This window comes from Sycon ciliatum, chromosome 13 (genome assembly GCF_964019385.1).
Source record: "Sycon ciliatum chromosome 13, ocSycCili1.1, whole genome shotgun sequence".
In the NCBI taxonomy this organism is placed as follows: Eukaryota; Metazoa; Porifera; class Calcarea; order Leucosolenida; family Sycettidae; genus Sycon; species Sycon ciliatum.
The window spans coordinates 19,132,385-19,193,382 of NC_088655.1; the positions used below are offsets into that span (position 1 = coordinate 19,132,385).

At 47.7% G+C, this 60,998-nt stretch overlaps 5 protein-coding genes and 1 non-coding gene across 6 annotated transcripts in view; 4 read left to right on the plus strand and 2 right to left on the minus strand.

Annotated features, from left to right (window-relative positions):
- Nucleotides 1-13,451, minus strand: part of LOC135829721 (uncharacterized) — a 193,439-nt gene extending 179,988 nt beyond the window's left edge. Inside the window, exons 1-3 of the mRNA XM_065342114.1 lie at nucleotides 13,147-13,451; nucleotides 7,083-7,153; nucleotides 5,618-5,793 (exon numbers count right to left, since the gene is read on the minus strand). Coding sequence (XP_065198186.1) covers nucleotides 5,618-5,793; nucleotides 7,083-7,100 — 194 coding nt within the window. The 5' untranslated portion in view covers nucleotides 7,101-7,153; nucleotides 13,147-13,451. The remainder of the gene's footprint in view (nucleotides 1-5,617; nucleotides 5,794-7,082; nucleotides 7,154-13,146) is intronic.
- A 7,890-nt stretch (nucleotides 13,452-21,341) lies between these two features.
- Nucleotides 21,342-30,017, plus strand: LOC135829723 (uncharacterized). Its single transcript, XM_065342117.1, has 3 exons — nucleotides 21,342-21,853; nucleotides 23,676-23,752; nucleotides 27,627-30,017. Exons 1-3 carry the CDS (start codon nucleotides 21,765-21,767, stop codon nucleotides 28,637-28,639), a joined length of 1,179 nt encoding a protein of 392 aa, XP_065198189.1. The 5' UTR covers nucleotides 21,342-21,764; the 3' UTR covers nucleotides 28,640-30,017.
- A 7,170-nt stretch (nucleotides 30,018-37,187) lies between these two features.
- Nucleotides 37,188-48,104, plus strand: LOC135829724 (uncharacterized). The gene is made up of 6 exons (XM_065342118.1): nucleotides 37,188-38,170; nucleotides 39,139-39,297; nucleotides 41,560-41,635; nucleotides 42,696-42,960; nucleotides 46,029-46,178; nucleotides 46,720-48,104. Exons 1-6 carry the CDS (start codon nucleotides 37,862-37,864, stop codon nucleotides 46,919-46,921), a joined length of 1,161 nt encoding a protein of 386 aa, XP_065198190.1. The 5' UTR covers nucleotides 37,188-37,861; the 3' UTR covers nucleotides 46,922-48,104.
- A 353-nt stretch (nucleotides 48,105-48,457) lies between these two features.
- On the minus strand, nucleotides 48,458-50,549 carry LOC135829726 (tetratricopeptide repeat protein 32-like). Its single transcript, XM_065342120.1, has 2 exons — nucleotides 50,055-50,549; nucleotides 48,458-49,655 (listed from the first exon to the last, which is right to left on the minus strand). Exons 1-2 carry the CDS (start codon nucleotides 50,338-50,340, stop codon nucleotides 49,516-49,518), a joined length of 426 nt encoding a protein of 141 aa, XP_065198192.1. The 5' UTR covers nucleotides 50,341-50,549; the 3' UTR covers nucleotides 48,458-49,515.
- Nucleotides 50,550-50,931: 382 nt separating this feature from the next.
- On the plus strand, nucleotides 50,932-60,324 carry LOC135829725 (dnaJ homolog subfamily C member 5-like). Its single transcript, XM_065342119.1, has 6 exons — nucleotides 50,932-51,158; nucleotides 54,149-54,239; nucleotides 55,353-55,415; nucleotides 56,863-56,973; nucleotides 57,578-57,619; nucleotides 59,343-60,324. The coding sequence occupies exons 1-6, from the start codon at nucleotides 51,148-51,150 to the stop codon at nucleotides 59,580-59,582; spliced, it is 558 nt and encodes a 185-aa protein (XP_065198191.1). The 5' UTR covers nucleotides 50,932-51,147; the 3' UTR covers nucleotides 59,583-60,324.
- Nucleotides 57,766-57,838, plus strand: Trnat-agu (transfer RNA threonine (anticodon AGU)). The gene has a single exon. It is a non-coding gene; the product is annotated as a tRNA-Thr (tRNA).
- Nucleotides 60,325-60,998: the final 674 nt, after the last annotated feature.

Here is a 60,998-nt window from a genome sequence, read left to right on the forward strand (position 1 = left end):
CTGGTTAGCAACTTCCCTCGCCGCTCGGGGTGTGTCATGGTGGTCAGGATTAGGGGACCGTCAATCCAATGCAGCTTGTACAGGCATGTGAGTGCTGCGTCTTGACGCCGAACAGTGAAGCTTGGGAGATACGACCCTGGGCCGATGAGCTATAGCTTTAGGGCTCGGTGCTGTACCTGGTCCAGCAGGTTCAGGGTGGACTGGGACGTACCCAACCATGAAAGCGGGCAGTACCCAAGTACTGGGCGGACGAAGCCGCGATACACGGCATACGTGGCCTTGTTTGGCCGATCCTTCCTCATGAAGCCAAGATGTTGGTGACAAAGGACTGCAACTAAGTCTTGTCGAATGTGGGAGCGAAGGAGAGGCTCCGATCGAAGAGCAAACCAAGCAACTTCAGCTCCTCCACTTCTCCTGTGGCCACCCCATAGAAATTGGCTGGAGGGATCGGCCAGGGTTGATGGTGTCGCGAAATCGTCCGGTTTTGCATGGGTCTTCGGAGGCAGGCAAAGTGGGTTGGTATAATACCATGATTGAGAAACGAGAGGTACCAGGTTCAAGTCCTGCTTGGAAGCGGAAGGATTTTTTCCAACCGTGCTGCGACCCACAGTTAATTGGGAACTCGTGGCCTGGCATGAGTAAAACATGGATGTGGCAAAATGGGATTTAGGCCTTTGGCCTATGGTTGGTGGATCTGATCTATCCTCCCCCACCGTTTAGGAGCCGCATCTGACGCCTGATCATGGAGTGGTGGCGTCCCACGGAAGCGGAAAGGTGGTTCTTGACCAGGGAGTTGTACGACTCCTTGTTCTTGACCTGCCCAGCACGCGAACCCGTCAAACTTTTTTGTTGTTGTTCGAGTAGCTTCCCCTTTAATTGATCTTCACATCTTTGCACCACACTCATTGTGTGGAATGTTGCTTTGCGTCCTTGAATCGTGATTTAGCCGTATTGTCCAATGGTCGTGCCAGTATCGTCATAGACATGCATGTACATCCGCCAACGTACTTCCAAGCTGAGACTTTCAGCTCCTGCTTGTTTGGTTGCGAGTTTTCTGCCTCCAGACGGATAGTGGCCCCTGTGACTTCCTGCATAAGACCAGCAGCACACCCAACAAGCACCAACGACATTGCCCTAACAGACCAGCTGAACAAGGCAATAGCCCTCAGTCGGCAGGAGGCGTATTTGGAGGGAGAGAGCTACCCGAGCCACGGGTCTCGTTAACAAAATACGCCCGGATTTGACAGCAACACAGGTGCTATTAGTGGAGACTGCCGAGGAAAAGGGCGTATCGTCTTGGGTAACGGCGGAACCATCATCCCAAATGCAGATGGTGATCAACAAATCAGATTTCCAACATGCATTCTTCATCCGCTACGGTCTGCAGCATGACTGCCTGCCGCTGACTTGTGTATGTGGTGCTGCAATGACAATGGACCATGCGATGCTGTGTCCGGCAGGAGGCTACCCCATGGCACGCCACAACGAGATCCGGGACTTGTTGCCTGATGTGATGCGTGAGGCCGTCAGGGATGTTGAGATAGAACCGCCTCTACTGCCATATGATGGTGAGCGGCTCCAAGGCAGGATAGCCAACCCCTGGGCAGGGGCCCGCCTGGACATCCGGGCGTGTGGCTTCTGGACGAGACAGCAGGATGCTTTTTTGATATCCGGGTTACACACCCAAAAGCAAGCTTGCTGTCGCGTCGGGAAGTCATCAGCCAGCTCCGAACTCATGAACAGATGAAGAAGCGCCAGTACGGGGAGCGAGTGACAACAGTGGACAGAGGTACGTTTACACCTCTAGTTTTCTCTACCTCGGGCATGATTGGCAGAGAGTGTTCAATGGCCCTGAAGACACTAGCATGCCTGATAGCGGGGAAAAACGTCGACCGGCATCTATCGGCCATCATGGATCACCTCCGCTGCAAGCTGTCATTCTGCCTTGTGCGATGGGCAGTCACCTGTTTGCATGGTCCGAGATCAAATTTTTTTAGGTAAAAGCGAAGTTCCAGAGGTGCAACATTAGCTATCGTCAAACAGTCGTTGGAAGACGCGTACGGGGACAAGCCGAAACCTCTGCGGATGGCCAGCGTGCTCCGTCTCAAAAGTCTCTGATAGCATAGTGCTCAAACAATGAACATAATAATAAATAAAATATGCTGGCATAGTCCAGGGTTGACTTTATCAGTGATAGATTGAACATATGACGACCTTCGTGGTTTATGTTCTTCTTGCCGTGTCTGAAGTCTGAATGCACCAAGCTTCTGGTGTACCTTCTGCAGCACCGTCTCAATCTGCATGTCGAAGGCTTGATGGTCGTCGATGATGACCCCCAGGTACTTTGCGCTTTGCGACATTGGGATCCTGTTAGGTTCACACTAAATGGCTAGCATGGGTGGAATTACCTGCCCTTGCGAGCCTCCATATTTGGCGATTTTTCGTGATTTTATCGCACACAGTTTTTTTAAACTTAACTTATCTTCAATTTATTGCATTCCCAACTCATCACAACCACGCGCTCTTCAGCTGAACCATACAGACACCAGCAAGGACACTTCCGTTGAGAGATAATATTGTTCCACGCCTCTAGACAGCTGATGAGCTCCAAAAGGGAGAGAAACAGCTGTCTAGAGGCGTGGAACAATATTATCTCTCAACGGAAGTGTCCTTGCTGGTGTCTGTATGGTTCGGCTGAAGAGCGCGTGGTTGTGATGAGTTGGGAATGCAATAAATTGAAAATATGGCCGAAAGCTCTGTCGCAATATTTAGTTCTTTTAAAACTTATCTTCATACTTCTCAATTCAATGGGACACTTCAACTGTGCAGAAACCGTGAAAATACTACACATGTGAAGTAAAAGAAAAAGGCCCAACCCTGCCCTGCCAGCTATTTGGGCTTACTCGGGTTGCCATGGCAAATAATAATATTAAAGAAGTAAAGACTACAAAAGTAATGACGGGAAGTGCCAGCTTCGGCAGCAACTAGGGAGGCAGAAGAAGAGACAGGTGCATGCACAGCGAACACAGAGCGGCTACCACGCAGGCACATGGCACTTGCTCTCAGTAAAGCAAAGCTAACGTGGCAGCGGATGAATGACATGACAACCGAATACGGTTCGCTGCTTTTCTCAGCAATGAGGGATGCAATACGCTTGTAAAGCGAGGCAGATTGCTTGCCCATGCCCCGGGTTGTCGAGAAGACCAACGGGACAAATGAAGCATGCTTGATCTCCCGCAGCCTCTCTTCGTACGATCTCTTCTTTGCTTTCTCATGGCGAACGTAGGTGGCAGAAATGGACGGGGACTGGTTCGAAGACGCAAAATGATTGAAAACCCGGACGTCGAAGAAGGTGAGTTCGAACCGCCCTCCCCACACTCCATTTGATGCTACGTCTAAGCAAGCCTGGTGGTCGCGGATGGCGGTGCGATCGCGAAGCTGCTCCCCACTCAGGGGCTCCAGATGAGGCTCCACAGATACGTTGGTGGCAACACGCTTCAAGAATCCAGCGGTCATATCCCGGATCTCGTTGTGCCTGATGGTAGGGTAACCGCCGGTGGGGCACGAGAGGGATGGGCCACTGTAAACTGGCTTCCACAAACGCACCCTGAAGGCATTTGCTGTGGCTGCCAGTTGTACCTTCGGTGCACTCCATCGCGAAACTCCGCTTTGGAGAGGACAAATCTATGTCGCTTCAAGGGCCTGCAGGTCAGCCAACTGGGAGAGCCCTTCTCTGCAGCCAGGTCGACTACAGGCTGCTTGGCCTCCAGCAGACTGGAGCGGAGCAGCAGGGCTTGGGTTTTGACAGCATTCCGTGCTGTTATCCTCACCTCCGCCTTGGCAGTGCGAACAAGACTGGTTGCAGAGCCGAGCGCCATAGTCAGCAGCTTGATGTTGGTCTGCAAGGACTCAGTCACCCTACCCAATGCATCATACCGGGATGCGAGATCCATAGGATTGTCCAGCCCGAGCCCTCCGTGGCGACATGGAAGCGCAAGAATGGACCTTTCCTCCGAGTTGACAATATGGCCCGTAAGATCGCGGTTGAGCCTCTCCATTAGCAGCTTCTCCACAGGCGTCAGAGCAGCTGCAGCTGTTGGTGTGGTGCGGCAGAGGAAAGACCACATATTCTGCAGGCCTTGTGTGAGTGCAGCGGATGCAGCTTATGGTTGCGTGTCCGCATACGAGAACAACTTCTCCACGTGGTTGAGCCATCTTGTAACCTTCTGCTCAACAAAGCTATCCAGGAAGGAAGGGGTACCAATTGTCGAACCCAGGTGCCGGCAACCATCGACGCGGATGTCAACTCTGGTGTCGGCGAACATCTCCACTGCTCGATCATAATGCTCCGGTTTAACCAGGAGAACCGACTTGGACGGGTTCAGGTGATAGCCGTAGGCAGGACCTTGCTCTGCTAGGCTATGCCACCATGCACGTACAGAGATCAGCTTGCCACCTGCTCCTGAGTCATCAGCAAACCAGGCTTGCACAGTACTGGCAGTAGAGACTGACAGCAGCAAAGGAAGCACACCTAGCACACCTAGAGCATACAGAGGCATTGCAATCGGGTCCTCCTGCGTGGTACCTTCGGAAGAGAGGATGACTTCTCCACCGACAAAGAGCTGTGCGGGTTGCCTGTAAGTGTTAATGACAACTGGTGACATGGCTGGACAAAGGTGTTGGATGTTCGGCAGATACACAGCAGGATTCAAGCAATTGAACGCGTTTCAGGCGTCTGCTAGAAGGAGGCCTTCCGTTTCGTCATCTGCGAAAACTTCTCTCATGGCATGAATAGTGGCTTCTACCCTCACTCGTGACGAGCACAAAGCTGTAGGCTGTCGGCTGCTTCAAGGATGCCGTCTCGCAGAAGGCTGAGGATGTCTTTGCCCACAATCGGCCTTAAAACCTCCCCTATGCCGATGGGCATGACACCCGGTTTGTTGTCCAATGGGATTAGGCGACATGACGTGTAGGATTGCAGTGACCAGGGGTCTGCCAGTGCAATGCTGCAAATTTTGAAATTTGAAATGGGTGCAAAAAGGGTACCAGAACTGGGGTTCGAACCGCACAGTGCACCGTACAGGGTCAAGAAGCCTGGATTTTGATGGTTTTTCCCAATTCAGTGCTTTCGGGGCAACAATTGGCCTAGATCCAAATACTTGTTGGGGCTTGATATTGGGAGAAATATACTTCAGAAACAGAATTGGAAGAGGGTTCCATAGGGGATTTCAGAAATAAATTCTTAAAAAAAAACTCAAATTTTGACCCATTCATGGCCAAAAGCTAGAAGTTCGTCTTTTTATGGATCGACTGTAGTAAGACAATTGGACAAACCGGTTTAACTACAACTCGAAAACGGAAGGCAACAGATTACCCAACTTGGGAGGCTCAAAGGTTTGTAAAAATGCATAAAGAGGGGAAGCCAATGATGGACAAGTTTGTCTCAATATCCTTGTCCGTTTTGTGCCTTGTTGTCACACTATCTGACGGTACATTATCTCGCTACCTTGGTGGACTGTTAGTCATAACAAGTAACTTATAGGTCCCTTTCTCTTTACATATCACTATTGGCTAAACATCCGAGTTTAAACAAGCAAGAGCCTGGATTATATCTTACAATCCTGTTGTGTTCACCGGCAAGCCAGTCGGTACTGACGTTAAACTGCGGGAGTAGCAGTGCAGCACATCAGGAGCTGGACAGCTGCATTGTACTGGGCATTGTTGTGCCCTGGTGCACCCTGACATGACAAGTATGAGAACTACAGTCATGCAGGTGAGAAGACGTGCGGACGCCTGTGCAAAGATGGACAGACCAAGTACGCAATAATGACATGCACACATCACACATATAAGGCTCATTGCATGTATTCAACATGGTGGGGAAATCCCCACCGGGCATGCCAAACTTCATTATTTTTCATGAATTCCTAGGATAATTTCCCAATTACTCAACCAGACCTGCACAGATCCTCATCATGTCAAACTTATCCTTTCAAGTGTCCTTTACAGGGAAGGTTTGTAACTTCACTTCAAATAATTATAGTCAACAACGACAACGATGGCGACGACAGCGGCGGTGACGACGACGACGATGACGATAACAACAACAACAACAACAACAACAACAACAACAACAATTTCTCTTGTTGGCCACAGGCCATCGTGAGAATAAAAGATTTTCAACGACACCAACAACAAGCAAATTGCCGTGATTTGCTAATTGGCCTCATACTCAAAAGCATTTCCAACCGGCAGGTTAGTTATGAGAGTTGTCAGTACATATTTTAGGAGTTCAACAGTACATATTTCACTGCCACGATGCATAGCAGAATGGAACGCTGAGCCGCTACATGCGTCTGTCGAGAAGATTGTGCAAGGTTTAGGCTCAAGAACGACTTGACTGTCACCGCCGAGAGTCGAACCAGGAACCTTCGCCATAGGGCAGCAATACTCTAATAACTACGGTATAGTATATTTCTGCTATTAACAGTGACCACTGAACAGCTACTCTGATCTTCGAAAGAACACTTGAACACGTTGCATGGACGTAGATTTTCAGTACAGCAAACTGGTAGAGAAACAATGACCCATCCTAGTTTTTAATTCAATCGGATTTCCCGTCCCTCAAACATATTGAACCGCAGCCTGAGAAAGGACACAATCCAGGGCAAAGAATTACATGTATCATGCAGAGCATTGAGCTTCGTTCAAAATAGACTTTCCAAATCATGTGGACAGGAAGATGCCGGACCGCACTGCAGTGCACAGCCATTTGTTCGAGTCAGGACATGGAAATTATGGGTCCGCACCTTCGTAGGTCATTGTCCTGAGCACGATTTAAGCGAGTTGAAATATCACTTATTCTTTGCCACTAGTTGATTAACTAATGACGTCATATGTTATGATGGTATAGATGATGATGTTGCTCTTGTCGTTGAAGCTTCCATTGAAACGTATAATTTGATTCATAGTTTTAAGGCATGTCACAGTTTTGCGCAGCTCCCGGTCCCGGACTGACCAGGGTAACAAGGTTCACTTACGAGTGAGCTTTTTCCCTTGCAAAACGCCCGTATCAAGCCTACCTTGAGAGGAGTCTCCATGACGAACACGTCCACTAGGGGAACGTGGTGTCGCTGGTCCAGGCCTTCACAGCCTGAATGGCAAAGAGAGGAAATGCAATTGCTGGTATGTTCATGAAAATGTAATTTTTAATGACTGGCCCGAAACGTCATAACTTTTTTCGACATCACAACGAGAGAGCTTGGAAGCTCAGGGCCCTACGCTATGCTTTTTTGCCTTGATGACCTAGACAAAAAAGCATAGAGATGTTATAAATTCTTATAAATTTCTCCTTTTTTTTAAAGACATTAAACCTGGAATTCGAACCCGCACTATCGCGCGCCCTGCATGCACCCCCTTACACTTCGCATGCATACTAATTCTTCCAAGTTGCTTCACGTTATGATCTTGCATTTGAAAGCCCTATTTGAATATGCATTGTGGCCAGCCGTCTTTGATGGTACGGTACGGGACAGGTACGGGACAGGTACGGTACGGGAACGGAAAAGGTACGGTCGAGGGTAATACGACACCGTCTACCGCCTTGATGACGGCAAAAAAAGAAATGGGATGTTATAAATTTTTCAATTCTATTTTTTTCAGGCCTTACCTGGGATTCGAACCCGCACTATCGCTCTACATGCATTCCCCCATACACTTCGCATTCATACTCATTCTTCCAAGTTGCTTCACGTTATGATCCTGCGTTTGAAAGCCCTATTTGAATATTGCGGCCAGCTGTATGTGGCCAGCTGTGTTTGATGGTACGGTACGGTACGGGACAGATACGGGATAGCGCCAGGCGTGACACAAACACACAAACAAACAAACAAATACCAAACGAGAGAGCTTGGAAGCTCAGGGCCCTACGCTATGCTTTTTTTGCCTTGATGACCTAGACAAAAAAAGCGTAGGGATGTTATAAATTCTTATAAGTTTCTACTTTTTGTTTTTAGACATAACCTGGGATTCGAACCCGCACTATCGCCCTGCATGCATCCCCCGATACACTTCGCATACATACTAATTCTTCCAAGTTGCTTCACGTTATGATCTTGTATTTGAAAGCCCTATTTGAATATGCATTGTGGCCAGCCGTCTTTGAATGTACGGTACGGTACGGGATAGGTACGGGACAGGTACGGGACAGGCACGGAAAAGGTACGGTCGAGGGTAATACGACACCGTCTACCGCCTTGATGACGGCAAAAAAAGAAAAGGGATGTTATAAATTTTTCAATTCTATTTTTTCTGGCATTAGGCCACACTTTGTTTTTTCTATGTTTCTCGTCATCGCCCGCGTAGGTTTTCAGAAATTTCGGAAGAAAAAAAACGTTCATACTACGTACATGTATGTGCGCTGCACATGCTGGAGCAGCTAGATGCGTCAATCAAAATCGTAAATGTTTGCACCGCAGCAGCAAAGGAGCGCTCCCCGTCCGTTCTCTGCGATGAAAGCTGCCATGACGAAGCTTTCAGTCGTTCACTGCCTGAGCCTCATGGGTCCCAGGAATACCGTAAGTCGGACGAGTTCCGTGGCAACTGGCGTCTGTGGAACGATGTCGTGAGCAGAAAATCCAAGCAATAGACGCATGGCGAGGAAAAGATGAGCAGCGTGGAGACAAGAGTTTGATAAGCGGACACAAGAACGTTGAAGTAACAAAACCAAAAATGACCAGTGGGAAAGCGTTTGTTGATGCGATAGCAGATACATGTAAATGTATGTTCTCTTCGCCATCTCGTATTCATCAAACTTTATACTCTCATCGTTGCTGTTTGACTGATATTCGCGGGCTGATGTGATAATGTAGTGCAATCATGTATGGGACTACATGTACATGATTGTACAATGTAGTACTGTATACATGGTATACGCAGTGTCTTGTATGAATCACGCATATACATGGACATTGTAAAATGTATACAGTTTTCAGTAGAAATTGTTCTTGTTTTTTCCTTGGCTTTTGTTTTTTTTCCGCCCACCCGCATACCTTTTGTTAAAATATGCCGACGAGAAACATAGAAAAAACAAAGTGTGGCCTTACCTGGGATTCGAACCCGCGCTATCACCACACATGCATTCCCCCATACACTTCGCATCCATACTCATTCTTCCAAGTTGCTTCACGTTATGATCTTGCGTTTGAAAGCCCTATTTGAATATTGCGGCCAGCTGTATGTGGCCAGCTGTGTTTGATGGTACGGTACGGTACGGACCAGATACGGGATAGCGCCAGGCATGACACAAACACACAAACACACAAACAAACACCAAACGAGAGAGCTTGGAAGCTCAGGGCCCTACGCTATGCTTTTTTGCCTTGATGACCTAGACAAAAAAAGCATACGGATGTTATAAATTCTTTAAAAATTCCTTTTTTTTAAGACAACCTGGGATTCGAACCCGCACTATCGCGCCCTGCATGCATCCCTGGTCTTTAAAAAATTCCTTTTTTTAAAGACATAACCTGGGATTCGAACCCGCACTATCGCGCCCTGCATGCATCCCCCGATACACTTCGCATACATACTAATTATTCCAAGTTGCTTCACATTATGATCTTGCATTTGAAAGCCCTATTTGAATATGCATTGTGGCCGGCCGTCTTTGATGGTACGGTACGGTAGGGATAGGTACGGGACAGGTACGATCGAGGGTAATACGACACCGTCTCCCGTACCGTACCGTACCATCAAACACAGCTGGCCACATACAGCTGCCCGCAATATTCAAATAGGGCTTTCAAACGCAAGATCATAACGTGAAGCAACTTGGAAGAATGGGTATGAATGCGAAGTGTATGGGGGAATGCATGTAGGGCGATAGTGCGGGTTCGAATCCCAGGATATGCCTGAAAAAAATAAGAGAATTGAAAAATTTATAACATCCCTATGATTTTTTGCCTTCAGATACGGGATAGCGCCAGGCGTGACACAAACAAACAAACAAACAAACAAACACACAAACAAATACCAAATTAAAGCTGTGTGGACCCTGGCTAGCGCCAGACGTTACTGAAGTAACGTCTTCTGCATAGCTACGGGAATTAAAGCTGTGTGGACCCTGGCTAGCGCAAGACGTTACTGAAGTAACGTCTTCTGCATAGCTACGGGAATAAAATTAATTTTTCATCAAGCGTATGCGGCGATTCTGAATAGCAACTGAATAGAGCGGTTGTCAATTGACAAACCCCCTTTTCTTCATCACGCAACTGCGTGATGTCCACCACTTTCTTAGAAAATGTATTTTGATTGCACAAAGAAAATGAAGATTATGCATTTCTGATGGTAATTTTACTATAGTTTAGTGTGCGATTAGAGTTGCTGAGCCACTTCAAGCAACTCCGGCCAAGCTACAGGTGCTCTTGTCTTGCCTGACACTCCCGGTATGGTTTCCATTCCATTGCGTATCTTGGTAAAAATGGCAACTTTGTCCGGTATACCCTATCCTTGATCATGTACATGCAATTATCCCTTCACTGTGCATAGTTCGAAACTCTCCCCCCCCCCCACCCGCACACACACACACACACACAATGGTTGCCTCTTTGCGTTGTCATACCACAACCATTCAACACGGTGAACCCCTCGATAGGCGATTTGCCTTTGGGTAGGGTCCAGCGGATAATGCCGGCATTATATTCGGCATTATGAGACTATCCGAGCATCAGAGCGTTATGGAGCATTAGAAAGGAACAAGACGAGCATTATGACTGTGAGGTTTGAGCAGCATAACAAGTTTCATAGTGGATAATGTGGGGAAATATCAAGTTTTTGGCAACAATCGGCTAAAGCCATGAGGTGCAACGCCACAGTGTATTGTACCGACACATGACTTTGTGATTTGTAGACATGGAACACCTTTAGCACTAATGCTACATTTACCTGACTACATACATGTAATGCCATTGCTGCATAAAGTCTTCATGTAGCAATGTGGTCAAGTAAATGTACAGGTGATGTAGCATGCCCAACATTGCAACTGAGGCTGTTACACAAAATCCGTAACGATGATTTACGAGGAGTTCTTTTTTACAAATCATGGAAAGCCATGGAGGAGACTAGACGTACGCGAAGTGAACATAGTTCGAGTTCTTTTTTTACAAATCATGGAAAGCCATGGAAGAGACTAGACGTACGCGAAGTGAACATCAAAGAGACGAAGAGGAGTTTCCCTGTTATGCCATAGGCTCTGGCCATAGCATCTCTAACGATACTGAAGAAAACACTGATGTACTGAAAGATTATATTTGGACCTGGATGAAGGAGCGGCTATAAACAGGAAGAGCATGTTCCAAATAACTGCCTTTGCCGAGTCCAGGTCAGCAGGCTCGAAAAGAACTAGAATTTCTCATGGACGTAGTACCAAGTCGATTTGAGTGCTCAGGAGCGCGTGTCTAACTTTCGTGGTGAAGCACGTACAGTTCGTCGTGGACGATTTGAATGCAAGGCCTACAGTCAGGTGCTATCAGAAAAGAAGAGTATTGTGGCCAACCATTTGCAACCTCAGAAGAAGAAGAAGACAGCGCAAGCAGAGGATGTAGAGCGGCGAAATAACTTCTGACGACATGTTTTCAGGATTTCCGCAAATGGGAGAGATCTCGATCTGAGATCGTCTCTCTACTGGCCTCACGTGAGCTGTTTCAGATGAAGACATTTTTCACAGAGTGTAAGCGGTGACAGCTTGTCTGCAGGCAGGAATACTACTTCCCATTATGCTTCCAGCATCCAAATGATCACCAGCAATAATGGTAATTTGATACACCCACTACGGAGCCACAGCCCTGCATCAAAGTTGCAATAGAGAGCAGCCAATGGAGATGCGATCATGTCTTATAGTGCTAAGAAGTGTAGCAGCGTCAGAGGCAGATCAACTAAATGCGTCCTTTCCTGAAAGTTTGACAATGTGCAGCCTTTCTTCCATTTTTGTTCCAAAACAAGAGCATTATAGCCCTTGTTGAAGCATTTTAATCAGCATTACAAGGCAGTTTTTGGAGCATTATGATAAGCATTATACGAACATTTTCGGAGCATTATCCGCTGGACCCTACCTTTGGGTCATCCTAATAAAGTTCTTATTATTATTGGTGCCGACAGGTGGAATGCGCTGCCTCCATCTTGTCGCCTGGCTGGGTCGCCTGCTTTGTTTCGCGCAAAGTCACATTTAGGGTTCCCAGTAAAAAGGCAACATTGCCTGTTGGGAAATCCCTAATAAAATAATAAGAAAAAAATACGAAATTATAATAATGATAATCTTCATTAGTTTGAGGGAAAGACACCAACGGGAAAATACTAATAATAATAATTCAAAGGATCTGTCGGGGACGTGACCTGCCTGGAAAGAGAAAAAACGCCAGACCCACCAGGACTCGAACCCAGGACCTTGCTTGTCATGAGCAATGCTCTAACCACTGAGCTGTGGGACCAGGCTGAACCTAGAAGGCGCTGACAAGTTTTTCACTCCAAAGGCAGTCCACAACACGTGCCACACAATACTGATGGCACTTGGGTCTTTCCCTCCCCCAGGGCACCAACCACGGTCAGTTTCTGGAAACTACCAGAGGTGAAAGAAAGTGATTACTTTTTGAAAGGATTGGGAGAACTTCAAATTCAAAGGATCTAGCAGGGAAGTGAACTGCCTGGAAAGAGAAAAACCGCCAGACCCACCAGGACTCGAACCCGGGACCTTGCTTGTCATAAGCAATGCTCTAACCACTGAGCTATGGGACCGGGCTGAACCTAGAAGGCGCTGACAAGTTTTTCATTCCAAAGCCAGCTCACAACACGTGCCACACAAAGTCGGTGTCGTAGCATTGGCCGACAAATCGGCCTAGTGTGACCGAGGCATTAGGTGTACAGGGCCTGAGGCATACTGGTAGCATGCGGAAGCGAGGGCTAGTCTGTGTGTTTCTGAACATTCAGGCGATGCCGACACAGATCGCGCGAGTAATAATAAGGTTCAGTACCGTTTTGTCTCCTGTATTCGTGAGTACCATGCCACCACACAACAACAAACATGTCAATTGTTACATGTATTAAACGTTCGAGTCATGTAGATACATTGTAGAGATGGATTAAGCTACTCACGGATGAATGGTGGCGTGTACTATGATTCCGCGTCAGCTCCCTTTAGTCCAGCGAATAGTAACTCGGGTCAAGACTCCACAGGGAAACAATTCACCTACCTCAGCTGGCACGCAAATAATTGTGAACGTCTCCTGTGTATGGTGTGTTCCCCTTCACGTTTTACACTGCCCTCACTTGGGCAAAGACAACAGTTTGTGTTGGAGCGACATTCAGTGACTGAATCTATCATTGCACGCGTTCAAGAATTTGAACACAATGATCGTCGGTGTCAAAATGTATCCCGAGCGGCTTGTGTTTGAACACGCTGAGGGCTGGTGCTGCCTGTCACCTCGGTTCGCAAGTCTACGGTCAGTACATGTATCATCAGGCATACAAAGGACGGCTATCCGGGTTTGGTCACGGATTTATCAGACCCGTGGGCATCTTGTACCCGTACTCACAATCTAGGAATTTTGTCTTGCATGGCTGAGTGTGAAATTCTACAGATCGCTAGGTCTATGAATGAGCATTGGGATGAACGGTTCCACCGACTTTCGCGCTGAGCAGCTTCAACTCTAATATCCACGAGGCCAAATGTCAACAGCACGTCATGATTGTAAGCGAGTCGTGTCATCGAGTTTCTGAAAAACAAGGATTCACCGTGCAGTTGTCGGAGGTGATCGTCCGATCAACTGTCTGTACTGGTAGTTTCAGTCATTGCCTGTTGCCTTCTGGGTGGGTGGACACGCGTAATAACTGAAACTCGATTCTCGAGAATTGTGCCTAGCGCCTGCGTTGGTGCCAGAGGCGCTACTACCTGTCTTTTCGACTGTCAAGTCTGCACTGGGTCCGTCACTGGCGGGGGTGACAAAGCACATGCAAAATCTGCTAGCATAATACCGGTACACTGGATGATAGGCTGTACACTGTGCACTGGTCTTCGCATAGCATTAGCACCGACAGAAATCTACTAGTACAGTACATGATTGTACTACTTGAGAACGTGTTTATTCACAATACCAATTGTGCCAATCATTGTGCCAATCGCGTGAAACCATGAAGTCAGCACCAAAGCAAAAAGACAACGCAAATTCGGAAATAAATAGAACACTCAATTGAAAAATAAAAGGACCAAGGAACTACAAGTTACACTATAATGTCCGCTGACACCACCAGTTGCTAAACAATCAGCTCATGCCATAACAAGGCGCGACACTGACCGACGGTACTGACGTTCTACAACTAACTGGCTAACAGCTCTAGCACATCTTGGATGCGCACTCCATGAGCCCTCCAACTTGGAAGGTTCTATAACTTAGAACCTTCCAAGTTGGAAGGCTGTTGGAGGGCGCATCCAAGATGTGCTAGAGCTGTTAGCCAGTTAGTTGTAGAACGTCAGTACCGTCGGTCAGTGTCGCGCCTTGTTATGGCATGAGCTGATTGTTTAGCAACTGGTGGTGTTAGTTGACATTATAATTAATGTAACTTGTAGTTCCTTGGTCTTTTTTATTTTTTTGTAATTATTCCTTGGCTCTCCATCATCCGAGTTCATTCAATTGAAATGTAAGATTATTGTACTACATGTACAAGCAAATGTTGAACATTTCTGACAACATTATTAGAAGGTCAAGCTTGTCTCCTCAGGGGAGTCATGGTCCAGTCAACACATGTGCAGTTTCAGAACTGACACGAGTATGAGTAAACATCACACAAACTCGGAATTGCTTTCGCTTGTCTGTAGCCTTAGCTGTCATAATCCTGGCTTGAATTCAGCCAAACGGGACAGCGGGATGCAACAGCAAGGGACGACCGCGTTACTAACGTTAGCAGTACAGCCATGACTATAGATTACTGAACTCGTGGCCGACAGCGCTGCTGAGCTGGAATATGCGCAAACCAGAGTGAGCAGTGGAATGGAGCTGGCTCAGTGAATTCCCTAGAAAGGCGCCGGCTAGCTACAGGTGCAGTCTGACTGATTTGACAGATTGGCGTCATATTCAGTAGTTGTTGACATTCCTAGGAATTGCACCCAGGCTCAACACGACTGATCTGTGATCATACAGCATGGGGCTGTGTTCCCAGTAATAAGTTTTAAAGAAAATGGACAAATAGGTTTGCGCCCACACTGGAGCTCGCGCTTTGATCCGCCGACTTGACTTGACACTTGACTGACTCACGACTGCCATCCAGAGCATAAGTGAAGTCCATCGAATCTTCGACGCGGCAAAACCTGCAAGAAACCCCGTAGAAAACCAGACGAACCCCGAAGAAAGTGCAACCCGACTCAGCCCGTTATTTCCGACGTGACACGCATTTTCACGTCACAAAACGTCGTAAACCCCAAATTTCGACGTGAGCTGCAGCCTAGGCGCTAGGCCTAGGCTACAGGTCACTCGCGTTGTTTTTCGACGCGCGAGCCAAATAACGCGAGCGGAACGTTCGCGTCACGTCAGAAATAACGTGCATCGTAAACCTCTAGCTCTCTATTGTGTTGCTTGTAGATCTAATGCGGGAAAAGGGCATCAGGTCATGTGGGTGCACATGTGCCGCTTGAAAGGATCAGACCTCCACATCTCTATGCATTCCCGGAACCTGTGTTAGGATTTCTAGGCACAAGAATCGTTCTGCAAAACCCACCGCATGCGCGGTGCTGAGTAGTATTTGCCAAGGACATGAGTGTAAGCCTGTCGATGGTAAAGAGTTTTGATTCTACCAAGCACACAAGGGTGGGCCGAAACACCAAAGAAGAAATTGATTGATTGATTTTATTTTTACTTCGCAAGTTCAAACGGGTTCCTGGCCCAGTTATATGAAAGCGAAGGATAGAATTTGCCAAAATCCTTATGAGCAACAGCATAGGCAATACTATCATAGAAGTGGAGTACTATGCGAGCGAGAATACTGTGAAGAAAGGAATACTTGTACTGTTGTGGACATGGAAATCCGGTCGCACGTCTAGCGGCCCCAGGGCGCTGGCCATGCAGCCGTGGAGAAGCGGTACACACATGCATTTATGCGCTGCAGCGCGCTGGTCGCGTCGAATCAACATGTGCACTGCACGCAGCGTTCTGTACGCGCTGAGGGCGCCGGCCCCGGTCAATCGACTGGATTTCCATGTCCGCTACAGTAGAATCATCACAGAACATACCGATAAAGTGCAAGAATGATGCAAACCCGAACAAGAGCTACAATGCATTGCACGCAGCGGACATGGAAATCCAGTCGACTGACCGGGGCCGGTGCATCAAACTGTTACCACTGCGAGCAAATACAAAGTGCAATTTCAAATTTGGACTTCACGGAGAATTTCTGGCTTGCAAGTGTTGAGTTTCGGAGAAAAAGAGCAGTACGTGGCATGTGGCCTCTAATTTCCTAATACTTTGAAATTCTCCGTGAAGTCCAAATTTGAAATTGCAATTTGTATTTGCTCGCAGTGGACATAGTTTGATGCGCTCCCCATGATAATTATCAAGCGAATGGCCGAGGGCCCTCTTGATTGGTGTGAGTTGCCAGTATGATGCAAACCAGATATGGATTGATCGAAGAAGGATAGATTTGCCATCACCCGGCAACTCTTACGACGGGTTACTCTTGCCCACAACATCAAGTACATCCGCGCTCCCCTTCACCTGCAACAGCCTCACCTTGCACGACCAATTACAGAGCAGCCATATGCACTACGACACATGAGAACATACACATTGAGAACATCACACACATACCGACACACCAACTCACCCATCAACCTGTCCCTTCACAATTTCAACCAACTGCCCCCCGACCTGCGTGAAACAAATAGCAAGCATGCGTTTAAATCAATGGCGTCTAGCCTCATTCTATCATCCATATGCTCCTGTAGTAGCTCACACTGTACCCCATCGTAACCCCATCCCCCTGCAATGTGTTGGTTTCCTTACTTGCTAGACTGGTTTTATAATGATTCTGGACTGATTTGAATCATATTATCTTCCTTATTGGCCATGGGCCATCGATGCATCGTGGAAATAAAGAATAATAATAATAACTGTGGATAAGAGTCATTCTGTAGCTCAGTTGGTTAGGGCATTGCTCGCGAATAGCAAAGTCCCTGGTTCGAGTCCCGGTGGTGTGACTGATGATTTTTTTCTTTCTTTCATATCTGGCTTGCAAGTGTTGAGTTTCGGAGAGAAAAGAGCAGGACGTGGCATTTGGTACTCTATTCCTAATACCTTGAAATTCTCCGTGAAGTCCAAATTTGAAATTGCAATTATGGACAAGTAAAAGGATTGGGAAATGCTTCCCGCCACACGTGTCCTCCTTGTTGCTGTTGTAAATAAGGATATCAGCTGAATCCAACTCGGATGTTGATCCAATACGAGGTGATTTGGCTATTTTTAGCATTTGGCATTTTGAACTAAATATTTAATGTGTAAAATTTGCTTTTGTTCCGGCTGTTTCTCTGCTCTGGATGGCTGTATCGAAACATAGGTGGTGGCAAATGAGAGCCTGTTTATCGTAGATCAACATCGGTAGTTGCAAATTCAAATTCTTAGCTTTCACGGGATAGGATGCAGTTGACCAGTGAATTTTCATCTACTGGCAGTCTGGCACTCGTCGAAGTGATAACCTTCAGCGCATTGGTGACTGAATATTCTGGTTCGTGATGCCATTTTACGCTTTCTTCTGTTTGCTTTAGCATTGTATCGCTCCACAGGTACCCTCGGTCTCAGGCACTCTCATATTTGTGCAATTGATAATTTTGCTGCTGAATTGTCCTCCCTGTTGCTTTGCTACCGTCCTCCCTCCTTCCTCCACCCTTTTTTCTTAATTAACCTCAATATCACATTCGCTTCCATGTAATTGGGCTTGTAGTCCGTGTGTACTTGCGAATTCAAATATAAATATACATAATATACATACATGTGTACAGATTTTTTTTAAACATGACACACAAACTATTTGAATACTGAGACTATGATACTATGAAAGTAGGACATGATTCAAGACACTTTCCAAAGCGGGATCATTCCCATTTTGGACCCAACTGGCGTGAAGGATATCACTTTCACTTGCCATGATTGATTAAATTTTGGCTGTAGCTTTCCTAGGAGGTGCTGAAAAAACGACATTTTACAACCATGTTAAAAGAAGCCATATCCCCTCGTACTAATAATAGTGCCGGTATTCATGTAAAGAGAAGAAGCACTAAAAGCTACGAGTTCTGACTATATACATGTAATAGTAACAGTCCACCAAGGAAACAAGTGCCAAATGTCAGGTCGTCGAATGTACTGAGGTAGTCCTGTCCGTTTTGTGCCTTGTTGTCGCACTACTATCTGACAATATACGGGTATCATCTCGCTACCACGCGTGGTGAGCTGTTAAAGTCATAGCTCGTTACCGTATTGGTCCTTTCTCTTCACATCAGCTGAATTGCAAAACGTTGACACGGTGTTATGAGATATACTAGGGCAACTTACCCTGGGACGTAACTACATGTACATGTACATGTATATGTACATGTATGCGTTGAATATGCTGGCAACGTCTGTAGGGCCTTCCCCATCAAAAATAGTAAATTCTTCTACTACTACATGTACTTGAGAACGGACTTATTGACAACACCAATCGCGTGAAACCATGAAGTAAGAACTGAAGCAAAACAACAACCTAAAAAAAAAAAAAAAAAAAAAAAATTTCACGGTTCGCGTGAGACTCGGCCAAAGGCCCAGTTTTCCGCATCCGCAGGAACGCCACCACCCTCTTGGATCAAGGCGCAGATGCAGCTCCTAAGCGGTGGGAGGTGAGTAGATCAGACCCACCACAAAGTGGTCAAAGACCGAAATCCCATTCACTGCATCCATGTTTCCCTCGTGCCAGGCCACGAGTTCCCAATTAACTGTGGGTCGCAGCACGGCTGGAAAAAATCCTTCCGCTTCCAAGCAGGACTTGAACCTGGTACCTAACCTGGTACCTAAATTCGGAAATAAATAGAACACTCAATTGAAATAAAAAAAATAATGTAAGTAAGCGACGAGGCATTTTTGTATTGTTCTAGTTAGCAGCTTGTTTTGTTTGTTTGGCCCTGGATGGCCATGTTGTCCTATTTTGTGTAACAGTCTAGTTTTGTTTTACGTATAGTTCGTTTAGATGCTTTCGCAGGTTTCCTGTTTTCACCCTAGTGCTAGGATATTATCCTTTTCATACATGTAGGGGTTTATTCTCACTTCGTTTCTCTTTAATAGCACCTTCCTTGAATGTGTGTCATTAGTACGACGTAGCTTCCTGAGAAGTGTTGTGCGAACACTATGTACACTGCTTGTTCTTTCACTGTATCTCTTGTACAGCATCTCTCTTTTTCCGAACTCATTTTGCACATTTTCTCTTTTTCCCAACTCCAATGTTCATTGCATAGACACAAATAGGAGATCCCCCGATAGGCGTCAGCCTTTGGGTAATCCTGAAATAAAGATTATTAATATTATTATTTTATCCTACGAAGTAGCGGAGCGTCTCTGTAAGTTTGTATCCCTGGTGATGTTTGTGCCTGGAGGGCACTATATAAGTGGTGCTCTTCAGGCACAATCTTCCTCAGCCTACTCAAGCTCAACTGATGAGGGGTGAATTCCCCGAAACACTGTGTATTGAGCAGGGAGTGGTGCTTTCTTGCACGTTTGCCGAGTCGAAGGTTCGATGGACTTCTCGTGTGCTCTGGATGGCAGTCGTGAGTCAGTCAAGTGTCAAGTAAAGTCGGCGGAATAGCGCGAGCTCCGGTGTGGGGAGCAAAAATTCTTATTTTATACTAGTTCTAAGTATTCTTTTTTCATCACTTCTTGCATATCACAAATTTTGGTTTCTCCTTCCCTAGCCCTGTTCTTCACCGCTCTCGTATCCACTTTACTAGTTTTGAACACAATAAAGACTTTGTGAAATGGCTGTTCAGCTCGTTCTGTTTATCGCAATTCTAAAACTCAATTGAAATGTGAGATTTACTCGACACAACCGTAAGAGTTACTACTACATGCATGCTGCCAAGTATTAGTTGAGCATCTACGAATATCCGCTTTTTTTCTTTCTTTTTTTTATTCTTCGGAAAACACTGAATTGAGACAAATATATGACGCCATGCTAGACTAATGACTATGTGGAAGGTAATACCGCATACCAGTGTAATGGGAGTTCACATAATAATAGTAGCAATTCATCATGTATTGTGTTTCAAGTCTGTGTTCGAAACTTCATAACAGTCTCCCCAACTGCAAGAATCGTGCAATATTGTAGGGAGAGTCGGCTACAGCTTGACTGACGAATGAAGACGACTGAAGAGCTGCAGAGTGACGGCTTTGTGCTCTTCCTTGGCAGTCGAAAAGGAAGTGCATTGCATCCTCGACGACGCCAGGGCAGAAGACACGGTGAGGCGAGTCTGCAGCTCCAATGCGGTGGAGGTAGCCATTCAGAAGACTACAGTGGCCGCTTTCGTTTGGCTCTGTAAAGAGCACTTAGGGTTCCCTGTAACAAAGACGGCCACGTCTGTAGGGCCTTCCCTAGCCCTATCAAAATAATAAATTCTACTAGTACTACACTACTCCTATTCTGCTATGATCGATTCGGGGAAGCTGTCATCAGTGGTCATTGCGGGTGTATATCCTCGCAGCATGACACCGTCGCCAGTTCACGTAGGATGTTGTGCGAAATACAGCCGTTTCGTGCGCTTGCGTTGCCACATACGGTACGAAAATCGACCTGAGATTCAACTATACATCTTGTATTGTAGCTGTTCCGTCGATTCCCGATCTGTATGACCCTACTCGTAGATCTACTGACGTTCATATTCGACATCATCAATATCGGTGTCATAATGAGCGTCCTGGCGCATATGGCCTGGTCGCTGCAGTCCGCTTCCTCTTCCCATGTGGCGTGTCCCGTCGCCCTCCGCCTTGCGCCAAATATGCCAAATATGTCACCACCCGTTCTTCTTCGCGCCCACTTGCAGCGCTAAATATGGCTTCACTGGCGGAGGTTTGTCCGCAGACGTAGGCTGGAATGACTTGTTGGTCCCTGTTTGGAAGCCTACGTACGCAGCCAGCATGCCCGAGGCGTTGTCGCTTGGCCCTTTCGGGGTGATTGAAGCGTTCACGAGGCTTCGGCGACAAAGCAGCTGACATTAAAATTTTGCTCTCGGCAATCTCGTAACTATTATGTCTCAGCTGCTAGCCTTGTGAGGAATAGTCCCTGTGTTGTACATGTTGTACAGCTGAGTACCACGCGAGAGTGTATGTGCCTTCGGTGAGTTTGTACTGGCATCGTGGTGCGGATGCCATTGCCTCAGACCCCAGGACTCTGGAAAGCACACCGATAGCAATTTTAATAGTCAAGCGTGAAATACTAGTACGGATGTGTGCCTAGTCGACTGTTAGTCCCGAGCAGTGGCATGCTCCGATCTGCTGCGAGATTTTCACTCGTTGAACGTTCTGCTCGCTGCCACCTGTGAGGTTTGACTTGTTGCGATTGTGCGGATACAGAGGGAATTCTTTGAAGGACGTAGCCGGCTAGCTGTATATACACTGTAGCACCGTGTCTGGCCGGACAGTAGTCAGTAAGCCTTGCGAAGCCCCCTGGTCCTGGTCTGTGGGTGTGAACGCGGGTGCAGGTGCGAGACGATGGGCAACTCGCAGCCACACGCCGTCGATGTCATGCCACATGGTCAAAGCTCGTGCTACTACCAAGGCGAACGCGACATTCGTGCGACGTAAGTATTTTCGTTTGTGGACATTCCAGGGTACAGCGCTTTCCTGCCACTAACAAATATACTGTAAATGCGAATCTCCATCTCCCGCTTGCCTTGTTGCTTGGATAGAAGCCTATTAGATTCTGGCCAATTCGAAAGTTGCCTATTAAGGGATAATCTGTTATTTTCGAATATGCACGTGATTAGGTGAAAGAGGGGTATGGGGGGGGGGGGGGGACTCCCTTAGCTCCAGTCACACAGGTCATGACTGTGCACAGCACACATGATGTTCACACTATAATTATTACAGGAGACTCCCGTGATAAGTATCCATTTTGCTTTTGGAGAATCCTTTTTAAAATTAAAACAAAACAACGACGATGAGGACAACAACAACAACAACAACAACAACAACAACAACAACAACAACAACAACAACAACAACAACAACAACAACAACAACAACAACAACAACAACAACAACAACAACGGCAGCAGCAGCAGCAACAACAACAACAGCAACAGCAACAGCAACAACAACAACAACAACAACCTATCTCTTATCGGCCACTGGCTATCGTTAGAATAAAGATTTGAAACCGTGAGAATAAAGAATTCAAAAACAACAACAACAACAACAACAACAACAACAACAACAACAACAACAACAACAACAACAACAACAACAACAACAACAACAACAACAACAACAACAACAACCACAACAACAACCACAACAACAACAGCAACAACAACACCAGCTACAACAACACCAGTTCAGTAAAATTAATAATATATAAATACAAAATATGCCGGTGGGAATTATAGATACTAGTATGTTTGCATGATTGTGTGTATTTCGTCCGGGAGATGCGGGTAGCCCTTTCCCAAAGGTTCTCTTTTAATTCGCACTTAGTGCTTTTCGCGTCCCTCAGGATATGCTGAAAAGTGTTCTTTTTTCAGTGAAAACAGGCAAGAAGTGCTCTTTTTTCAGCCATGATACATGTTCAGATATGAACCCAAGCTGATCGAGAAATGAATACGCACTCTTCCATTTATGGGTCCACGAAAGGCAAAACAGGAAGTAAAGCTCAAAAAACCCACATTTTTCAGCATTGTGTACACCGGGTACAAGCTCACCAACTTGTTGCCCCCCCCCCCCCCCAAAAAAAAAGCGGCGTGCCAAGGCCCATTGAACACTCGGAAACTGTGATCGCATGCATATATGGCGCATGAGCAAACAGATTTTAGCACTTTTTAAGCTAAAAAGCTCAAAAGGGCGATATTCACCAAAAAACGCAATAAAGGGCGAAAGAAACAGGCTTTTCCAAAAGGGCCAAAAAGGGCGAAAAGGGCGAGCACCTTTGGGAAAGGGCTAGATGCGGGTGTGAAATTGAGTGTGTGTGTGTGTGTGTTTGTATGTGTGTGTGTTTGTATGTATGCATGCGTGCTTTTGTGTATGTGCAATGTACATGCATGTGTGTGTGTGGGGGTGTGTGTGTGTGTGTGTGTGCGTGCGTGCGTGCGTGCGTGGGTGGGTGGGTGCGTGCGTGCGTGCGTGCGTGTGTGTGTGTGTGTGTGTGTGTGTGTGTGTGTGTGTGTGTGTGTTAGCTGTGTGGTGTAGACCAGGCTGAATAGTGGCGGTCAATTCTTCAGCCTTGCAAGCTGTTGAATGGTGTAATCCCAGCACAAGCCGCTATGGCTTCTGCTGTAGCATCGCTATCATCGCCTCCGGCGATTGGCGTCCAATGGTCCAATGGTCCAATGGTGTGTGTGTTTGTGTGTGTGCGCGCGCGTGTGCTTGTGTGTATGTACATGTACGTGCGTACACGATATCCTGCAGGGGCATGAGGGAACATGTGCAGAAGAAAGCTTTGCGTGCGCATATCGATGCGAACGGAGTCGTGAACGCCTCCTGTGGTGAGTCACTTGCTACTTCTGAGTCTGAACACTTTCTTCCATAGTCTCCATTATAAGTAGGGCTGAAACGATTAAACCAATTACTCGGTAAACGATCGATAATTCCGTATCAATCAAGTAATCGTTACGTTAAAGATTACTCGTTAGGGATTTTGAGTCCGAAAAGTACTGAAAACCCTCGTTTTAGTGAAGTTTGAATCAGTTTCCACTGTGAGTATCCAGTTACCAGGGGCATGGTCCATATCCTGAGGTTAAAATTCATATAACTGCAATGTTTCTGAGCTACCCTGTCACTAATGCAACTTTTTAGTATTATGAAGGCCTAGCTTTTGGAAACAGAGCTAACGATTGTAATCGATTAATCTATCGTTAAGCTAAAGAGTAATCGATATAATGAAAATCCAAGATCGTTTCAGCCCTAATTATCAGCCCTGAACTTACTATAAGTCAACAAATAATCCTTGGACACATGTGTTTATTATTTTCGACTATTTTGTTTTCCGAGGTTCAGTGTTACAGTGCCTGTATACAGGTGGCAGCAGTAGAGGCCGAAAATGCGTTGCGTCCTACAGTCTGTTTCAAAAAGATTAGCAATCAAGTTTGGGTCTTAAAAAGTATGAAGGTAAGGGAAATGTGTACAACAAAGTACATAAAACGGCTTGTTAGGGCACGGCAAATTGTTCTGTGAAGGTTTCGGAACAATTGGACCAACCGTTAAGGAGTTAGTATATCGGCCAGGTTTCTGGCCTTTTCCCATGGTTTTTATTTTCCCTGGAAGCCAGTATCGATTTGTTATCAAAACCCACGATTTATCTCTTCCTTTTGGCCTTGTGGTTATGAATGCTGTCTGCTGACCATGAAGTTATGAGTTCAAATCCCAGCAAATCTTCAAGTCAAACATTTTTCTTCATTTTTCATTGTTTTGGTGATCACGCTGGTACAAGACAAAGAAGGTGGCTGCGCCAAACGACTTGTTGTTGGAGCTCGCGTTTCCTGCCGAACTGACTGACACTTGACTGGCTCACGCCATGTGAAGTTGTGAACACACACAACACTGAAACTGTGTGAGTGAACACGGAAGTCATTGCGCTGTAGCTACGTGTTGTTGAATACACCGGCACATCGATCGATCGATTTCTGTTTGAGAATTATTTTAGTATTTGAAGATCGCCAATTTATTTGAATTTAGGAGTCAACGCTGTCTTCTATCAGCTTTCACAGGCGTCTGCTTTTCTCAAAATGTCGTCGAAGTCACACGGATAGCTTTGCCACTTCAAGGCCTTGGGAATGAGTCTGTGTCGATGCCGTTTTCGTCACATCGTGAGAGTAAATTGCATCCGCGGCAGCTCAAAGAATCTATTTGGTCACAAAACGGACGCATCCCGCTCGTCAAAATTTACCACACTTTCGACATGTCCTCTCTAACTCCACATCGACGCGAGGAAGAACTCATTTGTTGTAAACCAGACGAACATGTACGAGTACCGACGTCAGTGAGTTGTCATTTTTCATACTTTCGCGCGGAATATTTCTTCGAGTTCGCAGTGAGTTTTTCCAGGCAGCGCTCGAGCGCTCATACGGTAAGACGGCAAACTCCCCGGGCGATCGCCAGGATTGCTATTCTTTTTGAAACTGACTATAAATGGGTTTTAGCCCTGGGAGGCCGAAAATTGAAGAGGGCCGAAATTTTTATTTTTATTTTGTAGACTAAGCTGTGTTCACAACGGGCTGGGACCATGTAACTGGAATACTACACCAAGTGATGTGAGTTTTCTCTGCCGGCGGACACCGTAGAAAGGGTATCAGGAGTTGCACGCTCTCGGGAGCTTACATACTCTTGATCGGGTACACACAACAGTTGACCATTGCATCACTACCCGCATGCCTAGATTCTCTTCACAACACCATAACAAACTGTTTGAGAACCCTCGCACTTACGATTGTTTTTAAAAGAAGCACACGTGTTATTATACTAAACCGACTACACAGTTCTTCATCATTTTGCGAGAATTGTAGCAATACGCCCAGTGAGAAGGCAGATTTTGCCTGAGCCTAGGGTGAAGTAAAATAAAGCTAAACAAATAAACAAAACAATCATGCATTTTACTTTTTTAATTTAAAGTACCCTTTTCTTCTGGTACTGTACCATTAGCCCTTTCCCAAAGGTGCTCGCTCTTTTTTCGCCCTTTTTGGCCCTTTTTGGAAAAGCCCGTTTCTTTCGCCCTTTATTGCGTTTTTTGGTGAATACTGTAAAAGTCATATGTATAACGAAGTGCTAACTCTAACGAGTTAACGAGGAGACAAATGTCGTTAAAATAGAACACGTTATACAGAAATCGACACATATACTGTCCTATTGAGCGTTGAGAATGAGTGAGAATCGTTACCTTCGGTACACGTAAACTAGTCAATTTTGGGATATCATTATATATGCGCCTCGTTAGAATAATGGCTTTTACAGTATCGCCCTTTTTGAGCTTTTTTAGCTGAAAAAGTGCTAAAATCTGTTTGCCTGTGCATGCGGTCACAGTTTCCGAGTGCTCGATCTGGATGGGCCTTGGCACGCCGCATTTTCGGGGGGGGAGGGGGCAACAAGTTGGTGAAGCTTGTACCCGGTGTAGAGTTCAACAGAATGCTGTAAAAAGTGGGTTTTTTGAACTTTACTTCCTGTTTTGCCCTTTGTGGACCCATAAATGGAAGAGTGCGTATTCATTTTCTCAGCTTCGGTTCATATCTGAACATGTATCATGGCTATCCTTCACTGAAAAAAGAGCACTTTTGCCTGTTTTCACTGAAAAAAGAGCACTTTTTGCCTGTTTTCACTGAAAAAAGAGCACTTTTTCAGCATATTTTGAGGGACGTGAAAAGCACTAAGTGCGAATTAAAAAAGAGCACCTTTGGGAAAGGGCTATATACCATGATTGTAGCGTTACCATATTTTTTGTTTTTTTGTTTGTTTGTTTGACTCGGTGTATTCATGACCACCACTACTTACAAACTACTGTATAGCAGGAAATTTTCGGACGGAAATATTTTCGGCCACAGCCGAATTTCGGCCTTTCGTACGGATTTTATTTTCGTACAGTGGTGCATGCTAAGTGCACTTGTTTGCATGCGGTGCGCATGTATAGTGGACACAACTTTACAGGAACAAATTTTAGTACGGAATTAATTTTAGTACAAAAGAGGCCGAGTACGAAATCCTACGAAAATAAATTCCGTGTGGAAATTTCCTGCTATCCAGTACCATGAGTGTGTTGTTCCTAGGTTGCACTGAAGTATAGAGAGCTCGAAAATTTAGTCGTGTGAAAACTATTATATTATTATTATTATACGCACGTCCGCGTTTACGTCAACAGTAAGTCCACGCATTCGCATGTGCCAGAAGACAGACAGAGTGGGCAGAGAGGAAAACAAAAAATAAAAGTAAAAAAATTCGAAGACAGCAGGCGATAGGCACATAACTCATGTTCGATGATAGGTGCTCAATGCACGGGATCTATTGTGTGAATATTGGATATTTTAATTAAAAGGTACTGCACTGCTTGGGTTGACCTGCAGTGATATCTTTTTTTTAAGTTTGAAATATCAGACCAATCAAGTTGCATCATACTACTGTCAGGGACGCCTGTGTATTTCAGCTAGAATGTCTATTTTGATTAGCGGTTCCAATGGTAACAAACTGGTGTACATGCGGAGAAGGTGATAACCAAATTGAACTGCATGCATGCTCCATGTTGTCTTGCTGTCCTCTCTCCCCTCCATCACTCCCTTTCTCTCTCTCTCTCTCTCTCTCTCTATCTATCTATCTATCTATCTATCTCTGCCTGTCTCTGTCTCCCTATCACTCTCTCTCTTTCTCTCTCTCTCTCAGGCTCTGGTCATGAGGCTCTCGATACATATCAGGTTCGCACGCGTGTCAACTCAATGTGCTGCCAGAACCAAAACGTGTGGGAACTCTACTCGTCCGGCTCGGAGTCTTCCTGCTCCTCACGGCAGAGCTGGGCATCCTCCGACCGCTCTTCCATCGGCGACGATGCTGCCGATGCGTGCGTAATGCGGAGACCAACTTACCTCAAGACGGTGGTGAACAGTGACACGTCGGATGACCGATCCAGCCCCGACTCACCGCCGGCGCACTCTGCTCAGCGCAAAGAGGACGGCAACATCAGTGGCAGTAATGCTTCAGCCAGCAAGCCCACGGCATTGCAGCAGCGGCAGCACCATGCTGGTCGAGTGCACCGGCGCAAGAACATGTCGCGGCACCGCGCCTCCGCCTCGGCCGTGCAGACGCTGGAGCGCCAGGATGAGGACTTTGAGGACGTTGGCAGCAGCAGCCAGCGCGGCCGTGCAAGCTCCTGCTGCGAGAGGAGTGCCACCGAATCGCAGGCCCGGACCCGACGGATCCACGGTCTGCTCAACCCCGCTGCTCTGCATGGCAGCCACAGTAGAGATACGTCGCCCGGTAGCCGACAACGCACTTCGGGATGGTCGGCGGCGAGAAACTCGGTGGTCTCGAACAGTTCTAACGAATTCCTCGTCACGGCGAGCATTTCGGACCTGGCGGCGGCCAACAAGCACCTGCAGAACCGGCGCAGCATGTGCACTGTGTCTTCCCAGGCTGCCCCTGACGAAGGCCTAGCCAGGCAGCACAATCACCGCCAGCCGCGGCTCAGCACTGGTGGCAAGTCCTGCTCGTACTTCACTGGTGTTGTCAGTGCGGAGCCCGTCGACGCCTGGAATGATATGTTTGACGATCAGATGCCGGCATCAGGCCTGCAGCTGGACCTGGGCAGCTTTGAAGTCAAGCTCCAGAAAATGGCATCGTCGCCGACCGAAGAGTCCCTGCACCTGAACCTGGCTGGCATAGAGGAAGATAGCTCCTAGTTTATGAGCGTGTTGGCACGAGCGTAGCCCAGCCCATGTTGTGTGCGTGTAACGTGATCAAGGTCGAAGATCTGCTTCGACCCTGTGTGAACTTCGCTTCGATTTGTAGCATGTCTCGCCCAGTTCAACTCGTATGCATTGGCTTATAAATTGGTCTCGTCCGGAATTGGATGGTGCTGAGTGCCCCTGCAGTTGTTTTAACTCCACTTAGATTCATGATGCTGTGCTAGCATGTTTACCTGCTAGCGGTAAGAGGCTTTGTTATGGCCTCCTTGGTGGAAGTATCTGTTCAAGATAGCGGGACACTGCCAAACCAACCGACTGCATCGAAGCCAGATTCTCTCATCTCCGCATCGGTTGATGAACCCGCGTGCTGTCAATCGTTCTCCTTTGCTCTCTGTTCTACACACAGTACATGCAATCATTAAGGTCTCCACATTTAAAAAAAGGCAATGCGAATTGGCTGATGACGGTAAGTGTGCCCGCAATTTTGAAAGTATCACAATACATGCATTGATGCTAGCCATTCCACACCTAATTCTGGTGATATTTTTTATGTTTCCGGACTGGGAGTTTCCGTTCACTGCCCATGGCCGCTTGCAGACTATCCAACTAGTGCAAATGTAAGATTTTAACGAGTGCAATTCTCTACAGAGTCAGCTTGCTAGTTAGTTTCTCGACTCGCTCGTATGCTCAGTTAGCTGTCTATGCTCAGCCGACATGGAGGGGCCTTGGTATCAGGAAAATCAATACCGTAAAAGTCCGTAAATAAGTACCTGCCCGAAAGAAATACCCCCTTCATTCTTTTGGCTCTGTCTGTTGAAGTCAAGTCAAGCCCGATAAACATACTGCCCGAAATAAGTACCGGTATGATGCGCACATGCAGCATGTAGCATGCACATGTACATCGACATGAAAATGACTTCTCCACTACATACAAGTCAGGTCCGAAAGTTAGTTCGTGCCCGAAAGTCAGTACCCGCCCGAAAGTTAGTACGGGTGTGGTCACTAAATTCGAAAGTAAATACGTACTTATTTACGGACTTTTACGGTAGTGGTTTTGATACCCATTTAAGAAACAGTCGTCTTGGTATCCGTGTTGGAAATAGCGGGCATGGTATCGATTTTTTGGAAAGAGCGATATTGATATCAGTGCTGCGAAATAGTCATCTTGGTATCTGTTGTTATCATAGACAGTAACGTATGCACCATCTGTGCAACATTACGGTCATGTGCATCTACACAGTAACCATGGTAACCCAACTCACTGTAGTGACCCCGAATAAGGTAGGTATGCCTGATCACTCACATTATGTTCTTTTCGAACAACATTCAATATCGCTGTTGTTTTGAGTCTGTATTCAAGCAGATGCTTCTGTTTTCCTCCTGCTGCGGTGTTTTACGGCGGATGTGATTTTGTTGAGCACGGTTTATGATAATGTGGCCACATGATTATGACAATGTGCATCATCTGTGTGTGTGGGGGGGGGGGGAATCTGTGTGTGTATGTATGTGTGTGTGTGTGTGTGTGTGTGTGTGTGTGTGTGTGTGTGTGTGTGTGTGTGTGTGTGTGTGTGTGTGTGTGTGTGTGTGTGTGTATGTGTGTGTGTGTTCTGGCTGCCTGTGTGTCTCTTTCTGTGCGTGACCGTGTGTGCATGTGTGTGTGTGTGTGTGTGTGTTTGAGAATGGTTTCATCTGAATCCCAGCATAAGTTGCAATGTCACTCTAACATAGCTTGTTCGCTATCATCGCGTCAGCAATGGGCATGAGTATGTGTGCGTGCATTTGGGCTCCCCTTGCCGTATATACGCGTATGTGCATGTTGTGTCGTAGGTGTACTACGGGAAATGCATACAAGAGTCAGTTTTGAGGGAATATTCACACAGGCACTTCTAAACTACTAGTAATCACCCTCCACCGTCCATTCATAGTGATGAGAGGTGGCTCTAGCGAGCTCCCGAAATTTTGTGATTTTCGTGATTTTATCGTACACGCACGCACGGTGCAGTGCCGCGAAATTGCTCGAAAAGGTGGCAGATTCTGCTCGAAAAGCAGTGAAATTGGAAGAACCATACGAACCTTATGGCGGGCAATTCCTCGAATTCTGCTCCACTTCTTTATCCACATCCATGTACCAAACATGCATAAAACCAAGAGTACACATGTACTCTTGAAAAAAACTTACCAGAAAAAGTACCGAATTCTGCCAATTTTTCTGCCGGCATTATTATGCAAGTTATGAATGGACTGCAGCTCAGCTCTTTGTCACAACGAGTACTGAAGTGGTGACAACGATGGGTGAAACGCAGGGAGTATACATGTACAACATGTAGCGTAAAGTACCGCCAGAGCGCCCCACCATCTCGTCCTTTCGTGGTCGTGTTGTGGAGGTGGTCTCCAGTCTGTAGGTCATACGACACGAACTAAGTAATTACTTTCTACACATGTTGCACGTTCTGCATGCGGACAATCCGTACCTTGGCTTGGAGCGGACACGAGCTCCACACAAAAACCTGCTTAGTGTTACCATAGTAACATAGTACACTGTGGTTCAGTCACCATACAAACTTGTTTGCACTCTGCCGTACGATTTTCCTTTCTCTGGCTGTAAAATCGAGGTGGGGCGCTCTCGCGAGACGGGCCGCGGGGCACTCTGGCGGTACTTTACGGTAGTATCCAGTACAGTGGAACCTGTCTAAGACGACCGCTCATGGGACCTTCAAAACTTGGTCTCTGTTACCAGGTGGTCTCCCTATCCAGGGTCATTTGACTGGAAATAGCACCCCTCGGTCCTGGTTTCAGTGGTCTTCTAGCACAGGTGGTCTTCTAGCACAGGTGGTCTTCTAGCACAGGTGGTCGCCTTGACAGGTTTTACTGTAATTATCACTACTACTCTCTGGTGAGATGAATGCCTGCCAATCTTTGCAAACCTGAGATCAGGACAATGGCATACCTACTTGCATTATAAATAATCAGTATAATAGGTATGAAAATGTATCCAAATCTAGCTGAGGCATGCGACAAAAATGCACTTTTGGGTGCCTAGTAAAGTCTACTAGTACTAGCACCCAGCGATACCGGAAGGGTTAACCGTCCCGGCCAAATCGGGATGCTTCGCAAGTACATGTACTATTTTTGTAGTATGGAGAAGTCTATAGAGCCAAGGGACAGCCAACAAAATCAAGCAGCGCTTTTAAAATACTGTAGTTGGATTTTTTTAAACTTTCGCTATGTTCGTTTAATAGGGGGCACGAAAATAATAACAAAAGTTTGTACCAAACTAAAGTTTTTTTCCGAACGTTCGGTACTTCGGGGTGACAGTCTCAAAGACAGTACAGACCTCGACCAAAAACGAAATTATTATCATAACGAACCTGATGGTGGAGTGATGATCTAACGTCGTAGTAACGAAAGATTCAACTTTTCAAGTCGTGAATAGGCCGTAGAATGGCGTAGATCTGTGGCGTCTCCACTCAGTCACAGGACCCCGGCAATCAAATTTATTGTTTTCCACTGCTTTTCTCATTATATTTTATCGTTGCCTTATTTGCATTGCACGCCGTACTAACGAGTTGCCCAAAGTGTCAACCGCTGGTACTACTACGCATTTTACGGTAACGTTGTACCGTAGCGCATCATCCCTTTTGCGGTTGCCATTTTCTTCTCTCCTCTTTTAGGGTTTTCTCTCTTGGTCCTAGTTTTTCCCTTTCAGTTACTCAAGAACTCCTTCCAGAATAACAATGCTTTTTCTCCTCTCGAATTTAGTGGTCTGAGGTCGCGAAACCGTCTAAAACTCCCGGTTTGTTACCTCATTATCCCACATTGGTGACCCCGAACGAAGTAGCACATCCATCGCTAGCTCACCGCACACTCCTCGAGTTGACGCTCGGTGTGTTTCTTGTCTCAACGGTCCATTGGCATTGGTGTTGCAGTGTAACACGTACTCCTTACACAATGGATAGTAGTCCCGGTGACGTTGATGCGTCCGCCCAGGCTGGTGTGGATAACACCAGTGGCAGTAGCAGTGGCAGTAGCAGTAGCAGTGGCAGTAGCAGTGGCGGCAGCAGTAGCAGCAGCAGTGGCAGCAATAGTGGCAGCAGTAGTAGCAGTAGCAGTGGCAGTGGCAGTAGCAGTGCCAATGGCAGTAGTAACGGTTCTGCAGCACCGGATACCGGTAGTACTTCACTCAGCAGACCCGCGGAGGTCAGTGCAGTCAGTATTAAGCTACCACCTTTCTGGCCTACGGACCCCAACCTCTGGTTCGCCCAGGTAGAGGCCCAGTTTGCCACTCGTGGCATATCTGCTGAGCTTACCAAGTTCAATTATGTAATCTCATCTTTATCGCAAGAGTATGCGCATGAGGTTCGCGACATTTTGTTGAGGCCACCAACCGTCGAGCCCTACACGCACCTCCGGGCGCAGTTGATAGCTCGCCTGAGTGCCAGTGCACAGAAGCGGATTCGCCAGCTTCTTACGGATGAGCAGTTGGGCGACCGCAAGCCGACACAGTTACTCCGGAGTATGCAACGCCTCCAGAGCGATACACCCCTGGACAGTGACTTACTACGGGAACTGTTTCTCCAACGGCTACCATCTAACGTACGGATGGTCCTTGCGTCTGCCAGAGATCTGCCATTGGAGCAGCAAGCTAAGTTGGCCGACAACATTATTGAGATGGCCACCCAACCACCCATCGCCGCTGTTCCCACAGGCTATCAATCTATGCCAGCCACATGTGCTGTACAACCTGCTGGACACTCCACCACCGTGCAATCTCAAGACATCCAGTCCACTATTGCCACATTGGTCAGCCAGGTGTCGGAGCTGAGCGCTGCCGTTTCCCAGCTTTCACGTAGCCGTTCCAACTCTCTGTCCGAACCCCGTTCCCGTGCGCAGAGCTTCTCACGACGGGAATCTGGCCTGTGCTGGTATCATGCCAGATTTGGAGCTAAGGCCACCAAGTGTACATCCCCCTGCACCTACGCGTCGGGAAACGGATCCGCCAGCCACTGATGGCGACCGGTGGTTCTGGCAGTCTGATGTTCGTCCTCAACCGACTCTCGGGACAGCGTTTTCTGATTGACACTGGCGCTTCCGTGAGTTGTATTCCGCCCTCTGCTGAGGACCTGCAGCGCCCACTGGGCCCGCCTCTCCAGGCTGCAAACCAGACATCCATCCGGACTTATGGTGAGCGCTCTGTCACTCTCGACCTTGGTTTGCGCCGCCGTTTCCAATGGGTGTTCATCATTGCCAGTGTCTCGGTGCCAATCATCGGTATCGACTTCCTCAAACGCTTTGGGTTGTCCGTCAATGTGTCGGCCGAGTGTTTGTATGATGGCACCACCTCCCTCAACACCATTCTCTCCCGATCTAGCATCTCGTCTCTTGCACCGCTTTCTCTGCTGCCCACCCCTACCGCTTGTCCTTATGCTACACTGCTTGCCCGCTATCCGTCAGTGGTCGGCCCTTGCAATGCTGAGCTACCGGTCCGTCACTCTGTGGTCCATCACATTGTGACCCGTGGTCCCCCGGTACATGCTAAGGTTCGTCGGTTGGCGCCTGACCGTCTCACAGTCGCTAAGCAAGAGTTCGAACATATGTTGCAACTCGGCATTATCCGGCCCTCATCTAGCCCATGGTCTTCGGCTCTGCACATGGTGCCCAAGAGTTCTGGTGACTGGCGGCCCTGCGGGGACTATCGGGCTCTGAATGCTGCAACTATCCCTGATCGCTACCCGGTGCCACACCTGCATGACTTTGCAGCATCTCTGCATGGCAAGACCATATTCTCCAAGATTGATCTGAAGAAAGCCTATTACCAGATTCCCGTTGCTCCAGACGACATCCCGAAGACGGCCATCACGACGCCATTCGGGTCATTTGAGTTTCTTCGGATGCCTTTTGGCCTTCGAAACGCTGCCCAGACGTTCCAGCGCCTCATCGATGAAGCTCTCCGTGGACTCCCATTTGCCTATGCCTACATTGACGATGGTTTGGTGGCTAGTGAGACTGATGAAGAACATCAGCAGCACGTTGAGCAAGTGCTTCAGCGCCTCGCCGCTCACGGTTTGGTTGTCAATGTCGACAAGTGCGTTTTCGGTGTTTCTCGTCTTGAGTTCCTCGGCCACATCATCGACTCTGACGGCCTCCACCCTCGGCCAGAGAAAGTCCGCGATATCGCTGCATTCAAGGTCCCTCAAACCATGGCACAGCTCAAGCGTTTCTTGGGAATGGTAAACTTCTACCGCCGGTTTATTCCTCAGTGCGCTACCCTGCTGTTACCTTTGACCACTCTCCTCCAAGGCCGTCCGAAGGGCAAGTTGTCTCCTGTGGTGTTCGATGCCAACGCTATGCATGCATTTGCCGAGGCCAAGTCTGCTTTGGCTGCCACCACTCAGCTCCATCATCCACTGCCGGACGCGGAGCTCAGCCTCATGGTGGATGCCTCCGATCATGCCGTTGGTGCTGTATTACACCAAAGCGTGGGCAGCGATCCACAGCCCCTGGCCTATTTTTCCAAAGTCCTGAAGCAAGTCCTGAAGCCAGCGGAGACCCGCTACAGTACGTTCGGCCGGGAATTGTTAGCTATCTATTTGGCCATCAAGCATTTCCGGCACCAGCTAGAGGGTCGTGGTTTTCACGTATTCACTGACCACAAGCCACTCTGTTTCTCTTTCTCCTCAAATTCTTCAACCTACAGCCCGAGGGAATTACGTCATTTGGCCTTCATCTCTGAATTTACCACCGACATCCGACATGTCAGTGGTGCTGCCAACCCTGTTGCAGATGCATTATCTCGGCCCTCTGACGTCTGTACAGTGGTGCCTGCTATCGACCTTGCTACCCTCGCCAATGCTCAGCAATCTGACCTAGACTTGGTCAAGCTCCGATCTGCCCCATCTCCTGGCACTTCTATTCAATGGTCGTGTCGCTACGTCAGCCCTGATACGTATCTGCATGGTGATATCTCTACCGGTTCTTTCCGTCCGTATGTACCTGCATCTCTCCGTGAAGCTGTCTTCAACCATTTGCACAACCTTGCTCACCCTGGTACTCGCTCATCAGTACGTCTCCTCACTGATAGCTATTTCTGGCCTGGTATACGCAAGGATGTCCGCGAATTCACCCGCCGTTGCTTAGCTTGTCAGCAAGCCAAAGTTCACCGTCACACCAAATCTAGCCCTTCCCGGTTCTTGACTCCTGGCGAACGGTTCTCGGTCGTCCACATTGATCTCGTTGGCCCTCTACCATCATGCTCCGGTTGCACATACTTGCTTACGTGTATTGACCGCTACACTCGGTGGCCAGAGGCATTGCCAATACCGGACAGCAGGACTCCAACAGTCGCCCGGGCTTTCCTGTTGCATTGGATCGCCCGATTTGGTGTCCCTGTCACTATCATCAGCGACCGCGGTGCCCAGTTTGAATCGTCCCTCTGGCAAGAGCTCATGCAGCTTCTTGGGTCTACTCGCCAGCGTACTACATCCTATCACCCGGCTACCAACGGCCTAGTGGAGCGTTTTCACCGCCACCTCAAGAGTGCCCTGATGGCGCGCTCCGGCACCCAAGCCCCATCTGAGTGGTTCAATGACCTGCCCTTCGTCCTGCTTGGTATCCGTACCTCTGTCAAGTCTGACCTCGAGTGTTCTGTGGCAGAAATGGTTTACGGCTCTTCCCTACGTCTTCCAGGCCAATTCCTGGATGCGGCACCTCCGACCGCTCCCATGTCACCGGCCACATTAATCCAGCAGTTGCGTAGCGCTTTATCCACTCTTCGTCCCGTTCCAACCAGTCAGCGCAGCAATCCTGTGCCGGTCTTCGTACCAATGGAATTGTCTTCGGCCTCGCACGTCTTTATCCGTCGGGACAGTGTCCGCAAGTCGCTACAGTTGCCATACGATGGGCCGTTTCCTGTGCTGTCTCGCTCTGAGAAATACTTCACTGTTAAGGTCAATGGTCGCTCAGACACGGTCTCCATTGACCGCCTCAAGCCCGCATTTGTGTGATTTCCGCCTCATCGCTGGCGCTGAATTGCCTTGTTTTTTTTGTTTGTTTTTTGCGTTTGCCAGCTTTCGCGTGTTCTTTCCTGTTTCTTGGTTTTTTCACTATGTTTCCTCTTTTGTTTGTCCCGTTCACCGCTCAGTTTTTGCTGTATGACTTGTTCACTGGTGGGGGAGTAATGTGGCGTCTCCACTCAGTCACAGGACCCCGGCAATCAAATTTATTGTTTTCCACTGCTTTTCTCATTATATTTTATCGTTGCCTTATTTGCATTGCACGCCGTACTAACGAGTTGCCCAAAGTGTCAACCGCTGGTACTACTACGCATTTTACGGTAACGTTGTACCGTAGCGCATCATCCCTTTTGCGGTTGCCATTTTCTTCTCTCCTCTTTTAGGGTTTTCTCTCTTGGTCCTAGTTTTTCCCTTTCAGTTACTCAAGAACTCCTTCCAGAATAACAATGCTTTTTCTCCTCTCGAATTTAGTGGTCTGAGGTCGCGAAACCGTCTAAAACTCCCGGTTTGTTACCTCATTATCCCACAGATCCTGATGCCCGGGAGTGATCTGGTGATGACTGATGCCTTGATGGCTCTAGCCAGGGATACGACTCCCTGGCTCTAGCATGCTGACTAGAGTCTGCACGTGCACACGTCCTTTCAATCTGCTGAGCGACAGCTAAATCTTCAAACTACATGATTGTACAAAGACAGCTCATGCTCAAGCCAAGGCCAAACAAAAAAGTAGTTGGAAAGAAGCATTCTTCACCAAACAAGAGTCTCCTCTCAGTGGGGTGCGGGTGGATTCAATTCTGCGCAGAGATAACCAGATAACTGAACTGATATTGCGGCCAGTTATTGTGCCAAGTGCGCCTTTTAGCATCGGTAGTTGAACATCAAGCGGTGCAGCCTGTGTGCGTTCTGTCAGTTGCACAATATTTTCCTAAGCGGAGCTGCAGGTGTGCCATACCGTTCGAGCCCTTGGAGGCGATTAGCGACGCTGCGTGGAGCCTCCCAACGCAGCGATATCGACGTACCAAGAAGCTGTGCCACTGTAAACTCGGTGCCGGGTGGGCAAACTGATCCATACTACATGTGCACGGAGAGCAACGCTACTTTATCCGAATAATCTCGGGTGCTCGTTTTCGGAATTATTTTGAAACGCTGCTCTCCTACGTAAATAACATATAGAGTGGTGATTTGTACGAAAGTCACTGCCCCCGGCATGACGTCATCACAGTTTCATGACCACAAGGTGCAGCAGCGGAAGGAGCATCTGCCGTTTGATGTCGAGAGCTGGTACGACTGGCTGGGTGCGGGGCACACGTTCGCGACGCACTTCGTCGAGGTGAGCCTGGCCGAGGCGCAAGCCCTGCTACGCTGGTATCACCATCGCTATAACAGCCGCGATGCTCCCGCCAGCGAGCAGGTGCGAGCGCTGGTGGAGTTGCGTGATCGCTTGACGCCGATCCTGGACGAGGCGGGCAAGGACTGGTTCATTCGGCTAAGCTCCAGGAGTCCTAAGGATGCAGGCGTAAGTAACTGCGCTTTCGTACATGTACTGTACAGGCCGTGGTGTGTGTGACGTCTGTACCACTGTGGAGGGGGGGGGGGGGGGGCTGTGCGTGCCTTGGGCCGTATGTTTGTGCATGCGATTGCTTGGACACGCATGTGTGTGTGTGTGTGTGTGTGTGTGTGTGTGTGCGCGCGCGTGTGTGTGTCGGTGGGCGAGTGATTGGGCATGCGGGCGTGGAGGGGCGTAGCTGGTCCGCCTTTTAGAGGGGTGCACGGCCGCATAATAGTGCAGGATGGCTGATGCATGTCATTCATGGTCATTATGTGCATGCTAAACCCAGGTCAAAACTTTTAGGGGGGGGGGGGGTTGTACCCCCCCCCCCGTACCCCATGTCCCATGAGGGCTACGCGCCTCGCGTGTATGTGTATGTGTAGCGTTTGATTCAAATTCGACACATCTATGGGTTTGGTGCACTCCTGCTGCTGTGCTTGCAGAGTGTGCTATGTGCTTCATTCACTTCAGTACCGGAACACTCTTGATTGAAGCGTATGGATAGACAAGAGACCTACCCTCTACAGATGATCCAGTTTCTCCTGCCAAAATCACTGTGTCTTGTGTGATGCACCCACCTTTGGACCTTTGGAAAGACCATCGCCCAAGGCGATGATAGGTATTACATGAGGCAGTAGTTCTTGTGTCGGGATAAATCATTCGGACGGCGAAAGTCGTGGCCGCAGACACAGACAAGCCCTCTTGGTTGATGCGCCCACACACACATGCTCTCGTATGTGTGAGCTTGTGCGTGTATGTATAATATGTGTGTGTGTGTGTGTGTGTGTGTGTGTGTGTGTGTGTGTGTGTGTGTGTGTGTGTGTGTGTGTGTGTGTGTGTGTGTGTGTGTGTGTGTGTGTGTGTGTGTGTGTGTGTGTGTGTGTGTGTGTGTGTGTGCATGTGTGTGCGTGTGCGTGCATGCACGTGTGCAATAGTTTCTGGATAAGAGTATGTTCGAGGAAGAGTTGGAACGATGGCGTAAGGTCATGCAAGAAGACGCCGAACATCTCAATGCCAGGCGTTCCCAGGCGGATCAGAGGAGTGAGGAGGCAGATGGCACATATCACCATCCTCCTGACATGGATAGGGAGAAGGTGAGCAAAGCTGAGCGATAATAAAGATGCTTCCAACTGACCGTGTGTGTGTGTGCGTGTGTGTGTGTGTGTGTGTGTGTGTGTGTGTGTGTGTGTGACTGTTTGTGTGTGTGTGTGTGTGTGTGTGTGTGTGTGTATGTGTGTGTGTGTCTGTGTGTATGTGTGTGTGTGTGTGTCTGTGTGTGTCTGTGTGTGTGCTCAGAAGATTGTGTTTGGCTTTTGTTCCAACAATATACAGTCCTGCTCAATGAAATCCAGTCGGGTCACTCAAGTTGGCGCCTTGCACCATCACGCAGCCCAGTCTTAGCACGTCTAGGGTTGCGCAACGCCCGGCGGCGCGTACTTGGTCAAAGCGCCTGGATTTCATTGAGCAGCCCTGTAGTTTGTGCACTTGTGGGATGAGCCGTGCTTGTGTATGTGTATGTGTATGTGTATGTGTATGTGTCTCTGACTGCCTGAATGTATTTTTGTGAAATAAATGCCATCATCTAGAACGCATTTATGTCATTGTTCGAATTGCGCATAAAACCGGGGTTTTCGCCAAAGCGACACAGCGGGGCGCTGCGCCTCCTTCACTTTTTGACAGCCCGCTTTTTGAAAATGAACGCGCCGCCCTTCAGTGTGCTAGCGCCACCATTTATATGCATGATGATGAGTACACATCGTGGTACAGCACAGCATTGTATGAGTCATTGCTTCCTATATTCATCGCTTGCCTCGGAAAACCATACGGCGGGTTCCAGTGGCCGGTGAATATATGCATGGAATGGAAGTGGGTCGGTTGTTTGCTGGTTTGGGTAAAGTAGCTGCCAAAATACGTGTAGCTGTAAAAAATCACAAAAAAATGGGTCCGATGATCGCCCCCCCCCCCCCCCCCCCACCCCCTTTCACCAAAATAGCTGTAAAAATCACAACAACAAAAATGGGTCCGATGACCCCCTCCCCCACCCCTTCCACCAAAATAGCTGTAAAAATCACAAAAAATGGGTCCAATGACCCCCCCCCCCTCACTCTTGTTCTGGCTATATCCCTGAATACAGCATCCTGTCTCTGGCAATTCTTCAAAAGTCTCTAAGGGGCCGTCCGTAAATGTCGATAGTTTTTACAATCCGTGAAATTTTCGTACCTGGTGGTGGGTGCAGCCGAAATTCAAAGTAAATAAAATATCGATGGCACGCGGACCTGGCGCCCAGTACTGCGTGTGCGTGGGTCTGCGTGCGTCAAACCACACGTACACGTAGATTGTTGTCTCCAAAAAATGTAGTGGAGATCGAAACTCTTGAAGCAAAAGAAAGAGGGAAGTTTGTCAGATATTATTCACAAGTATAATTATTGCACAATTATTCGAAGTATCACAATACCCGATTAATCCGGGTCAAGTCCAGCTCTTATTTGAACCGTAGTCCACATCGAAGAATTGCTACATCGCCAATGGTTGGAACAGTTCCCATGTGGAGCGTGGCCTAACGAAAATGGCACGGCAGACTACTTTGTTTGGTACAGCTGCCTAACGAAAATGGCACGGCAGACTACTTTGTTTGGTACAGCTGCCAAAAAAGATAAGTTTTTCAAAGAGCTTGACAGCCCTGGTGAAGACGACGATGGCTACTATGCCGTCATCGAGGCCTTGTGGACTATTGAAACGTCCAATAATCGATCTGCGTTTTTCACCAAAGCACAGAAGCAGTGGATGGAGACGTTTTCCGCAGACCCGCAGGCAAGGTCGGAGATCATCCAAAAGGCCGATTCATTCAGAGCGAAGGACGGGCAGAAGCTAATATTATAAGAAGTAGCATTTTCGCACAGACTTCCACCTCCGCCGACACCCCGAAGGACGCTGCATCGCAGGAACCTACCATGCCTGCGTGTGTATGGGCTCCATGGACTCCACCTACATTTATGTAGGTACAGTACATGTGTCATCAATATTTTATTCCGTAAAAAGTAGGGGGGTCGGTGGTGGGTCCTGGTTACTTGGTAAAATTCACGGATTGAAAAAACTATCGATATTTACGGATGGCCCCTTACTCCACAAACACCCTTTCTCGTTCTGACGATGGGTGACTGGCCCGAAACGTCAATAATTTTTTTCGACATCATTAATAAAAGGATTTTCATCTAAAGAGTGAATAGCAACTAAATAGAGTGGTTGTCAGTTGACAAACCCCCTCTTATTTTTAAAAATGCAGTTGCGTGATGTCCACCACTTTCTGAACAAACACCCTTTCATTGATACAATTATTATGCACTGATTGTTGGCAGGCCGATAAACTCTTGGAGGCCAATGCCCAGATGCTTGCTTTCTCGCAGATCACCTGGGAAAACCAGAAAACGAAAGGTAAGAGATGCCGAGACCTCTGGCGGGCTGAGTTTAATGGGCACCACCGCCACACTCCCTTTTTTCACTTCAGTGATTTGGAGAAACGTGGATTTTGTAGAAAGAAAGATAAAAGGTGCAATTGTGCTTGAATATTCACCAGTTGGGAGAATGGAAAAGGGAAAATGTTTGAAGAAAAAATTGACTATCACCGACTGTCACCAATTGTTCTTCAGTTTAGTTTTACTGTTCAGTCCTGTGTGTTTGGCGACGTAATGACTCAGACAGGTGACAATCCCATGGATCTGACTTGGTACGTGACTCGTAACCGTTACGAAGATCTCGGCCAACCGACGGCCTTTCCCGCCACAGGCATAATCAGTTGTGATGCCCGATCCACATCATTCTGCTGAATTATTTGGGAAATTGACAGGATGGCTTTAGGGTATTTGATCTTCAACTTGTGTAATCTCTCTCTTTATATCTGTCTGTAATCTGTATCTTTGTTGGTCTGTGTGTGTGTGTGTGTGTGTGTGTGTGTGTGTGTGTGTGTGTGTGTGTGTGTGTGTGTGTGTGTGTGTGTGTGTGTGTGTGTGTGTGTGTGTGTGTGTGTGTGTGTGTGTGTGTGTGTGTGTGTGTGTGTGTGTGTGTGTGTGTGTGTGTGTGTGTGTGTGTGTGTGTGTGTGTGTGTGTGTGTGTGTGTGTGTGTGTGTGTGTGTGTGTGTGTGTGTGTGTGTGTGTGTGTGTGTGTGTGTGTGTGTGTGTGTGTGTGTGTGTGTGTGTGTGTGTGTGTGTGTGTGTGTGTGTGTGTGTGTGTGTGTGTGTGTGTGTGTGTGTGTGTGTGTGTGTGTGTGTGTGTGTGTGTGTGTGTGTGTGTGTGTGTGTGTGTGTGTGTGTGTGTGTGTGTGTGTGTGTGTGTGTGTGTGTGTGTGTGTGTGTGTGTGTGTGTGTGTGTGTGTGTGTGTGTGTGTGTGTGTGTGTGTGTGTGTGTGTGTGTGTGTGTGTGTGTGTGTGTGTGTCTCTCTCTCTCTCTCTCTCTCTCTCTCTCTCTCTCTTTCTCTCTTTCTCTCTGTCTGTGCAGGAGGGCCAGCAACATCAGGCGCGGTACTCGAGCACCTGGTTTCCAGCGAGCGTGTCCTTGTCGACTTGGTGGAGGCCACCGAAGCCGAGGAACTCTTCTCAATGAAGATCATTGCGCGACAGTGGGAACCGACGCTGCGGCACGACTTCGAGTTCCGCGGCTTTGTGAACAACGGTCAACTGAATGCGCTGAGCCAATACAATCACTACTGCTATTTTCCGCACGTCCTGCGAGAGAAAGCGGCACTGGAAAAGAGCATAGTAAAGTAAGCTGCGTGCTAGTTTGTACGTGAAGTGTTTGGGTTACAGTGAGGGCTGCGCCCCAGCCGCCTGCGTGGATTCACAGGAGGCGTGAGCTTCGAAGTCTGAAGAAAATGTTGAACGGTCTCTGCTGGGATGACAGCCACACCATAGCTCGGTGGTTAGAGCATCGCCGGCCTCAGGCGAAGGTTCGTGGCTCGAGTCCTGGTGGTGACAGTCAATTTTTTCTTCAGACTTTTCCCGTTACCATTCCCTCAACTACTGAATGGTAGAGTATGTCCTGATCGTTATGTGGGGAGTACTGTAGAACGGGTAATTTTAGCGACTATTCATTTTTAAAAGCGTTTTCCCATTGTCAACCGGTTAGCGACGTTTTATTTTAGCGATTTGCAGCGATTTTACTCACGGATCACCAGTGCACTACGTACTCGTACTAATGTCTCAACGGATTAGCGACTTGAAACTTCAGCGAAAATCAGTCTATCGCTAAATTCGCTAGGGTTTTTACGTCGCTAAAATTACCCGTTCTACAGTAGCAGAACGTAGAGTGAAACGCAATGCATCGTGCAAACGTATACAGTCAACATCACAATCATATGACAGCCTAGAATATAGCACAAACTCGCGTGATTAACAACTCACTATCTTCTGACCCTGTAACCACTTTACCGTATACAGTGAAACCTCGCGAATCACGACAACTCACGGCTAACAACACTTCCCCGTGGCCGCTCAAGTGTCGTTATTCGCAAGGTTGACTGTAGCTCTGCCTGCTACCAAGAGTACATAAACCAGAGTGTGCAACTGTGCATATCAGATCTGAAACAGCGCAGTTCGTGCACTGCGTCACCCTGATGAGGTCAGCCAAGCCGCGACTTGCGTACAGCTCAAATTTTCATGTTTCATAGCCCGGAAATCAGCCAAGTTTGCTTGATTTTAGACGTCCAGTTTCAGTATTTCGGTGTTTTGTGTGACTGTGTGCTGCGTACATCCACCGTCAAGTAAAGGCACCAGGCTATCCGTATCAAAAAACCTAAATCAGGTTAAACTCAGTGACCTGCACCACCGCGACTGGTTACGCAACTTTTCACCGTACCTGTGGCTTACCATGCACGAATTACGCTCCCACAAGAACCATCCCGAGTTGCACACTCTGGTTTATGTACTCTTGCTGTTACCGGTAGCAAGAGTACATAACCCCCAAGAGTGTGCAGCTGCCTGCACAACCTCTATGCTGTGCTGCGACGGCAGAACTTCACATCACGTGACATGGTTCAAAAGGTTATGCTGGCAAACAGTGCAAGTGACCACAAGAGAGTTGTACCCGAAGCTGGGTTGCGTACAACCCTGTATCTTTCATGCACAGAGTGCAAATAATGTGTACGGGCTCATCACGTGATGTGAAGTTCTGCCGTCGCAGACCCCATAGCTGGAGTTGCACACTCTTGGGGGTTATGTACTCTTGTCGGTAGTCTTTGCTTTTCAGATTGCTATGGATATAGGTCAGCGTCTAAACTGGTCTTAAAAGAATTTAGACACTGACCAAGGTACATAGCAATCTGCAGAGTTGAGGCATGAAACCTGGCAGTAGCGAGATGCACACTGCTCGTTCTGACCGTGCCTCCTGCAGCACTTCCACCACTAGGGAAGGCCTGCACGCTGCTTCCAGATGGCGCCACGATAGTTAGAGGATGCACCGCGCTTCCACTGGCAGCGACTATCACACACTCCTGGCGCTGGTCGACGCAGTCACGGACTGTACAACGCCAGTGCCTAGAGCGCTAACCCTGCTGCACCGCCTGCGCTGCTTTTGCTAGCTGGCATTGTATGTTCGGTGTCCGCACCTGCAGCAAATGCCAGCACACTGCCGCCAGCACTGATACTGTAACAACGATTCGCCAATAACAACACTTGTCCCACGCCCAGTCGAGGGTCACTATTCGGCAGGTTGACTGTAAATGGTTGATTCAAATGGTGGTAAATACTGAAGGACTAAATACACACCTGGCACTATGGCGATAAACGAGAGAGCTTGGAAGCTCAGGGCGTTACGCTATTCTTTTTTGCCTTGATGACCTAGGCAAAAAAAGCATAGGGATGTTATAAATTTTCTTATCAATTTCTCCTATTTTTTTTTTAAGACATAACCTGGGATTCGAACCCGCACTATCGCCCTGCATGCACCCCCCGATACACTTCGCATACATACTAATTCTTCCAAGTTGCTTCACGTTATGATCTTGCATTTGAAAGCCCTATTTGAATATTGTGGCCAGCTGTTTGTGGCCAGCCGTCTTTGATGGTATGGTACGGTACGGGACAGGTACGGTCGAGGGTAATACGACACCGTCTACCGCCTTGATGACCTAGGCAAAAAAAGCATAGATGTTATAAATTTTTCAATTCTCCTATTTTTGTTTCAAGGCATAACCTGGGATTCGAACCCGCACTATCGCCCTACATGCATTCCCCGGTACACTTCGCATTCATACTCATTCTTCCTAGTTGCTTCACGTTATGATCTTGCGTTTGAAAGCCCTATTTGAATATTGTGGCCAGCTGTTTGTGGCCAGCTGTCTTTGATGGTACGGTACGGGACAGATACGGGATAGCGCCAGGCGTGACACAAACAAACAAACAAATACCAAAAAAAGCTGTGTGGACCCTGGCTAGCGCCAGACGTTACTGGTTACTGAAGTAACGTCTTCTGCATAGCTACGGGAATAAACGCCTGCTTGTTGACTGTAGATGGCGTCGGAAACCAGAGATCAAAGATCGGCATGCAATACTAATAGAATAGGGAACCTGCACTGAGTAGTGTTAGTACGTGATTTTTGCACTCACAGGCTGTCACAGCTGACATCATTCCTGTAGTATTCCTCCGATGCCTGAATGTGATATATTTGGTACTTCTACCGAAACCGACGATTGATCTACAGTCAACTTTGCGAATAACGACACTCGGCGGGGCATCGGAAAAGTTCCTTGTTCGCGAAGTGTCCTTATACCCGAAGCCCCATTTGAATGTTTGTGAACCCATATGTACTTCTTTTCATTTGTGTGTTTATGGTAGATACTGGCAAACTGAAATCAAGCCACGGATTCCCCTGGACAGCTATGTGGTTGATTTTGCAGTCCTTTCTGACGGGCGTGTGACGGTTGTCGAGCTCAATCCGTTCAAGACTACCACCGGCGCATGCCTCTTTTCCTGGAGCCATCACAGGTGGGTGTTTGGTGGGGAGGGATTTGGTAGATGGGCATGCGTATATGTGTGTGCTCGTGTGTGTGTGTGTGCGTGGGTTTTTTTTCTACAAGATAACCACAAACCATCATGGTGCAAATGCCGGCAAAAACGCACAGAGATGCACATAGCGATGGCAGCCGAAGCGGTGGAGGTGGGGCAAGAGCAGCTAAACCGACCAGGGTCTCGGTTTCAGCACTGCTCATGCGCGACAAACAGACAAACACACGTACGAAAATAGAAAAAAATGACCTGGAGCACTACAGAGCAAATGGGAAATAAGGGTGGCAGCATGGACACGGAATGTGTTGAATGGGAGGAAAAGTTGAGGTGCAGGCACACAATACCTTGACTGCATACGCCCAGCAGCAGGCATCCGTGTGCATGCGGGTGTGTGTGGTTATCCATTCTGGGTATAGCTAGATGCACATGCACCTTTCAACATTGTGTTTGTGTGTGAGCGCGCTTGTCACGCATTTCCCGTGTGTGCGTGCTTTTGTGCCCTGACCTCTCTATCATGCAGGGAAATCCTCGAAAGCAGACCATTCGAGTTCCGCATCCACGAGGACATCGTGCCGCAGCTGCCAAACTACGTGGAGCACGCTTTGCCAGAGGCATTCCGCCAGTCGGCGAAAGACGAGTCCCTTGCGTCACTGAGCGACCTACAGAGACTGTACGCGGGAGAGTCACAGACATCATCGCCACCTCGATGCAGTATCCAATGAGATGCTTCTGCTGTGCCTGTCAACGATCCGAACATTTTGGGAATGGCATAATGCTTACGATCTTATAAGTAGCGACTTTGGCGGTTGTACATGTTTTAGACTTAGTTGGTTACTCCTACGTGGAGTTCCCGCTTCCCGCCAGGTTAATTGACACTTGACCGACTCACGGCTGCTATGTAGAGCACACAAGGAGCACCTTGATCATTACATTAGATTGTCTTTGTAATATGTTTAATGATCTGCCCGGCGTTCGCTGTAACACGTGCTTCTGGCCGATAGGGAGACAGACCTTGACATTTGGTAGACTTTACGAGTGAGTCCAGCTGATTCATCTGTCACGCACATATGCACAAGCACGTGCACATGCGTGCATGCCGGCATGCGCCCACACACACACACACACACACGCACGTACACACACACACACACCTTGGACCTTGGACGCCCATCGCCGTAAGGCGATGATAGCTAGCGAGCTGAGCAATATCTTGCATGGCGTTTGAGGTCTCCTGACCGACCAAAAACGCGACCACAGGGGCAGGGGAATGTGTCCACCCTCTGCACAGGAGCGCGACGATGCTGTGTAAGTTGCCTCCAATCTGCGCGGTTCTGAGCTGCGTCATACCAGCCCCTATCCGAGATCTCTGCCTCCTTCAAGTCAGCGCTGATGACATCCCGGTACCTCTTCCTGGGACCATGGCGAGGGCGGGTTGCTGAGAGCTCCCCGAAGAGAACCTGTTTCGGCAAGCGGCCCGAAGCCATCCTCGCACACACACACACACACACACACACACACACACACACTGAGCCACTCACAGACAAACCTGCATACTAGCTGGTGGTGATTGCCTCTCTGCAAACGGTAACAAGCAGCTGCTCCAATCTATGTCCACCACATGCCTTGCTTCATCACTCTACCATGCACGTGACGGTGCTGCAAGACCATGCACACCCACTGGCAGACAGAATAGTAATTATGCTTGCACCATGTAAGCCGTGCAACCTTTTATTACTCTTCTTGCAGTTCAAGTTTTCTTTTAGAAAAACAGTTAAAACTGTTTTTCTCCTGTGTATTTAATACACCACATGTAATACTTCTTTGAGGTAGTTTTTACTTACAACTTGACTCCACTCGTGTTTATCACCATTGTGCATGAAGAATTGAAGATTGGCATGAGCTTGATGTGACTGTCTCAGTTGATAATTATACGGTCGACCATCTTTAGGACTAACACCAAGGGACCGACGGTATCTGTTTGCAATAGCGGGAGTTCTTCTCCATATTTTATACCCAGTGCATACACTGTGTTTAGCCCGTGGAGTTAGAACTTGTGGACTGCACAGACTGAGAGCATACATTGATGTGAAATTCTAAAACGGTGAACATATCACTCTACTCATTCCGAAATTTCGTTTCTAACTTTTACTGTTTCACCTGGAGGATGGGCTGTGCGTAAAATTTGCGGCGAATCCAAAAATGTTTGCAGCAGAGAGACCATGTGTGTGAGTGCTCAGACTGCATGACCAGAGATGAAATCGAGTGGATATCCTTTAACAGTACAGTGATATAATACTTTTAAAATAGGACAGTTAGCATGCTGAAAAATAAATAAGAAATTGTGGACGGCATTCGCACAGCACAGCTGCCAGCAGCGTCCTCTCACACAGATGTATGCAACAAAGCAGGGGAGGGAGGGGGCTGAAGCGTACACGTAACGGCGGTGCATGAAGCCGGGCGAGTAGAGCAATGCTTCGTACATTCCCCACTCCAGCTCGATGCTCCCGAACGCCATTGCGAACTGGAGTGCGTGCAAAATACGAGACAAAGGAAAAGCAGGTTTGATAGCTGTGCAACGCCGGGGCAGCTCTCTCCCCAGTTCAAGGATGAAGAGTGCTACGGGCGAAGCCCACCTGGCATCAGATTTTCAAAAGAACGCGAGCAAATACCAGTGTTGCCAACAGCATCACCGGCAAAGACACCAGTAATATCGCAGGAGCAGCAGCAGAGGAAACAGCAATAGCAGCACCACCATCAGCTGTAGTGGTGATTGACATAGGTTGAGCAAGTACCTCGTCTTCTACACATGCCCAATAAGTATTTAACATGTTTTACAATTTGTACCAGCAGAATAAAAAACTGTCACCAATTACAAAATCAAGTCAATACCTTTTATATTCCGCAACATGTATATGTTTCCTGCTCGCCAGTTCCAGTGCACAGTCGGCACTCCTTGCACACGGTACCAAACTACCGGCTTAACACACAGCAACAATGACCACCAAGACCATGCTCTGCTGAGCTGAGGCAGATAGACTCGAAATTGGCGCCACCTGACCGGGTGGCACACGAGCAAAACACAGTGACACGGCTGCAGCGTCCGGAAGAACCACGGCAACGAGCTCAGCGGTGCGAGATGAGCTCAACCGTAGATGAAATCAGTCGACACCGTCCGCCACTGGTAACTGATAACAAATACCCGCTGCCCCGAACCACGTGTGTGTGCTGTTGCAGCTTTGGTTGAATTGAGCATTGACCATGCGCGTGTGCTGTTGCAGCCTTGGTTGAATCGAGCATTGATCTACCGATGGGTGCATCAGCTGTACGAGGAGTTCAGACCACGTTCCTTCAAGTCAATGTCCGCCTGTGCCTGCGCCATGTTCTCCACTGCGTCCCTGAAGCCTGGCTCAAGCTGCAGACACCGTGCAAAGTCACTGACGGCTTGCTCGTAGCGAGCTGCACAAACACACACGTGCACACACAAACATACACATATATACACACGCGCATGCACGCACACACGAACACACATACACACACACACCATGTACTATGTACCATGTATATGCCCGTCGCAAGAGAAGCACGCAAATCAGCAAATGCACTGGATGTGCGCCCACAGGTTTCCTCTTTATAGCGACGATAGCGGATCTGATTCAGGATGAAACAGATCAAGACAAGCGCCAGATAACGGTCTAATCCACACAACTGGCGAAGCCATGAGAATCCCCCCCCCCCCCCCCCCCCCCCCCCTGGACACCTGGTCTACACCACACGGAGTGCACACACACACACACGCACACACACGCGTGCAGGCGCACACGCACGCGCGTTCGTGCAGGAAGTTTAACTAACCTAGACGATAATGGATCTGTCCACGGTTGTAGAACGCTACGGACAGCTGAGGATCACACTCTATGGCTTGTGTATAGTCCACACTAGCCTCGTTGAAATCCACACGCATGTATTTGATCTGGCCACGGTTGTTATACGCTAGTCCCAACAGCTTCCGATCCGCGGGTTCAGTGCAGCTTCCGTGCTTCGCGATGAACGCATCGTACAGAGGCTCCGCTTTCTGCCTGTCTTCAAGCTGAGTCAGGTCGATTGCCTTCGCAGCCTCTAAATCTGCTGCGATGCTCATTTCGGATCTCTTCCTGAATTATTATAATTTTTTTTATGAATGACTGTTGAGAATGTCTGGAAAGTTTGACCTTCTGGAAGTTCTGGTGCTGGAAAATAGGGGTGATCCAGATATGACTGGTACTACAAGCTTGCTATTTTTATGGTAGACTAGAAACACTAGAAAAGGGGGAGAGAAGAGAGACAGCCAGAAACTACTTGATACTTTTTACTTTTAATTAGTAAGGTTATCTTTTTGTTGTAGTAGTGTCTATCGATCACGTCATGACACACACAAAACAAAAACTGAAAAACAGGACGGGATGATGTCATCATGAAGAGTTTCGCCGGCGAATCGCCGCCGCGAAAAGCGCAAATCGCCGGGCGCTGCACCGCTCATGGCGCGCGCTAGCAAGTACTACTACACGACACTAGCTTTAGTAGATCTACGTACGTAGATCTAGCTACAAGCTACGTCGTTGCGCTTGCGCTGGAAGACCGCGTCACCGCGCTGTCCTGTGCAGTTCGTGAAAAAAAACTGAAAAGTTTCAAGTCGCTAGCCGGATGACAGTACGCGAAATGAGCTTTGAATGCAATAATTTTTATGTGATTGTTTTCTTCTTTGAAAAGCAAGGTTTCCTGGTTCTGTTTGGAGTGCAACTAGTGGATGTAGCTGGTCTTCTTCATCTAGATTTATTGGAGACAAACAGCTTCTTGGCGTTCATATTGGGGCTGATCGATAGCCTAAACTGCTGCCTCTCCGGTTGAGGAAAACAGTTGCAAACACTCGATCCCCACTTTTATCGGACTCTCTTTCCAGAAACACCACATGGCTGACGAGTAAGTTACTAGTACTGATGTGATCGTAGAAGTGCGCGTATGTTCTGTTCAACCCGTGCAAATACTGGCTCTCGTTCTGTCTCCCTGATTTTCGTCGTCAGCGCATGCCTTTATTGTTCGCCACCAAAACGGTGGGATAATTCCGCTTCGTTTTGAACTGAAAATTTAAATCTGGTTAAAATGTGATGGCGTTATGGATACATTCATGTTGTGTACCGATCGAAATTTCTTTGCTGTTCCATCCAGCGAAAGGCCTCGATGTTGTACAGCTTATCTTGCATCTCGCCCATGATCTCGTCTTCGTATATTTCCTGGGACCAGTCACCTATGTGTTCATGCATGTTGTAGATTGAAAAACATCAGTAGAATACTTACCGAGCATTTTCACGGAAAGCAAGGCGGGCAGGAAATTGTAGCTTCCAGCGTATATGTCCGCTGCTTGACAGACGCATCGCCGGTATCAACAGGGGCAGTGCCTGTAGCCTGTGGCGAGAGATATTTGGCTGTGCACCCGTTGTCGTTGAAATATCCACCTCCAGGGGCTGATGTAAAAAATGTATTGGCCAAATTTTGAACATGATGACACCAACAGTTCTTTACATGTGCGTGTGCTGTGTGGACCGTGACATGTGGGAACGTGCCGGTGTGTCCTCAAAGACTGAAGTATGCGCCCCATTTTGGGGCAGGGGCTGCAGAGAAATACGTGGGCAAGTGAAAATCCAAACTTCGACATCATCATTATTCATTTTTCTCATATCTTTCTCATACATATTCATATCGCAGATTTCTCGTTTTTGGTAGGAATCGGAGAATCCTCTCTCCGGTGAGAAGGCAGTATTGCCTGTGCCCTGAGCGAATTGAAATAAAAGAATACAACGACTTCGCTGCACGCACATTGACCTTTCACAAACGCAACAAGATCACTTTGACTTGAACGAGATGAAAAACCATAGTGCAAAACAGCCATTAGCAGCTTACCGTAATGTCACGTATTAAAGCCGATGGCAGCTAGGCATCTATTCACAACAGGCTTCTATTCGAATCAGGTATCTATGTATGTCAACACTAAAACCAGGCGTGTGTGCTGAAAGTGTATCTTGAAAATCAGGCTTGTGTTCAAAACAGGCTTTGATACAAGACACTACGGTACATGTATTAGACAGGTGCTGGCGTCCACTGCTCAAATGGACGTCTGGGAAAGCAGGCGAGCGCAGGATTGAATCGATTCATGAATCCATTCGCATGCATTCAAGTCGTTCGATTTTCATGAGCCCTGGAATCCATTCACCCTACCGTAGTGACGCGCATATAAGCGCATGTGCCTATACCCGGGCATAAGCACACCCTCACAAATAAGCGCATGGGCTTATAAGTGAACCTAAATGCAGTCCATCCCGCGACACACAGACACCACGAAAACACCATGTTCACATAGTTCAATGTGCATTGCGGTATTGCACTATGTGCATAATTATACAAGGTACCGGTACACTAGCAACTCAAGCGCATGCGCCTATGTGTGAGACAAAACGACCCGCAACAAATAGCAAATAACGCAAAAACTCACTCATATAAAGCGCACGTGCCTTTATGTGCGTCACTACGGTATTCACATGGGGTGATGTGAATAGCGCGCATAATCGAACTCACTCACTGTTCTTTGTTTACCACGTTTTAGGAGGCGTCCATAATTATCGCACTTTTTTAACGAAACGAAATAATTTTCGTTATGGGGTGGGATGCGGGTTGACCAATTTCGTTTCAGAAAACTTTGATACATGTACAGGGATGAATTTACTGTCATGTTTTTGCATAGCAGTTTTTGCCATGCAAAATCTCAATTGTGGCGTAAGCTACAAAAAGCATGGATAGCCTGTATGTGTATGTATTGCAGTTTTCGGCGTGTCACTGTGATTTTTGAGTAGCAGTAGATCGATTTTTTTGCGTAGCAAACTGCGATGCGATACCGGATAAATTCATCCCTGATGTACATGGCCATAGGAGCATTGACACGCTTGCGACTTTTGTTGCATATGCATGTATATGTCAACAACTTGTTTACGTTCTGAGGGGGAGGGAGGGGTTGGGCCTACAGTCCATTCAGAAAAAGACGGACTTCTAGCTTTTGGCCATAAATGGGTCAAACTTTGAGTTTTTTTAGAATTTTTTTCTGCAATCCCCTATGGAATCCTCTTCCAATTATGTTTCTGAAGTTTTTTTCTCCAAAAAGCAAGCCATAACAAGAATAGGATTTCGGCCAGGTTTTGCCCCCAAAGCATTGAATTGGGAAAAACCGTAAAAATCCAGGCCGTTTGACCCCGTCTGCAACAGTGCATTGTGCGGTTTGAACCCAAGTTCAGGTACCCTTTTTGGACCCTTTTTCAAATTTCAAATTTCGCAGCACTGCACTGTGTACGATGAAATCACGAAAAATCGCCAAATACGGGAGCTCGCCAGAGCCAGGGCCCATCTTTTTATGAATGGACTGTAAACTAAACTTCGTTTGATGAAAAAAGTTCGACGGCCCCTTAGTTGATGCTACTTCTGCATGTAGATTGATGTATGAGGTTGAAAATCTCCTGTGGATGGCTTCTATTTTATTTTTCATATTTCCTGTTATAGAATTGCGATAAACAAAACGAGCTGAACAGTCATTTTCACAAAGGCTTTACTGTGTTCAACACGAGTGGATACGATGGCGGTGAAGAACAGGGAAGGAAAAACAAATGTGATATGGAAGAAATGATGAAAAAACACAAGAAAGCCTTTGTGTAATGACTGTTCAGCTCGTTTTGTTAATCGCAATTCTAAAACTATTGTCGCCTCGTTGTTTATTTACATATTTCCTGTTACAGCTGTATGGGTAGATGTAGAAGCATTGTGTGTGCGTGTACGTGGGTGTGTGTGTGTGTTTGTGTGTGGTGTGTGCGTGCGTGTGTGTGCATGTGTTTGCTTGGTGGCTTCGTATCATCTGTGTTGTTGGTATACAGAGGAAGCACCCCACCGGCACAGAATCTGTATGAAATCCTTGGTCTAGACAAGCATGCAACAGATGAAGAGATCAAGCGTGCATACAAGAAGGTAGTCTCTCTCTCTCTCTCTCTCTCTCTCTCTCTCTCTCTCTCTCTCTCTCTCTCTCTCTCTCTCTCTCTCTCTCTCTCTCTCTCATACATGTCTGAAATGTTATTCAGAGTGTAAAGTTTTGAAACCCTATCCTGGGATGACGGCTACACCTTAGCTCAGTGGTTAGAGCATTGCTGGCCTCAAGCGAAGGTCCCTGGTTCGAATCCTGGTGGTGACAGTTATTTTTTTTCCTCAGACTTTTCCCGTTTGTGTCTTTCCATCAAACCAGTGAAAACCCTACCCTGTGTGTCAAACTATATCACGTTTGCACAGTGGCTTCCCGCTAACACATTTCCATTGCATTATGCCACACAACCTAGCTAATGTCTCGCCTTGTCACCTTCTCAAAACTGTCCGGCCGTTCTCCATATCACCTCGCCCCTCTGTGGAAATGTTGTCCTATAGCAGCGCCATTTTTGGGGGTTTAGATTGCAGTCATGCCTTGTGTTAGTGTGCATGCTATGCTGTGTCCCTGTGTCCGGCTGTGAAGAGTGCATGCCCTCACACTCTCTGATGGGGAGCAAGTGACCTCGCAGTCTAATGGGGGAAACATGACCCCAGACTCCCATGGGGAGCGAGTGACCTCACACTCTGATGGGTAGAGCAAGCACTCACACTCTGATGGGGAGAGATTCACCTCACACTCTGAGGAGGTGCTGCCTTTCAACTCCACCAGGCACTAATGACCAGACTCAACTTGTTCTCATGTTCATTTGCTATCCACAGAGGAAGCAGGAAGATAGTCTCTTTACCCGGTGATCGATTTTGAAAAGAGCTGTCTGGAGAACATTTAGCTTAGTGTGAATAAGCCTCTTATACGGGCAATCACCGAACGTGGTATCACTGGCCTGACACAACAACTAAAGATAAAGAAAAACGAACAGCTCAGTGTAGTGTGTTTACTGTGTGAGCCTTGAGACTGGTTGCAGCACTCTCTCTCTCTCTCTCTCTCTCTCTCTCTCTCTCTCTCTCTCTCTCTCTCTCTCTCTCTCTCTCTCTCTCTCCACTATCCAAACTTGTCGAGCACCCTACTGAAGGTCGTCTCTCCTGTGCTTTTCTTCCTTGTCCTAGCTTGCACTGAAGCACCACCCGGACAAGAATGTCGGCGAAGGGAACCAGGATGCCACGGAAAAGGTACGTGCATTGATGCCAACACCATGGGGGGGGGGGGGGGTATGATTAGCCCACTGACTCCATGTATGAAACTCCTCACTCTTGCATACACACATCGCTGCCTCTTTAACATTACGGTATATATTCGGATCTTGGCTGTGCATTCATTTATCAGTTGTCTGGTGATCGCCTATGGGCATGGAGCTACTGTAAAAGCAATAATTTCCCGTGGTGTTTTATTTTCGGTAACTTCGGTGCCGAAATTTTTACCGAAAAAGGCGAAAATAAAACTCGTTAACCCTTTGCATGCTGAGTACGAGTTAACTCGCGCTTTATGCATGACCAGATCCACTACGTACGAGTTAACTCGCAAAAAATTCGCGCGATATATCGCAGTGCATAGACCAGTGTACAAACTTTCGTAACTTCGTCAAACATAAACGCATCGCAACATACGTTGGAAAGTTCTTGACCTCATCTTTCCGGGGATATAAAGTTCTTCGCGATAGGATAAGAAATAATCGAGCGGCGACAAGATGAACACGGAAATCACGTTCCAGAATGAAGGCGAATTTTTTGTTCATGACTTCTTTTTGTTGAGGAGCGTGCTACGGGATTTCCCTTTGGCACGGCGCATGCGTGATGGACATCAAATGAAGCGCTTGGATCTCAGCCTTCCAGCGCAGTTTGAATTGTGAACATACGTTGAATTTGGGCAAGAAGCCGAACAAGAATGTGAAATGGAGTTGTTGTGCCGTTCTGAGGCAAGGTGGAGTAGTTTGGAGAGGACGTGGAAGTGGCCCTGATGTGTCTATGGAGCTGAGATTTGCCAGGATGGATTCGCTTGGTCCTGATCTTTCCAACGAGCCCAGGACGATGAAAATCCATCAACAGGTGGAGTGAAATGAGAATAAATTTCGTTCGGAGCTGTGAGTGCATACTCCACCAAGAAAGTCAGTGCGCTGGAAAGCCAGTGGATTGGAGAATAGGGGCCCAGCATGCAAAGGGTTAAAGAAATCCGATGTTGGATGACCTCTTTTTTCATATCCTGGGAGCTGTGGCATCATTCATGATCCACAGCAAGAAGGCAGCAATGCCTGTACCTATGGTGAAGAAGAATAAATGTAAAAAAAATGATAAAGGTAACATGGACGTAACTTGTGGCACGGAGTTACGGAGTTGAGCCGTTGCGTGTAGTGTGCATCGTTGTACCCTGCACGTACCATCTGGCTCCAGACAGTTGCTCCGCGAAACTTGCCTGCAACCGTCACGTGAGCAGCAGAACCAACATAGCACTCAGCGAAATTTTAGTGAGCTTGTGTATTGTCCTGCTTCGTGCACCAACTGCAACATCACGGCGTTGCTTTTGTTCGCCAAAGCATGCGTGTCCATCGGTGTGATCAATGATATTGTTGTTTGTCTTCGTTTTGTTCCGTTCCACTATCTCCTTGTCCTTCTCTCGTTGCAGTTTAAACAGATCAACACGGCAAAGACAGTCTTGCTGAACCCAAAGAAGCGCAAGTGTTATGACCGATATGGCGACTATGGCCTCACGATGGCTGATCAGCTGGGTGATGATGTAAGTTTGCACTGATGTGTGCCGGCAATACCATCTTCAGTCATGATGTGCTGTGTGATTTCTATCTGTCTACACTACTGTTGGTGGCCGGAAAACTGGGGGGAGGGTCAGCCTCGTAGCCTCGGCCATTCTTATTTCCATGTAATGCAGTCTATGCACAGTTGAGTCATCGTGTGTACATTGGTATACTGTGCTTGGTGAAATTCTTGGCTGTTCGTTCTCTGGCGCCCGGCAGTACTGTAGTATCTTTCTTTCTCTCTCAGTCTTTCTCCCCGCTCTCTTTAGCTCTCCTCTCTCTCTCTCTCTCTCTCTCTCTCTCTCTCTCTCTCTCTCTCTCTCTCTCTCTCTCTCTCTCTCTCTCTCTCTCTCTCTCTCTCTCTCTCTCTCTCTCTCTCTCTCTCTCTCTCTCTCTCTCTCTCTCTCTCTCTCTCTCTCTCTCTCTCTCTCTCTCTGTGCCTTGTGCACATGATGTGCGATAATCTTGGTTGCACGCCTGCTGTCTAAACCCTAACTATTGGTAGTTGTGCTGCTGTACTGTATACATTCTCTCTGCACGTGCAAATGTTATTGTGCATACGCTTTCGTGTTGTGATTTGTTTTCCAGGGCATTGACTTATTGCTGAAGATTGACACCTGGTGGTGCAAGGTCAGTACTGTCCCCTATTTGTTGTATAACGAATCTTGACTTGAAGCATCTCCGAAATTTGGAAAGCCGGCACCTTCTCAGGCCAGCCTAGACTTCCCGTGATTGTTAACCCTTCAAAAGCTAAACAGTGGCTTCACCTTCCACGTGCCGCCATGGCTTAGGGGTTAAAGCGCCTGTCTAGTAAACAGGAGATCCCCGGTTCGAATCCGGGTGGTGGCTTGGTTTTTTATATTTTTTTTTAGAAAAGCGTTTCTTTCGCTTGGATTCCCTGGCCGAGGTAATTTCCACATCAAACTGCAGTAATCCGCAGATGTGGAAGTTACCTCTGTCATATTATTGGGCAAAAAACCTGTTTGACTTTGCGAAGTAAGATAAAGAATACATACATGCATACCTCGGCCATGGAATCCACGCGAAGCAAATGACTAGAACATTTTAACATTCGTTGGAAAGGAGAAGAAGACAGTAGATTTCAGTGGAAACGCCCGGGACAGAGATCGCCAGAACCTCGGAATGTTGTGTTTGTTTCAATTTTTTTTGGAGATGAATCAACAACAAATATGACTCTCATCGGGTGTAGATACGGCCTGGCATATTACCTTCTGTGAGAGCAAAGCGTTTCAGGTTGTGTCGACTGTAGGGCGGTTCGATTGCTAATAGGCCGTCGAAGTCTGACGTCACAGCTTCTTGACAACGCGTAGTTACTTGGTCAAGTGGTGACAAACAAAAGTTGCGACACCTGCACGTGTCGTGTTTCCAGTGGCAGCAGCATGCAGTGAACACAGCTACAGCATCACTTTGACTGAGGAGCGCGCCAGCGAGACTATTTATTTCAAGTAAACTGCTACTTGTCGCCGAGTTTGTAGTTTTCGCTTCGTAGAGAAGGAGAAGCCGAAGCTGATTTTTTGCTTGGCCACTGCTGTGCCTGTACTGTCGTTCGGCTTTATACGTAGTCACCGGCCAAGAAGCAATGATGGGTGTCTCCGTTATTTCTATCGCAGCGATCGCTGATTTCTTTTAGTTCTGAGACCAACCAACTCTGGGCTCGTTTCCTTGTCCAGCGGCAAGCGAAAATCAGAACTCCCATAGTCTCAGGTGCTGGTGAATACTGAGCAGGAAAACACTGCACGATGGCTTGAGAGCGAAGGAGAAACTATTACTTTTTGAAATAAAAACAAATTTTGAAGTCGCGATCTTGCACCAGCTCGCCCCAGTCAAAGTGATGCCGTGACCTTTGGAAACACGACAAGTGCAGGTGACGCGGCTTTTGTTTGTCACCACTTGGCCTTGTAACTACGTCAGCTAGTATGCTAGTCTGTGGTATACACGTCGACGGCAGTGGCACAGGTTTGCTCGAGGAGGTACTTGTACACTGCTACCATAAAGCGTAGCAGTGCTGCCTTGGATGGGGGAGTGTTCAGGATTACAGCGAGTTAGAGCATTCCTTTAGGAGATTAGACCGAATGGGAAGGATCGGTGTAGGATGTCAAGACGTGTTGCTGGGAGGGGTTTGACAGCCGAGAACTGGAAGGCGTGGGAGTGTTTCACTTGATGTTGTGGGCGGGCTCAGGGGCAGCAGGTGGAAACACATGTGTGTGTATGAGTGTGTGGCTGTGTGAGGCTATGCACAAACAGGTGATTATTATTTCTCTCCGTAATTTCTCTTCCTTTCGGTTCATTTTTGTGTATGTTGTGTTGTTACTGTTGTTGTGTGCGTCGACAGGGCCTGTGCTGCTTCTGCGGCATCATCACACTGTGCTACTGCTGCTGCTGCGCATGCTGCTGCTGTGCGCCGTGCCGCAAGCCCAAGGACTTCGACGACGCGGACATGGAGCCGCCGTCGGATGACGAGACCGAGGTCATCACCAAGGAACCGACCAGTGCCTATCAGAGCTTCGACAACACCACCCCGCCGCCGTCCGGCTCCGGCGATTCGCAGCCCATCGTTCTCGGACCGCCCTGAGCAACGACATCATCATCATCATCGTCGATTGTATCTCCTTGGTGTGTGTGTGTGTGTGTGTGTGTGTGTGTGTGTGTGTGTGTGTGTGTGTGTGTGTGTGTGTGTTATGACCGCAATAGTTGTCATCATTATCATCATGATCTCTGTCCTCGTCATTGCCACGGCGATTCAAACGAGTCTGGTGTCACACCCGGGGACTGCGTGCCTGCTGCAGGAGCCAGCCCGCCTTCTGTGATGACGCGATGTGCGGCAACGACAGATCATCGCTGATCTATCTCCATATATATCTCTCTTCTTCTTCTTCTTCTTCTTCTCTCTCTCTCTCTCTCTCTCTCTCTCTCTCTCTCTCTCTCTCTCTCTCTCTCTCTCTCTCTCTCTCTCTCTGTCGCTCTCTCTAGCTTTACGGAGTAGCGGCGGACAACTCAACTCGTTCATCCAAAATTGTCCTCCCCGTCCCCGTCAAATGGCGACCAATTATTTTAGGCCGTATATTCTCGTACTGTCTTTGATTTTCTTTCTCTACTTGGTCCCTGGAATGGGCCGTTTGATTTGTTTATTATTAGTGTACATCTGGTTTTAATGTGCAAACTCTAGGACTCATTTTTAATTCGACTTTTAGGAAAAGCGTCCGTGCTTGCCATATGTTGGATCGTCTTCATACAGTCTTTCCTTGTGTTTACTTTTTTTCTATGATTGTTTTTCATGGGTTGTGTTGTGTTGTTGCAGCACGTGTCCGGCCCGATGTCGCTGTCTTGTGTACATGTGGACGTGTGCAGACCTGTGCACGGCCGCCTGCTCGTATCTTGTATGCTGAGCGGCTTCAGGGCCCGTGGCGGGGGCGTTGGGGGCCCCGTGTCAGGGGCGTCTGAAGGTATTCAACATTGGTGCGGACATGAGGTGTTTGTGTGTGTGTGGTTGGGGGGGGGGGGGGGTGGAACAGTACAGTGTGCCCAATTATATCCGATAGTATTGCGTCAAAATCGCAAGACGAAATTATTGCCTGCCTCACCGTTTCCGATGCCCCCTGCACGGTGAGTTTTCCTGTGTCCGTGGTGCCTGCTGGTGAGCATGGCTGCACTGCCAAGCCACAGGTGGTGTTTTTTAGCGAATGTAGGCTTGCTGTCAGTGGGCGTGGGTGCAGCAAGTATCTTGTGCCACGGGGTGCAAGGACCAAAGAGGGCTGCATTTCCCCTGGCATGCAGCTACAGTCAATTTCGCTGTAACTAATAATTTAACGAATGCGGATATAACGACAATTCGCGAATAATGACAGACTGACCATGCCCAGAGCAAATTTGACTGTATATCGATTTGTATCCAAACCGGTGTTGAGAGTGTTACATCATAATATCACTTCACTCGGTCGGTTTGTATCATCGGTCATAAGCGCCCTGGTCATCTCCTCGGCGACGAGTC

What these genes read in the sequence shown, in the direction of transcription:
- LOC135829723 (XM_065342117.1), top strand. Translation starts at nt 21,765, where the DNA reads ATGGGCAACTCGCAGCCACACGCCGTCGATGTCATGCCACATGGTCAA. An exon ending in GAACGCGACATTCGTGCGAC is followed by an intron (nt 21,854 to 23,675) that starts GTAAGTATTTTC and finishes GATATCCTGCAG; the next exon opens with GGGCATGAGGGAACATGTGC. An exon ending in AGTCGTGAACGCCTCCTGTG is followed by an intron (nt 23,753 to 27,626) that starts GTGAGTCACTTG and finishes TCTCTCTCTCAG; the next exon opens with GCTCTGGTCATGAGGCTCTC.
- LOC135829724 (XM_065342118.1), top strand. Translation starts at nt 37,862, where the DNA reads ATGACGTCATCACAGTTTCATGACCACAAGGTGCAGCAGCGGAAGGAG. An exon ending in CTGACATGGATAGGGAGAAG is followed by an intron (nt 39,298 to 41,559) that starts GTGAGCAAAGCT and finishes GATTGTTGGCAG; the next exon opens with GCCGATAAACTCTTGGAGGC. An exon ending in TTTTCCTGGAGCCATCACAG is followed by an intron (nt 46,179 to 46,719) that starts GTGGGTGTTTGG and finishes TCTATCATGCAG; the next exon opens with GGAAATCCTCGAAAGCAGAC.
- LOC135829726 (XM_065342120.1), bottom strand. Translation starts at nt 50,340, where the DNA reads ATGAGCATCGCAGCAGATTTAGAGGCTGCGAAGGCAATCGACCTGACT. An exon ending in ACAGATCCATTATCGTCTAG is followed by an intron (nt 49,656 to 50,054) that starts GTTAGTTAAACT and finishes GTGTTTGTGCAG; the next exon opens with CTCGCTACGAGCAAGCCGTC.
- LOC135829725 (XM_065342119.1), top strand. An exon ending in TCAAGCGTGCATACAAGAAG is followed by an intron (nt 54,240 to 55,352) that starts GTAGTCTCTCTC and finishes TCCTTGTCCTAG; the next exon opens with CTTGCACTGAAGCACCACCC. An exon ending in CTGATCAGCTGGGTGATGAT is followed by an intron (nt 56,974 to 57,577) that starts GTAAGTTTGCAC and finishes TTTGTTTTCCAG; the next exon opens with GGCATTGACTTATTGCTGAA.